We start from the raw sequence: 60948 nt of genomic DNA on the forward strand, positions 1-60948 counted from the left end.
TCACAACGATGACCTTGTAGCTCGGCTATTTCTGGCAAATGTTCCCCCCAGAATAAGGGAGCGCTGGGGTTCAAGTGGTTAACCGGTATTGTGCTTTTGTCATTGTGTTTACTTTGAAATATACTATTGCTTGTGTTTGAACACTGTTAGTCTAGCTAGCGCAACCAGATGATCAGATATCTCCACCTATTTTGTGTGGTGATATGTACAGTAAATTCAATATAATATATATTGAATTTATGTCCACTGCCTTGAAAACAAATCACTGTCCCAACATGAAGGTTCTGCAATACAGTTATTATTTCTGTACACAGTTTTATCCCATACATTGGATTTAGATGTCACACCAGGCGTACTCGTAGGCTGAGATCTCAGATCGTGTGGCTACATGCACAGTATTGCACATCTATCATAGTCGAGTCCAATGGAATTGTGCTCTTGTCATGGTGCACAGCACCATGTAATATATACAATCACTATAAAAAGTGATTTAGCTGCTTTGGCAGTGGCACCATGGGCTTGAGCATGCAGCATGTGGAGCTTTGGTGAAAATAATGAAGGTTACTGGTGTGTGAGCCAGTCAGCCACCCTGCTAGCTAGTTGCTGGCTGTCCAAATTGTCCTCTGAAATTTAAATGCTCTGTGCGCCACCTGACAGTAGCTGTATTGAAAAGCAAATCAAACAGGGACTCATTTAATCCTCCTTGCAATTAGGCCACTTGAATTACACATAGAATTATGCAGTGTGCTTCATGGCAACCCTGTATTTAGTGCTGTGAGTGAGTGCCGGCTGGCCATATGTTGCATAAACCTTGATTTGATTTGAATGGACATGTAAATATCGCCTTCCTTCTCAATCTCCTTGTTTTATGGAACTATGTATGTTTCTAGGCTACCGATTTTCTTTTACAGCATTATAGCTGTGTAGACGAGGATTTTCTGTGTGTCTGCGTATTGTTGCTGTTTTTGGGGTATTAGTTACAGTAAGTACATTTTACAGTCACAACTGTTACTGACATCAATCTGCATTTACCCATTCTAACTATGTGTCTGTCCAGTGTCCACGACTATTCAAAAAATGTCGTGTGCCCACAGTCGGCCAAGGAAGTTAATATTTGATATATTTTGTGAATTCATAATCTCCCACTGTCCCTCCATATTTTGGCATGCCATCAATAAGACATCAGAGAGTCACAACGTGGTCTTGTGTTGCTGAAGGTTGTTAATTGTCTGTATGCAAGAGACGTGTAGAGGAGAGCGATAGTGCCAGGAAACAGTCATGTCCACACGTATTGACCCTGGTGTTAAATGATGCCACTCAACGTTTTAAAATCCAATAAACAAGTCAATAGTGCCGCATGGCCATGCAGACCCTCATCACAATCAATTTCCTGCTCCTTACACGGGTCATGGCCATATTGTGACCCCTGACTTCAAATTATCAGGTGGAGGATGGCAGTTAAATCCACCCCAAAAAACAACAGCACATTTATTACACATTATCTGGCAGGCAGAATATACAATATGACAGCGTACCGTACCATGTTACCAAGAACATGTATGAAACAAAAGTGTCTTGAATTCCATATTCTTCCAAACACCTTGAATCTTTGACCTTACTGTGTCCTCGGCGTGTGTGCATGTGAGAACGACAAGTCCCGTGGCTAAATTTGGCCCAGACCTCTCTCCTTGACTCACTAAATGAGGGGAGTGAAGGATGTTGTGCTCTTCTGCATAAACGCTCGCAGCCAAATAGACTTTATTAAGACCCATAAAAAAACAACATTAAAATTCACAACCGAGGGTGCTTTGCATGACCCCCAAAGAATGATAAATTAGCTTGTGTTGCTCTAGCAAAATGACCATTTTATACCTTCATCTTCCCTCTGTAGCCTAATCTCTCCTTTCCCTTTCCAAGTGGCGGTTGCCCACTCCAGAGTTATTTTGAATCCACAAATATATTTTTGTGTTTTTTCCTCTCCTCCCTCTCCTTCTGTGTTTGATTGTCGTTCCCCAAGGAAAGCGGTAGAATGTGTGGTGAATGGCAAGCGGCCTGTCTTTTCTCACCACATACAATCTGGTATACATATCTAGTACATCAGCTGCAGGTACTGCCCTACAGTACTTGTCTGCTAAGCTTAATCACAGGAGGGTGTCGCTTGCCAAAAAGAACAGATCTACCAACTAACAGCGTGTTATATGAACAACAAAGTAGGTGTAATTTGTCAGAGTGGACACTGTCATATCACCAGCTTGAGGGATTGCACAACAGATTCCATGTGACAGTGGCACTTCCATTTTCCAAGAGACAGACATGTACAGGTGTCTCGGTGGCAATTTGAGGAAATGCTTATCAGTGACACTCTGGGTGTATACATACAGTATATGACGCATGTCTCTGAGCACACAATTACATTGCAGGGAAGTTGAAGGAACAGGAGGACATGAGTTATATATAGATTATCACACATTCACACACATTGCCCGAGCTTATCCAACTGAGGGCGGGATTGTGACTGCCCGAGGATGAATAATTTGAGGTCAATAATAAACGGCAAGTGAAAATTTGTTTGTCACATACCCATAGGCTGTATTTTGTTTATTTCTTCCCCAGGCGGTTGTATCCGAGTTGGTACTGTAGCTGTCGGGTAATCAGAAGGTCGCAGGTTCACGCCCCAATCTGTGTCCGAGTGCCCCTGAGAAAGACACGTATCCCATGGGGGCCGTATTAATGGCTCTTCCACACTATGGGTTCAAATACAGAGGAATATTTTCATATAATGAAAATGTACTATTGACAAATAGCCTACAAAATTATTATTCGTATTACTACAAAGATGACAAGAAACTACTTTAAATATATATTTTTATCCCACAATTTTGTAACCCATTTTTCACCCCTGTGTCAATCATCTAATGTGATCCTGGGCTCTACACACCCTCCACCAACCTAGTCCCCATATATGGGGGACAAGGGGGGGAGAGTGTCCAAGTTGCTCCTTTACACCTGACAGGGGGGAGTTTCCCTGGTTGGACGTAGCGCGTGGAAGGAACACGTTATTCCAACCAGTTCCTTTCCCCATCATCAGGCGCCCCGGCTGGCCAGGGGGAGGCAGTTTAGTGACCAGGATTACTGCATGTTCTTTGTGAGGGTACCTACCCTAGGGGACACGGGGAGAACATGCAAACTCCACACAGAAAGGCCCTTTCGCCAACCCCGCCTTCGGGTATGAGCACTGATGACGCGGAGGAGGAAACACGCCGCCAGCACCCACAGCGTCCCGAGCGGGAATCGAACCCAGGACCTTCTAGCTGTGAGGCAACAGCACTACCAACTGTGCCACCGTGCCCCCACAAGAAACTACTTTAGATTAACATTGCAATGTGGAACAGCTAACAAAGGAAGTTTCCCCTTGGGAACAATAAAGTCAGGTAAAGTACAGAGGCCCACTGGGATTCACCAACAGCGCAGGGGGAGAGTTGGCTCAGTGTGTTGCTGGCATCATGTATCACCTTCGTGGTATGCAGCTATTCTATGAAGGTCACCATTTTGGTCATATTTTTCCTAAATATAGTTTTTATCCCACGATTTTGTAACCCATCCCTCCATTTTTCACCCCTGTGTCAATCATCTAATGTGATCCTGGGCTCTACACACCCTCCACCAACCTGAGGAGAGCAACGGACTTAACTCATGCTTCCTTCATGCTTGAGTGTCCAAGTTGCTCCTTTACACCTGACAGGGGGAGTTTCCCTGGTTGGACGTAGCGCGTGGAAGGAACACGTTATTCCAACCAGTTCCTTTCCCCTCCATCAGGCGCCCCGGCTGGCCAGGGGGAGGATTACTGCATGTTTTTGTGAGGGTACCTACCCTAGGAGACACGGGGAGAACATGCAAACTCCACACAGAAAGGCCCTTTAGCCAACCCCGCAATCGGGTATGGGCACTGATGACGCGGAGGAGGAAGCATGCCGCCAGCACCCACAGCGCCCCGAGCGGGAATCGAACCCAGGACCTTCTAGCTGTGAGGCGACAGCACTACCAACTGTGCCAAGGGTATCGCCCAATTGTCTCGGTCCCGACGTGCCCTTGAGCAAGGCAGAAAATCAACGCTTGGCCAATCACAGAGACCCACGAGCATTGATACCACATGATCCACGATAGCACATGGCTAATTAACATATATTTAAATTAGGACCATCGTATGCAAATTAGCCATGCGGCATATGCCACATGGAAAGAGGTGCACAATGCATAACATAACATAGCTTACTTGTTTCCATTGCATGTCAGATAAGACAACATTGATGTGAGTGAGATGATACAAACATTACTTACAAACGATGCTTGACTTGAATGAATAACATACATACTACCTTAAAATACAAGTGTGATGGTATACCATAAAAGAACACCATGTGATATCAGTGATATTTTATTACAAATGCAAAAAAACAAAGCAACAAAAAAAACAGTGCAGTAATATTTTTTATAGTGCAACAATTTTGCATGTAGGCCTATTGAATATATCGTCTCTGTCCGCCAGGCAGAAATAAACCATATGTCCAAACCAAAACTTACTTTTCAGCATGGAATTGTGGACGAAATGTTATCCAATGACAAAATATTCTTTAGTTTGGGGTCTGAGAGGCTAGATCTAATTGAATGGTGGTCCAGGCTCATAATGTCAATTGAACAGTGGGCCTTGATATGAAAAGGGTTGAAAACCACTGATGAGCTATTTCTGCCTGACAGCAACGATATAACATGCCTATAACATTTAACATAATAATACTTACATTTTTAAACCAGGTAGGTTTACTTAAAATAGTTAGAAATAGTGCTTTTTAGCTTGTAAACAGAATATAAAATACAACTTTTGAGGTAGTTTTTACTTTGTGCTTTTTACTTGTAGCATGTAAATAGTAGCTTGTAAATATAATTATTGTGGCCGGTGTCATCGCACCAAGACGCACAACAGCATCCAGCGCAGCCTGCCTTACTCTCTCTGGTGACAGGGGTCGAACCCATGGCCTTCTCTCCTGTTTGGCTTTTGTGGCTGGCCAAGAGTCTACCAGACACGGAGTACCATCCCTCTCCTTTCTGAATGAAGGATCCATTCTGCATGTTTGAAGAAAACAGCGAAGTCAACAACAACAAACAAACCAACAATTAGAATATGCTTGGTATGAACTCTTTAGCATATTCTCCCTTCTTACATTCTACCTCAATATGCTGCATGAATGGAGCCTGTGTAAAAGTCAAGAATCTCTGCCTGCCATTGCATTGAAAGGTGATCAGATCTAGCTATAAAACAAAGAACTGCATTGCATCAAATGGTGGTCTGTGGCTCAAATGCTGACTACATAATGGGCCTTGATACAAAAGGGTTGAAACCCACTGCATTAAACTTTGACTATTATGACTTTGTCTTCTGCTATACTGAGCTACAAATCTAACAAAAATAACTGAAATTGAAATCTGTGTTGTGTCACTCCTCATGCAAATTCAGTCATTAATAGCCTACAATTCATTAGCCTATAGTAGCCTACAAAGCATTACACATTACACATGTACTAGGGTGCACCATTTTCATTTCATCATAACAAGAGACGTACAAATATACAATCATATCATGCGTGGACATGCATTGTACAGGCAGATGAAGGCTGGCTATGTGAGGCTCCTAGAACGTCACATTGTTAACTCCGTTTATTGCACGGAACTTTTGTGCTGAATTAAAACTCCCGAGTTTATAATGTGGCAAACCCACAGATAAAATAAAGGCTAAAAAGTTTAAAAGTGATCGGGTTTAGCGGGAGCTGCTGTCAGACGCTGCTGTCAGACGCCAGCGCATGCGTTAAGCAGCTCAACCCTGAAACACAGCAACCGAGTTATACCATTATAGTCATTTATTAGCCCCACAAGTCAGAACCCAATGGTAGTGGCTGACCCAGGGGGTTCCGAGAGGGGATACCCAGCTAGCAAGTTATGGCGCGCCGCCTGCGGGAGGCGGTCGCCGCGCGCCGCCGATCGTGTCCTCCGCCGGGCGCGTCGCACGATGTGGCCGCGTCGTTCTTGATCAGCGTGTGCCGTGCGCGCCGACGCGCGTGTAGCCGGCGCCCCGCTTCTCTGCCGCGACTCGAACGTCAGCTACCGAAGGCAGCAGCAGGACAGCGTGGAGCTGTCTTATGACACCCCCCCCCCCCATATATATTGCAACCCCGCACCCCTCGATCCTCCCCCATGCTCACCTCCCTCCCACATATTTATAGAAACATAATAAAGCAGCAAATGTATACTTAATTTTGTTTCTTTATTAGGAAAAAAAAAGGTTACAATGAAATCATTTAGGCACATAGAAAAAATATGTAAACAACCAAGTTTAGAATACAAGTGGTTGATTTTTATGTCATTTTGCTGAGAATGCACTTTAAGACCACTCTGAGAACCACTGGCTTCTAAAATCTATAAAACACCAACTTTCCTGAAACCACCAGAACATGTTGGATAAGATTGTGTCCACATTTCCACAGTTTTCTGAAAAACCTATGTTTCTATATTAGTGGTTCTCAAATTATGTTATGTCAAGGACCCCAGAAATATTATGAAATTGGCCGCAGACACCTACAGTATCTGAAAATATGTTGTTCCAGGGACTACCCAGAAGCAAAGATGAGTTTAAAAACGTTTGCTCTGAAACAATATATATTCAAAGATTTGCACATTTTCAGGATAAAACTAAATAGCAGACCTACAAGCTCGTAGCGCGGTCCCTGGAACAACATATTTTCAGATTGGAGTAAATCGTTTGAACACCAATGATACAGAAACATCTAGGCTTTTCAGAAAACAGTCATACCATTCAAACACTTTAACCATAATTTTAAAAGCTGTTAGATTGTTGGCAGATTTACAAGCTCACAAGCTTGTAGATTTGCTAATACTAAAATGTGGCCCAAACACAGTGAACGTTTTAACTAAAATCTGCGAGGATTTAGAAGACATTTTGTGGAATCAGTTCAAGTTTAATTTCTATAAAACACCAAGTCTATTCTGTGTGGAGTTAGTTATGTAGGCCCAGTAATGTTGCAATAACAGTTACACCGCAATAAACAGAACACACAATCGAGATTCACCTTTTGAGCAAGAAATCGTGCAGCATACATTCAAGAGTCCATTTGGAAACCCCTATAGCGGTGGGTTTGAACCCTTTTCATGCCAAAGTTATTCAGCATTTGAGCCACGGACCACCATTTGATGAGCTGCCTGCCGTGCCTGTCCGTTTCCTTCCTTTATGAAGCCTGACTGGTGGTGGCCGCCAGCAGAAGTTCCAAAATGCACCCTGTCCAACGTCTCCGGCTCTCAGACCCCAGGTCCCTGTCACTGAAGTCCAAGATCCCCTGGTTTTAGCCACTTTAACCATTATTTAAAAAGCTGTAAGCTGTTGAAAACGAGTTTGTAGATTTGCTAATTTTGAAACATCGTGAAAATGTGGCACAAATCTGTAAATATATATTATTTTGCAGCAAATGTTTTAACTAAAATCTGTGAGGATTTAGAAGACATCAGTTCTCAAGTGTAAGTGCTTAAGTCTTTAAAACACCAATTCTCTTCTGAGTGGAGTCAGGAGTTTCTGAGCGTAGCAATGTATGTATGTCCCCATGTCTGTATGTCCGAGCACGGAAAGCTGGGTGCGTTCCTTGAGGTCTGGATGTTGCGTATAGTAGAGGGTCAGGGAAACCCGACTGGTGGTAGCCTTTCCAGCAGAGGTTGCATTTGAAGTCGATAGGTCTTCCTCCAGCGAAAGTTCGTCTGAAATCACAGAATTAATTAAATAAATTATTTTCACCTTAATCATAGGCCTACCTACCATCACTGCTGTGAAATGTGGGATAACATTTGATGGCTGTGAGAACCACTGCCTTAACCCATTTAGACCTGAGGACGCATCTGTGTCGCCTCATAGGTTTTAAACATTATTTTAAAAGCTGTTATCTGTTGAAAAATAGCAGATCTACAAGCTCATAGTGTGGCACAGAGTGCCACAGTACTCATCATAATACACCTCAGTCATTTAAAATGTTATGATGGTAACAATGGTACACAGTTACACATTGTTGGGTGCCAATTTTCTGTCCTTGGTAAAATGAACAATTACCTTAAATTAAAGAACGATGTCTCAGCTCTGTACAGCATGTCACCTTGTCTGTAAAATGAAATCAAATTCAAGTCAAATTTCTTTCAAATGTAACAGCAAACTTGAGGCAAGAGAGCTTGTAGCATGCAACCTTAATTCAGTGGTAGAAATGTTCTTACCGTTTGTACGCCCAACAGATCCAAGTCCTGTGTCTGAAATCACAGTAACAACAAAATGGTAAACATTGTATGTACATAAAAATCAATTTGATGAAAACAGAAGATCTACAAGCACACAATGTGCTGCGAGCTTGTAGACCAGCTATATTCAGCATGCAACCAAGTGTAAAAATCAGGCTTAGAATAAAACAACAAAATGACTAAAATGACAAAAATTAAATCAAAATGTGTTGTAATTAGACAAATCTTTATTTGCAATTGTGGCCTAGCAAAGTTCCTTTAGAGGAGACAACAGAAAGTCTGTTTTAAACATTAGCCTACTATGTGATATTTTTTACATTTGCAAGACAGACATTTGACGAAGATTTAGCCTTGCAGACCCCACATACACACAGACCCCATGCTGTATTGATGTGGTACCATAGGAGAAGTTCTTAAACAAAGAATGACAAAAAATGTGATTTACAGCTAAATGCTGTTTATGTAGTCTACACAAGCAACGTATCAAATCTTATCTAATTCGAATAATTGTGTTTAAGGACTTATCAACACAATAAGAAGTTACCTGTTAAAATAGCATGAGTTATACGTTTGCTAATGCTAACCTTATCCCCTCGTCCAAACAATAGATTGCCCAGGTAGCTAGGCTAGCTAGCTAGAGGGAAACATACACAGATAAAGATCGAAACGATTCGAACACGTGCAATTACACTACACACGGTAGATATCGGATATAAAAATACACTGACCTTTCAACTGAATTTCTCCGGAGAAAAACTGTGTAAGAACTAATATAAGCATTTGTTGGAGAGTCTTGTCTTCTGCGACTGCCTCCACCCCCGTACGTCGATTCAACAAAAACAACAACACTGCAATGCATGCCGGGTAAAGCCTCGGCTCCAGGCTAGGTAGGCTAATAACAACAACAATAATAATAATAATAAATATAACCGCAAGAAGAAGAAGTAGAAGAAGAATCCACTTAATTATATTCAATAGTTAAAAAATTATGTATTTTATACATATAATGCACATCCTTGTCTGAGAGAGAGAGAGAGACGGGCGGGGGAGGCAAGCCTTACGTCAGCGTGAGGAGGGACTGTAAATCGCTGTAAATTCACAAGGCATTAAAAAGTAACTGATCGCGTTCGTTTGACGCGCGGACAGCGGGGGGAAGTCCAAGCCAGCCCGGGCGTGCTACGCTGTGAAGGCGACAGCGGGAGGCGGTAGCTAGCGGGGAAATGTTAGCTGGGTAGTCATTTATACGCTATGGGCTATGCAATGCAATACGGCCGCTATGCAAAAAAAAGACACAACGTGTCACATTATACAAAACAATAAGAATATAGATTTAACTCACGGTCATTCTGACTTGATGATCGAAGCAACAAATGTTATTGTTCCATGTTATTTCGTTGTCGTGAAGCTGCAGGGTGCTGTCGTGTTGTGGTCACGTGTGATTTGTTTTTATTCAGACATGCCGTTCTGAGATTCTTGCAGTCGGGACCTGCAGTCTTAACCAGGACCGCGATTGGCCGCCCAAAATCGACAAAGAATGTGATTGGCTGACTCTCAGTGCAGGCATTTTTGCTGCCAACGAAAATCCAGGACCCCGATTGGCCGCCCAAAGTGCCAGGGTGCCCCCATTTTGGCATTTTCCACTCCGTTTTGGTTCCTTTGCACACAGATTAACTGAAGTTTCACAGTTGGGAATTCTACCAAAAGAATCTGCAGGAAATTTGGGGCGAGTTCCATCCATGTTTGACATTTTAAGTTCCTTAAAGGACAACTTTATTTTTTTTCAACCAAGGTTCATGTTTTAGGTTGTTATTAGAGAAAGTAAAAGATGTTATTATTATTATTTTTTTACAAAATGTTTATTATTTACTATAGTCCTATAGACCCCAATAAATTACATCTGGCCACAAAAGATCACAGGATCTATTGAATGTGAAGGGGGAGGTGACAAACTGACATATTGAGCCTACGACACACATAACAGTATGGCATCCCCCCCAGTACATCACATTCAGTAGATCCTGTGATCTTTTGTGGCCAGATGTAATTTCCTAGGGTCTAGTAGGACTATAGTAAATATTAATAAAGAAATCGCCATAATATTTTGTTAAAAGAAAATATATATATATTTTGCCCCCATGTTCGCTTAAAAAAAACACCCAAAGTCCCAAAGTTGTCCTTTAAGCAGTGAGGTTTATTGTTCACTGTGCTTGTTCAGCATGGACTGAGCCTTTTCACAGTATATGACAGGTACAGCTGAAGGTAATGAATCAGCTTTATTGTCACATCACAGTTTTACAATAATTGTGGGCGTGTTTAATTAAGTAACTGTGTGCTAGCAATAGCATGGACAGCTCGATCATGTCAGTTTATATCTGCAGCTGTGTTTACTGTACCTGTCAAATGGCTGCTGTGAACCGGTCCCATTTGACTGCTGTTGAATGTTGCCTTCTCTATAAAACTCCTGGGGAAGTTATGGCATGAGCTTGCAATGATCTCTGTAGTGTAGGCTAACTCCTATCCACCTGTTTACTGGGGGAAATTGGGAAAAAACCAGGAAGTGAATCTCCACACTTGACATGGCAACATTTGTTGCCATGTCTGCTTATATTCATAAGCGACGTTTGGCTTGTTTTTTTCCTGTAAAGTCGCTTGTAAATATGGGTGCTGGTTGTGTTTTTTGCGCTTGTTTCTAAAGTGTAGTTGCTTATTTGGGCTTGTTTCTAAAGTGTAGTTGCTTATTTGGGCTTGTTTCTAAAGCGTAGTTGCTTATTTGGGCTTGTTTCTATAAAGTGTACAGTAGTTGCTTATTTGAGCTTGCTTCCTGTTCAGTTCCCACATTTATTCACTTCAAGGTCCCCAAGATTAATATGTAATTGTCCACGGACCTTTTGTGCCAAAAATATTTCAATTTATTTTCAATTATGTTTTTGAAAATAACAGATCTAAAACCTCATATGTCGCTGTGAGCTTGTAGATCTGCTATTTTCAAAAAGCAGATCAAGTGTTGAATCATCATGACACGTTGTTATGAGGTTGCAGAATTATGCTATTTTCACTACTTCTTAAAGTTTCGATTTTTTTTTAATGTATGGAATTTCTAATTAATGTTATAATTCATGACATTCATTGGAAAAATGATAGTTTTTTTCATGAAATATACAGTAAGAAGTGTATCTTTTGAAATGATAATACTGTAATACAGCAGTGGTCCCATGCTGTATAATTCCTGGGATGGGGAAGATAAGATAAGGCATTAGCTTGTGCTGATTGGACCGCTGCTGTATTAACGCCTAGGGAAAATATGGCAGCTATTGAATCACTCCAAGTCTTTCACCCTCACATTCATCACCCCCCTCACCCATGACAAATACAGGGCTAGTAGCCTAGTATGGTAACAATATAATGCTTTTTAAATATTGGTATCAATTTCTAGTGATTTACTACCCCCCATCTCTCTGCCCATTTCCTGGCAGCCTACTGTCTGTCCCTCCATTAAAAATATAAAATAAAGGCGAAAGCTACACAAAAAAAACTTTTAAAAATTATGCAATTCATATAATTAAACAACGCATTTTACAATTATATGGTCCGTCAAGTAATATCTCATAATATGAGATATTTATGTCACTACTTTACTTACAGTAGAACACTCAATGTCGTCAATGACTGGTCATTGAGTGTTCTAAGTAAGTTTCTGTGTTGCTTCAGTTTTATGTGATAAAGGTGACCACTGAAACGGTGCTTAGTAAAAACAGAGAGATGTGTTTGGGTGAGCAGTGATGGTGCATTCACACGGGCAGATGAAACGATGCAAAGAGTTGATTTGGAGCAGCTATGGCATGCATCATTGTGTCTTTGCAACATCATGATTCTTGACTTTATAGCCTACATGTACAGTACTGTAAGTATAGCAATGAGCACTACATCACCATGCAAAGCTTGGCCAACATTTCAATGTTAATATAAGATATAGTGTATGCAATAAAGATAAACTTTAAAGTCAGCGTTTTTTAACTTCCATTTCTTTGAACTCATGGGGTTGTAGTCACAGCAGGAGTTCCAGGCAGTGCTGTTCTCTCATAGGAACCGTGTGTAGTCTAGGCTACTGTAAGTCTCTAGACTCTACCAATAATGACCATGTGCTTGCTAGCTTAAATCCCCAGCGAGCCGTCATTGGCATCTCATTAGCACTATGCTAAGCTAATGGCTCAGTAAATTGACTTTTATGTGGGCATTAAAGCTAATTCGCTACGCTGCGACGCTGTTCACCGATGCTGTGTTTAGCAAGTCCAGGCCCCCAGGAGTGTGTTTGTGTGTCATTAAACATGTCCAGATGTCTGCTGTAAAAAGGGAAGATAAGACTACTAAACAAAAATGGAGCACATACCCTGAAACATGAAAAGGGAAGAGAATAGGCCTATACTTCAAAACAAAAATGGATTGAGCCGATACCCTGAAACGTCATCATGCACCACTATAATGGTTGCTTTTCTCTAGGACATTTTCACAACATCAATAATAGCATTTTCAAAGCTCAGTTTGCCAATATAGGGCAGGCTTACCAGCAAATTCTCAACCATCACTTTAGGACCACAATGGAAACAAGTTCCCAGGACCTTTTTGTGTTATCCTTTTTTTTGGCTTTTGCCTTTATTTTATATTTTTTAGAGAGACAGACAGTAGGCTGACAGGAAATGGGGGAGTGACATGCAGTAAAGGCCGTCGGGATCGGGAGTCGAACCTGCGGCACACTGCTAGGCTCGGGCTGCCGGCCAAGGTGCCTGGACCGCTGAGCCACAGCCCAGGCCTTGTGTTATCCTTTTAGCTCAAATGTCTGACTAAACCCTGTGCTGTTTACATTTATGTCTAATAAAGTATTCAATCAATCAAAAACCTACAGTACGTCTGTCATGAGTCTGCATAGCAAAATCACGTACATTTGTAATTCTGAGTGTACAAATCTAACCAAATTACATTCGACTAGTTTTTCTTTGATACCAAAAGCACTATGTTTTCGGGTTGCCTGTCCGTCCATACATGTATGTTGCTGTACATCTGATCTATCCATATGTAATGTACATATGTACATATGGCCCAACCTCGTGATGCAATATCATGTCAGGAACGCCATGAGGGAATTTCATGACATTTGGCACAAGTGTCCACTTGGAGTCAAGATTGCTACGGTCAAGGTCACTGTGAAGGTCACGCACGGCTACACACACACACACACACACACACACACACACACACACAAAGACGCTGCACATCATGTACACAGGTGATGCATACGTGTGCAGTGCATAGATTTGGACACATACACACACAAGCCGAGGGAAGGTAGGCTCACCTTTTATCCTACGTTTTTTTAAGAACACATACTGTACATTACATTAACATGGATATATTGTACTGTAATTCTGACAAAGAAAAAGAAAAGACAAACTAATTCCCAATATTTTCTCTCATTTTCTTCCTTATTTCTTGCTGAACTGATATTTGTTGCACATAAAAATACTGCAAATGCATTTGCTATTTCAAGTATATTACACATCTGCAGTCAGGCGACTGCACATTCTGTTTTACGACCCAAATATGTTGATTAGCAAAACATATGCATTTAGACAGCAACGCTGAAATACATTTCATCGCTCACGAATGGATTTTAATCACAGAATTTAAATTATGCGACAGCTCTTTCAATACCCCCCCCCCAATATAAATATACCTATATACCAAAGAAGGAAAATCAATGTCTAATCACGGTTCATGATGAATACAAATGAGTCCAATGTATGTAAAACCGCCAAAGTCTGATTTGGACATGTCCCAAAAATATACAAGAGTATTAATGACATGTTGTATATGATTTATTTCACAGTGTATCTCAGGATGCACAGACCCCAGCACGCGCTTGCATGTGCGCATGACATGTGTGCACACAAACACACACGGCACGCACACACACATGCATGAACACACACACACGCACACACACACACACACACACACACACACACACACACACACACACACACACACACACACAGATGTCCGATGAGCACACCAGTTTAGTGTGCAGGTGATTTTACTGAAGAAATGTATGGGGATAGCTAGTCTACAATTGCATCACATACAGTACATACGATATGAGCCACGTCAGTCAACAATATACCCATGTCACTTGCACGGTCACCGCCCCCCATCCGTCCATTCACCTCGTTCACTGGAGAAGCCGAGAAGGTGTCACATCCAAATTAGTTTGTATCGATCCCACAGAGTCTCATGCTGTTGCAAAATGTCTGCTCAATAATCTGGAGTTGATGTAGGCTAGAGTGTAGCTAGTTTTACTGTACCTCATGTACACTAGGACGCAAGGGGCATGGCTGGAATCCGACATCTCAATCCCCAAGAATGTTCCTCTTTACGAACGAGCACAGTGAACCAGCAACTCTCTGTCGTAGTTTGGAATAAACCTTGGATGGATCCACAGCAGTGGTGGTAAAGAAGTAGAGGGAAGGGGGCTCTGAGTTTTTAAGAGTCCTTGTCATGAATTTTAAGCAAAGCCATTAGTAAAGAAATGTCCATGAGATGTCCTCCCCAGAAGACAGATGTTGGCACACAAAACAATACAAAGTAGTTCAAAACCAACCACAAATGTTCTTTACAGGTGTCTGCCATGATGCTGTCCTCGCAGAGAGTTCAGAGTGCTATTGGACCAAATTGAAGAGCCGAGGGTGTTTTACTGTGGTGATGGAGAGTTTCCAGGGGTTTGCAGTGAAGGTCAGGGCTTTGTGTTTCAGTGATGAGCGTTGCAGTGGTGAGTGGACGTGATGGTGTAGCGATTGGCCTCAATCCCTGTTGCAGCATAGATGTCGATAAACCTGCATGACAGTGGGCAGAGGAAGAGGATGGGAAAACAGGGGGGAATTTGAGTTTGAAGCCATTTCACCCTATGATGTCTCTTTACCTCATTACCAGGTGACAGGTTGTGCTGGGCTGAGCCTATCAGTCTTTTCTGTTTCTGCTGTCTGTAATGCTAAAGGAAAATGTATAGTTTGTTGAATTTCAAAGTGTCTATAAAATAATGAAAAGGTGTCAATGTGACACAGAAAACAGTTGAGCAATAAAGTATAAATTAACCTAAAGGGCCTTCCATACCAAGAATGACAGCTAGGAAGATAACTATTTAACGGTATCGATGTGATCATCCACACTGAACGATAACGTTCTGTCAACATGTTTAACGTTGTTGAACATGACATCCTGTAAATCTAGATGGAGTTTGAGTGGCTGTTGAGTAATTTCTATCGTTCATCAAATCACTCTGAAAGGGTTGGAATTGTGATGGTGTAACACCCTACATTTTTTTCCCCTTTCTTTTTGTTCTTTTGACATTTTTGGATTTGTTTTTAAGATGTTCACCTATAATGACATGCCCAAAATAGGAACGTCTGTTTGAAAGTGGTTAATGCTCATGGCTATAGTTTAATCATCCTGCTGACAGTCCAATTTAAACCCCACCTCCACAGTCCCATTCTCAACAGAACTGGTCACAAATGGGGCTCAGAAGGGCTGAATCTTTCACATTTGGAATCTGTACAGAAGTGGGCTGTTATTATGAGAGACTTGCCTCAGAAGGGCTGAACCTTTCACAGTTGGAATCTGTACAGAAGTGGGCTGTTATTATGAGAGACTTCAGACCCATGATTTTCACGGCACAGGAGCAGCAGGACATGTCACACTCACACAGCTCTGTGGTGGAAAATGGGAAATTGAACTTTCTCCACTAGCTCTAGGTCTTATAAAATGTTCATGATTGGAAATCATAAATATACATTTAGAAACAGTCTGGCTGGCACATATCACATACAAGTACACACCCCTAACCCCTGTCTTGTTACAGTAGTTTCAGTGAGAAAGTCTGAAGCTGGTGACATTATTATGGTTCTGTGTCAGTGGTGACCTCATGTTTATGTATTGTCTTATCTGTGCTATGTGTTTTGTTGAGGGCGTTTTGAACAGATCTGTGAAGACGAATATCCCTTCGCGGAAAATAAATGTTATTATTATTAAAGGGACACTTCACCCTTTTTGCAAAAAAATATATGTTAATGACGTTTAGAAGCTTTAGATCACTTTCCTGGGGGTCTTTATGTGTGTAATATGTGGTTTTAGATATTTTAGATTGTAGCAGTGAGCCTGTTGTCTCTGATGTCATGGACACTGGGCTCACTTCCTTCCTGGACTACATGTTGTCTCAGTAAGACAGCTCTCCCCCCTATCCACAAGGAGGAGCAGTGCACCAAAGAATTATGGGAATTGTAGTCCAGGAAGGTAGTGAGACCAGTGTCCATGACATCAGAGACAACAGGCTCACTGCTGCAATCTAAAATATCTAAAACCACATATTACACACATAAATACCCCCAGGAAAGTGACCTAAAGCTTCTAAACGTCATTAACATATATTCTTTTGCAAAAAGGGTGAAGTGTCCCTTTAACCCCAGAATCCATATTCTGAGGGAAAATAGCAGATCCACAAGCTTATAGTGCGACACATTGTAAGCTTGTAGATCTGCTACTGTATTTTCAGCAAAGATATGCAATGTCGTGGCTACAGAGCCCTGAGGGATTCTGCAGCAGTTACAAAACAAACACACCGTTTAAAAACCGTGGGCGCATCCATGTGCACATTGTGTGCACGTCAGATTATTATTTAATTAAAAAAAAAAATATATATATATATATATATATATATATATCTTTAAAATAACGTAACTTTACGTCTTGGCACAGATAGTACCTGCTGCTTAAAATGTAACCTGACGTTCACAGATTGGGTAAAAGGATTGATTAATAATCAACCCCTAATTTGGGCATCTCATCACAGGCAATAATTAAAAAAAAGGTGAAAATAGCTGATCAAAAAGCTCACAACAATTTTGTGAGCTTGTAAAACATCTTTTCATAATCTTTGCACGACATCGCAGTGACTAGTGAGGCTAAGTATAAAATAGGGCTCACGTAGTTAATCGGTTCATTTATATACCACTTTTTTCCCTTCAAAACCTTGCTTCTCAATTATTCGATGAATGGAAAATGCAATCAATTGAATAATCACTAAGGAAATAATAATCAATAGTTGCAGCCCTGAAAAGCACTCAGTTACTGTAGGCTCACCTGCTGCACGTAAGCTTGGGGCAAACCTGAATGCAACTAACCGACCTTGACAATGGTTTCCAAGGGAACAAAGCTCAACGGAACACAAGTCCCAAGTCATATCTATTATTACATTTGAGAAAATTCCACACACACACAATGCAAATAAGCACAATGCAAAATGTATCGCAGCCTTGATCGCAGGTGGCCAAGTCATAGGGAAGTGCCGTTCACGCCTGTGCTTTGTGGCCGTGATATGTCACTGACTCTACATTTCCACCCCAGCTTGGTCTACTCAAAACCCACCTCTTCAGGATAGCTTTCCCCAGCTGAGGTCTGGTTAGGATGCCCCCCCCCCCCTTCCCTCGTTTATCCTTTATCTTTTTAACCTTGTACTGTTGTTGTATCTGTTATGTTTTTCTTTGTTTTTAGTGTTCTTATGTCAATCGCTTTGGGTATTTAGAAAAGCGCTATATAAATTTGAGCTATTGTTATTATTATTATTACTGGCCAGTAATAAGCTTTCTGAGAACTGCGGTGAGCACGGAACGCTCGCTCTCCCTGTAGTTTACCTACCTCTCTCTATCCTTGCTCGATTACAGAGCGACCACACAACCTGCCCAGTACGGACAAAACACAGTCAGTGGTCAAACACACATCGCGAGCACTCAGGCCCCATCCACACATATCAAGCACATGTTCTGTGTCTTTTCTGTGTTTGATGGCCGCCTCAATGCTTTTCCAATGGAAGTCACACAGTCAGTGGCCAAAGACACATCACTGTCTGCCTTTGTTCAAAACTTACACTTTGTGTGTGTACTGTATGTGTGTGGGTGTGTCTCACTCGGACACACGATATTCACGGAGAAATAACAACAACACGGACGCGTGGCATTAGACGTGAGCTAGTCAATTACGCTGAGCAATTACCACAGTCAATGATGTTTAGGGAAGGACATTTGAAAACACAGAATCTATAGATCGGCTATTTTTGGTGAAGAGATTTGGTGTAGAGTGAAAAAAGTGCATATCTAAGACTCTCTCCTTCCTTTTTTCTGCAAGAGACTCTTAAAAGTAGCCTCTCCTTTTCAAGTAGCCTCCATGGTCTTTGTTAATGTGCAGCCGTACGCATTTCAAAACATCTACCTTTGAATTCACTTCTCGCTTGTTGCTCTGCATAGCCAGATCAAAGTTGCACCGTATTCTGGTGGGAGAAGAAGGAGCCAATTGTGTCTTATACCCACGTGTTAAGACGGCATTAATTAAAGAAAGGGACACAGTAAAACGTCTCTTAGTTAGAGTTTAAATCCAGTGTGGAGGGAGCGGTTCCTGATGGAAAATAAATGATTAAAGCATCCGACCGTCGACACAACATATTTAGTTGTTAACCACTTAACACTAACGTGTCTAAGCAGTCAATCTGACCGATTTTGAAGTGGATTCTCTTTGCCCATGAAGTTCTGAGAAAGTTCCCCTTCAATGACTTTTCATAAATATTCGATTCAAATCATCTCTGGGTTTTTCATCTTAAATATAAAAGACTTTGTCATACAATGCATAGTGAAACAAGGTACACAACGTACCACGTTGTGAGGTTGTCAATCTGAGAATCCCATCGGCAACTAACTAAAGTTAAAACAGGGCCCCCTGTTTGAGTCAACAGTAGTCTGTCTTGAGAGACAATATGACGTTGTAGATCTGTGATGTTTGCAAATTCTTTATTTTTGACAATATAATAAAATATGTAGGCTAGGATGAAAGTGATTTAGGGGTGCAAAGGTTACTCCGACTAATCAAATTAATTGACTATAAAAAATTATTGAACTTTTATAATAATCTAAATAATAATTCTAACAATGTCTGAATGTCTGTCTGTCTGAATGTCACTGACAGCACGTTATCTCATCATTAACTGCACGAATCACTCCCACTTCTCACACAGGCATGGACCATAATTATATGGAGGTCTTAACGGAGCCCTTTTCCCCATTTGACACATTAATGATTAATAATGAATTTATTAGCGAATTAACCTCGCACCTCCTTCCCTTAGCGACACCTGCATCACAGCCCACCGTTCTCACCGTTACCCCACTGGCATGCTTCCTCTAGCTACCGCTGCAACACAACAAAATGTGCCCTATACAATTTGGCGCCGCGTGTGTGTGTGTCTCCTAATAGACAGCACAGCCGTTGTGGTCTATCTCCGACCGAGCCACACTATTAGCACACATCTCTCCATGGCAAAAAAAAACTGCACGCTCCCAGAATCCAGCTAGGCTACATTTTACCGATTTTACCGATGTATTTCACTGTACAAATATTGTTTTTACATCACTCCAACCCCCTCAGGCCAGGAGGCGGTGTGTGTGTGTGTGTGTGTGTGTGTGTGTGTGTGTGTGTGCGCGCGGCCAGTAAACACGTTAAATTTCTACTTCTACTAAAGAAAGAGGCAGCGATGGAGCCATAAGTCCATATCCATACATTCGGGGACATAAATTGCGCAAAATACTTTTAAACATGAAGCCAGAAGGCTGCTACATCCTCCTAGCTGTTGTGTGCTAAGCTACATTGTCAACACGGCACTGACCAGGGTTGCCACATTGACTGAGAGGGAAACAAGCAACCAGGTCTATGAAAATGTTAACAGGCCAGATAAAGGTGCTGTTACTGCTCTAAGTACGATGACTTAAGGGATATTTTGATTAATAAGATGTCTTCTATATGTGGGGATTTCCTAGATTTAAATGACTATGTAAAAATGGAGATATGTTTTGCCAAAGGGACTTTCGTTGTAGCAGATTTTATTTGTCAAGCTTGGGAAAGAAGACAGAGTACTCTGTATACATCTGAGGTGTAATATAATGAATTGTGTAATGTAAACATGCTATAAAATGCATAAATTATGTATTGTAAAACATGCTGTAATTGCAAATGTGAAATGGTGTCTTATAAACCCATGAGGGTTGGGCACAAGGTGTGCATGACACGAAAATAAATAAACAATCAATCAATCAATAAAGTCAGAAAATCCGAAAATAAATCTAGAATAAGCAACAATATTGCTGACTGTCAAACATCATTTTCATGTCATGGACCACTAATATTCTATATATATATATATATATATATATATATATATATATATATATATATATATATATATATATATATATATATATATATATATTTGCTGTTCATATATTCAGAACGGGTAAGGACTAGTAATAATAACTAAACATTTCTTTAAAATACAGTGGCTATTTTTTGTTCAAAAATAACAGATCAACAAGCTCACTCACAGTGTGGCACCATGTACTGTATTGGTTTGTGCTGGTAGCTTCGCGATTTTCGTTGTTTGTGCGACACAGAAATGTAAAACAGACAAATCGATTTAGTTGATTATGAAACATCTATTACATTTTTCTTTCCCTCAAGTTGTTGATAGATTATGATGAATAAATGTATTTCTTACAAAACATGCTTGTCGATTACTCGATTAATCTAAACAATATTAATAGTTTCAGCCCTTAATGGTTAAGATGACTCACAATGAACATGCCATACATGAACATATATCAATCGACAAGACCGCGTTTCACCCAGATGTGGTTCAAATGGAGAAAGCTACACTGGAAAAATCAAGGTTAATCATTGGCGTCATCGCATGCGCATCTTCAAAGACAAATGTGTACTTCTGTGTTCTGAAAAGAAAAGTGCTTCTCAAGATGAAGGAATGAAAACGTCCTTGTGTGTGTAAATGCACCAAGGTTATACTGTATCTGAGCTTAATTCAGCATAGAAGAAAGAAAAACGTACCGTACTTACTCGCTGCATTCTCCCAGCTCTCTACGATGGCTCCTTTGGCAAAGGCTAGAAAGCAGAAGAGAAGGTCGACATCAGAAAAATGGAAGCGAACACTTTAGAATTTCAGAGTATTTTACCAAAATAAACTAAAAGTATCATGCACCCACCCCCCACCCCTCAGTGAATTGGCCTTGGACGCAGAACAGCATATGTCCTTGTTATACCACAGATGGCCTGGCTCTCAATTATATCCAAGGCAATGTGTTGGAGAAAGAAGGTTATTTCGTCATTTGCTACATATAATGGCATCCATGGTCAGCTTCTTTTTGTAACTTCTGACATAACATCTGGGGTTAAGGGACAAGAGGGATGTTATTTATGTTTTATGAATTGAATACTTAGGATTCAAATGGAAAGAAGACCCCAAGGACTTTTTTTGGTGTTATCCTTTTACCACGTGCTAAGTTTATTCTATTCCACCCACAGTGATTTCAAATTAATAATCTAATGGATCATATTCACCTCTCTATAGCTCTTTGAGCAACAGCTGGCTATTTCCCACTTTCGCACCATGTTAATGCTGGACACGAAATGGCTGTGTTTTCCTCTTGACTGGAGGGAGAAAACAGCTCCCTGGGCTTCTTGATGTTGGTGAATGAGACACTTTTGTGCAGATAATGGTTGGGCTAATCATAATCAGGAAGCTAATGGCCTGTTCAGCCAATCGCAGCGGCTGTCTGGCCAGCGAGCGCATTGGCATTCCCAGCAGCCCCTGCTCTCCCTCTTGTGCTGTGCCAGGCATTCTGCAGCAGCGGGGTGAACTTGGTATTCTGCTGCCCACCCAGCCTGTCTTCCCACGTGTCTGTCTGTCTGTCTGTGGCTGTCTGTCCGTCTGCAGACCTGTGATCCACCAACATGTCATCTAAATGCTAAGTATTTCTATTGCATCTTTAAATCAAAACAAGAACGGGTGCCGAGGGCGGGCGAGGGGTGCGGGGAGGAGCGCTGATAGGGCCAACACAGAATCTTCACAGCAAACCTCTTGGTTCTTTGATTACATTGAGGGGGGGGGGGGGGGGTAGGAGAAAATGTCGAGCGAATGTTTAGACCGTTCTGTGTTTTCTCTGTCGGTGTGAGAGGAATTCCAAGATCGTGCCATCTATTCAAACTTACGGGGGCGAAAAGCTACATGATAGATAGCAATACACAGACTTGGCGCTTTCTTCCCCTGCCATTTTAGAAAAATAAGAAAAGAAAAAAACAAGAGCTTTTCGTTTCCCTTCAATCTAAAGACGGACACTGCTGTACCTTTATTTCTCCCCACAATAGAACCCCCACCGATCCCCTCCCTCGCTCTCTATCTCGCTCCCAGCTATTGATCGGAGGGATTCTTGAAGTCAGGAGCAGAGTGCTGAGGCGGCAGAAGTTGGGACTATTAACTGCTCCTACTAATTAAAAGGGTAACAAGGTTGAGGTGGGCCCCCATGAGATGATGTGGGCAGGATACAGAGAGGCCCGCTCGCCTGCCAGCCATGAGCCGCTAAGCAGTGCTCACACTGCCCATGCTGGTTACAAGGCAAGAAGCCAGCGGCACTGCAGACATATTCATCTACCGCTGGCATGGAAGGGGGAAGGGGGGATTGAGAGATTGAGGAGGGGATAGAAAGACACTAATGAGCATTTTGCTAATTGTACAAGTTGCTAATTGCCCATTCTGCGGGTGAAAGTGAAACTAGTCCTGTATCCCAGCCTGGGGCGATAGGTGCTTTTGTTTGAGCCTGCCTTGTGCATACAGTAATCAGCGTGAATGATTACGTTTCAGAGTTCAAATGAAGGCTGGGATCTGAAAGAGTGCCAACAGGCACCGGCAAAACTATTCTAAACGATTCAATTAAACTCTCCCTTATCATCAAAACAGCATATTTGGAAGATCAAAGCCTCTTCGCAATAGAGTACACTTCAGATTGCCCAAATCAACCCGCAAAAAAAGGTAATTCTGCCAAGTTCAAGCCTCCTAAAACCCTCTACATAGAAAGTCTGCCTAGTGGAACATCCACCTCAGTTAGAGCAGCGTGTTTGTTTACTGCTCAAAGGGTGTCAAAGTGGGCTGCTATAGTAATAGAGGACTGCACTGCCTTCACAAACTAAAGACTGCCAGAGAAACTAGCTATTAGCAGCCACTAGAAATGCTGTTATTATACGGCTGACAAGCACAGGGACAGACAGTATAGGCTAAGGCTACTCAATACCCTGAGTATATGCAGAAAACAACGTTATGCCTTTTCTTTTCAATGTCATCTTCATGTAAGGGTCCTCGCCGAATAACATAATATCAAGAAATAAGAGGATATAAGGGATGAAGGTCAGTTGGACCGAAACGTACTCGACTCGATTACTCGCCCCATGGAGACTTGAATTCATGGATATTCGTTTAGCTTTTTTCGCAATCCTTGTCGCCAATAATTTGATAACCAGCAAGCGGCTCCCTATGGAGACACAAAGAGTGTCCTTTGTGTCTCCTACCGGAAGCGCAGCCTCTGCACAGCCGGTTATCAAATTATTGGCTTAGGAATGTGACAAAAACAAAACAAAACTCCATGAATTCCAAGGCTTCATGCGGTGTGTAATGATAGAAAAGAATATATAGTATCTTGCTGCAGAGACACTGCAAGACTGCATCACTTATTCTGAAGTTCTACAGGGCCAAAGATGACATTATTTGTTGAAACCTCTGGCTCTGCCGGCTCTCCGTCACTGGTTGGGTAGACATCATGAGGAAACTACTCGGGGCAGTTCATTGGTAGGGAGACGAATGTGTACATTCAAGACATTTCTCAGTACTGATTTCATCACTGCAGGGTAGAGGTGCTTGCGATATAATAATACAGTAAGTATTACAGAAAAGAAAAGATCTGAGGGGCACAAAAATGACTTTGCGAGTCAGATGCGTTCCGTGTTTTCATTCCACAGGCTGTGCATCCATAAACATTATTCTAAAGTCTAGAATAATGTTCATGGATGCACAGCCTAGAATCTAGACCATGACTTGCTCTCAAGTGTGTGTGTGTGTGTGTGTGTGTGTGTGTGTGTGTGTGTGTGTGTGTGTGTGTGTGTGTGTGTGTGTGTGTGTGTGTGTGTGTGTGTGTGCGTGCGTGCGTGCGTGCATGCGTGCGTGTGTGTTTGTGTGTGTGTGTGTGTGTGTGGGGGGGTTGCTCAAAGTGATCAGAGTAGAAGGGCAACGCATTCGCTCCGAGAGTGAGTCAGAGACAAGCGACTAGTAACATGCGGCAAGAATAAATAAAGAGCTGGATTAATAGGTGGTGGCAGCAGAAAGAATGAACAACAGAAATGTTGCTTTATTTATCCTTCAGAACAAAGGCATTGCCAAAGGAGACATCAGCTCTTGTCAGTGATGTCATGAACTTAACTAGATTCTTAAATGGAAACCGCAACATGAGAGGCTTGGGAAATGAAAAGATAAAAGAAGGAAACTGGGAGCCAGTGAACGGAATCAATCATGTAACCTAAACGTTTCTCTCTCTACTGTTACTGTATCGCTCATGCCTCCTTCCATCCTATAATCCAGGTTCAATGTTATTTACACACGTATATTGATACCTTGTATCTCCATATTTTAAGTAACTTTGTATTTTTCTTCTTAAATGAATACCCTAATTCATAGTACAAGAGTGTCACGCAAAAGTATCGGAAATAGCCTATACAGTTGCAACACGTGTAAGCTTGTCTACTTTTCCTATTTAAAAGAAATGTGAAAGTGGTAACGACCATTATATAAATAATTAGCCACTATAAAGTACTAAATAATAACTGCATTGGAACCATTGGAACACAGATTTTGTTTTCTTTGACAGATAAGGTTTTCCCACCTGACAGCAATGATATTATCTCTACTGACACATGGTAAGACTGATGAGCACACCACGACATCCGCCAAAGAAGACGGGTACCAAACCAATACTTGCATTACTCATGTACACTCGATAAATGAAAGATGGAGAAACAAATAGGAATGGACACAATTTGCTTATCTACCATAACATCTATCATTTATACTGTACTGAGAGTCATGCTGACCGAAGGAGTTGAAATGCATGGCCATTCGCCCCGGCATGGAAAGCATTGGAAATGGAACAGAAACGCACAGCATCCTTCCCTTGGAATTCGGCCAGCTTACGATCTGATAATTGACCTGACAACTGTCACTTCACCAACAGGGAGCAGAATACACAGCAGCCTTTGGAATTAAACCAAGTGGCACAGTCAGCGCATACAGTGTATACAAACTGGGTTTGTGCTCCTTTAGTACATTTCTACTGTAGTGCAAGTACCAGACCTCTGTCCTGGAATTTTAATTCATTTAAAAAAGGCTGAACATTTCTCTAAGGACCTCCATTCCTAAGAGGTACAGATTAACAATGGGAGACTGTGTTGGAAGTCAGGAAGCTCAGGGGGATACTGGTGACCACGCATTCCACCCAAATCCTTTCTGGGTGTTATTATCTCGGGGTAATAAATGACCTACTTTTTATTTTCATTGTGAATTTGTGGCACCGGTTGCTTAATTAATAGCAACTGAAATTGAAAGCGGGAATTCAATTTGGTAGACCACACACACACACACACACACACACACACACACACACACACACACACACACACACACACACACACACACACACACACACACACACACACACACACACACACACACACACACACACACACACACACACACACACACACACACACACTGCACATTATGCTTAAATTTATATTTAACCTGGTTGCCCTAATGAAATTATAAATTTCTGTCAAATGTGACAGCCCTTACAGTATGAAACGTATTCAGAACAGGCAGCCAGAAATGACACAATAGAGTAATTGGAATTAATTTGAAAATGTAAACATGTAAAGATGTAAACCTTTGGAGGACACAGGAGGAGACACAGAGGCCAACCGGGTGCTCACAGCCAGGAGATAAAAACGTCTTGGAAGTGCTTCTAGGATCAACGGCACACTAGAGTTCATGTGGTTAAATCACATAATTAAAGTCAAGAAATATCTATACCTCTACCAATTATATTATATTAAACTCGCTTTTTAAATGTGGCCAAGCTGTTTAGAGCACCATTTGTATGTACAGTATGTCTCCATGTTTCTAAAAGGCTTTTGCTACAGTAGGTGTAAACCTGGCTTACAGTCACTAGTTTTTTTTGTATTAATGCCCTTTAACTTTGTTGTGTGTCATAGTGTGGATTCACTCACGCGTTTGGAATGCGTGAGTGAATCCACGTTATGAGTCTGGCCAATGCCAAGGCCAATATTACAGTGTGGCATAAAAGGGTAGCAACAATACTAAATAGACTATCGATTCTAGAACCTCACAACGCAGCACAATGTGAGCTTATAATAGAGACAGGGATATATAAATAGATATATAAAAATCACACTTGTGTGAAGTGAGGGCCGCTCATAATATCATCATACATCACATTCCGTGCTCAGCCAATCAAATCATCACAAAAGTCCTTCTGGCTAATCACTTTTGGCGTCTTCACTTTTTTGCCCTCACTTTTATCTTCAATATGTACTCTGCTCAGCCAGTCAAATCATCGCTATGGGGTGATCTGCCAATCACAAGCCACTGTTTGTGTTCACACAAACCCGGAAAGCTGGGCATAGGAGGGGCTAGCGCCCCTCAAAAATGCGCTTTACAATGCGCTTACAATTACTCAATGCGCTTTACAATGGTCCATTCATTCATCCATTGGGAGGTGAAGAGGCGAACAGTCAATGCCAGTGTCCTCACTTCCCACATTCACACACCAATGGTGGCAACCATTGCCTTCATTCACAATACAAAACAACAACTGAAGAGTGTAACAACAGCTTGTGACTCCACTGAACAGCGACAATATGAATACACAGCAGCAAGGTTGTATAGAGTGGCTTCACCACTGAGATAAAAGCTTGTGATGTGTATGTCTTCATTCACAATCTGCACAGATAATAAAAAATATTGGACAGGGAGGCCACGCCGTTATTAGACTTTCTATCTGTTCTTGCTGTTTTTATTAAACAATTTCAGAACACATTGTCGGGACTCGGCACCATGGCAGAGGTCTGCTCTCTACTGACTGCTTTCTAGTTTACATTTGTATTAATATTCCACATTATTTTTATAAATTGTCTCTCACTATTAGTCAGAGTGTGTTCTTTCCCATGAGGGGACAGTGTGTCTGGCAGCTTTTATCACACATTTCTTAACTGCCCTGAGGAAACTTTACTCAAGCATCCAGCGTCTGTGGGAAGCTCAGAGCAGTGGTGGGGTGGAAGCACACAGGTCCCAGCGGCTTTACTGCCTCTGTTTCTCCAACATTTGCTTCTTGTTCAACAAAATGGCTGAATTGCACCTGCTGACCAGCCCCAACATGAACAGCTAACATACATACCCCAGTCTTCTGTATTTTTCTGTGAAACCTGACTTGCAGCCTCCATAGTGGACACTGCAGTGTGTGACAGTACCTCTGATCCGAATGCATTTTACAGCTCTGATAGTTGTGGTGGTTATGTGCAATTATATGTAAATTCAGACGAATAATGTCACTAGTTCATAGTGGAAATATACTCAGAATTACATGTACTGTACATAAACTCCCTCACAGGTCTTTCCCAGGTCCACATTGCTGTCATGTACACATACAGTACAGTACTATATTAATGGTAGGCCTACTGTATGTTCGAGTCACATACAAATGAACAGAGAGAAAAACATTTCTGAACTTAAACTAGAGCAGGTGTCACAGATAAACCCATATGGAAGCATGTATGTTCCATTAACCACTTAAACCCTGTATATAAAAATAGCACATCTACCGGCTCATTGCAAAGTGTTGTGACCTTGTAGATCTGCTATTTTAATGTCTAACGCTTTCCTACTTTTGCAGAATGTTCTCCTATTTTTGCCTAATGTCCAGAACAAGGACACTAAGGTTCAAGTGTTGTACTCCTCTCTCTGTTCTCTGATCAAGGCTAGCCCACCGTAGCCCTTGCTAGATTTTACTCAAAGGCCAACGTAACTTATTCTCATATCTACTCTCATCATATTTCGTACCAATGCTGAGCAGAGGATGCCCTTTCACGTACCATGGTTACGATGGCATAATGATCACAACTGATTCCCGCCACCCTATCGGTATGCAACTCGGACAGCGCTGAGTCGACCATCGATCACACCTGGCGTGCCGATTCTGCACATTTACAGGCAGTCACCACCAGGCCATCGCCAACCCCAGGCTGTCAAGTACATCAAACCACCAACATTTCCAAATCCATTTAGATCTCAAGGAGATAAACGGCTCCATTGGTGACTGTGACTCTTTCATGTTCCCAGTGAGGAGTCTCTCTGGTCTGGCAGATTTCCTACAGGAGGATATGAAGGAATTCTGGTCTAATGAAACATTACTTGAGTGTTATCAGCTTGTCATAGAAGTTATAATATTACAAAAGAGGTCATTGAACAGGTTCAGCTGTCTGACAAATATTATTTCATCCATTTGTGATTGAAGTTCTATGAACAACAGCAAACAAAATGTACGTGTTTTTAAATTGGTTTAAAAAACAACAGCAATAAAACAAATACAAATGCACCACTGCAGCTATTCAGTTCCACTCAACAGGCAACAGCATGGCAATTTTGTAATGCGTGTAATTTGCCCCCCCAGCTACTGTCAAGTGTTGTCTCACGGACATAAGTTGCACATGAAATCTTCAGTGACAGACAGTGTGATCAAATCAGTGATTCAATTACAGAACCTGCAGTTCATGAAACAAAGCTCCCTCTGTATCTTTGCTGTGATATCCATGTGGCACGGCGGTGCATTTCCTTACGACCACTGTCAAGGTTTTGGCCGGGCGTTCCACACATACAAACACTATTGCCATTGGCCAGGGTGGGAAGACGGGCGGAGAGGGCATTCCCTTTTGCTGCACTAGTGACTCCTAGTCTGCCTGTTCAGTGGGGAGCTGAACATTCCTCTGCATGTGCTATGTCCTCCCTGTGTGAAACTTCTCCATATCAGGGAAACGAAGCGGACTGGTAAAAATAAGAGTGGAAATAATTAATTAACCACTGTGTGGGAGATGTCTCTCACGCACAGTGCCTTCCGTTCCCTCCTGAAAGAAAAAGTAAGGGTCAGCAGCGAGACTACACTGCAAGGGGAATGGTAATTTGCATAATGACTAAATTGGTTGAGGGAAAGGGAAAATGAAAAGAAAGAAGAAACTGCCTATAGTCTCTTCCATAAGTCAAGAAGCGTTTTTAGCTGGGTTTGTTTTAATTTGCACTCACGGCACTCATGTGGCAAAGGCCAATGCAACAGCGCTCACTCACTGTGCTGTGAGCTGGTATACTGATCTACTACACTCCACATTCATCTTGACCGTGTTGTTGACCATTCACCTCAGTGACTGCCCTCCTCTTCACTCCCATAAACAATTAGGTCTCTTGTGCCACCGCGGCAATCCATTTCTATAAACATACTGTAGGTGCTCCGAGCGTGTCTGGACTTTTGATGTCCAGACACCCTCGGAGCACACCGCTAGTTCGAAGGCGGTCCCAAGACGAGACAGCCCACAATCAGGTTTGTAGCACCACCCGAACCCCCCCCCCCCACCCTCCATCCCATCGGGCTTTCCACCCAGGAGAATATCATATTTGAACCTTTCAGCGGCTCACTAGTGAAGACAAATTGCCAGCTTGTTTGGGGAGCCTCTGGAGAGTGATTCATATTAATGGCTGCCTGGCAATGTGAGCGGGCTGCATATGCAAACTCCATTAGCGGGTTAGCCTGGAGTGTGTGACCTGGCAGTGCCACCGCTAGCTACACACCCCAGAGGGGGGGGGAGCGCAGAATTTAGAACGAGCTGCAGGTGCAGGGGGAAAGTGTGTGTGAAGCGTGTGTGTGTGTGTGTGTTTGGGGACACAAAGATGAGGACCTACATGCAGGCACATACACAAATGCATACTGTGCACACACAGATGGGCACACGCACACGCGCGCGCGCACGCACGCACGCACACGCACACACACACACACACACACACACACACACACACACACACACACACACACACACACACACACACACACACACACACACACACACAATATACAAAGTGCTTGGCTGATTGCCTAACTGCAGCTTGACGCTTGCTCAATCCTGGCTCTCTTATACCTCTCTCTGTCTCTCTCTCTCTCTGTCTCTCTCTCTCTCTGTCTCTGTCTCTCACTCTGTCTCTCTCTCTCTCTCTCTCTCTCTCGCTCTCTCTCTCTCTCTCTGTCCTCTGCCCTGTGATTCTCTCCATCCCGCCAGAGTCTGATCAATCCTCTTTATAGATTTCTCATTTTCATCCATCTTGTGGAATGTGCTTCCCTCTCATTACAGGTCCTTACAGTACAACAAATGTCTCTTCTGCTTAGCTGCCAAGTCTCGCCCCTTCCAAACAAACGAAACGCAACGCAACACAACACAACACAACACAACACAACCAAAGTACACACACACACACACACACACACACACACACACACACACACACACACACACAGCCCAAACAAACATCGCTCACAATTAACTTCTCCAAAAGTCCTTCACTGAAAGCTAATGGAGGGTATGCAGCGTAATCGGCATTTTTTTTTAATAAATAAATGTATTGATCTTTTAGAAAATCTATTTACCAAGCTGTAAACACAAACGGTGCAGTGGCAACGCAAGCATGAAATCTGGCACAGCGGCGGGGGTGTGGAGGGCGAGGGAAGAGGAAGAGAGAAAGTGAGAGAGAGAGAGAGAGAGTGTCTGAAACTCATCAGACACACTACAGTATATTCACTGGCTGACCTCTGACACCGTGGACCTGTCAATGAGCTCTCTGTCCCCACTGTCACCGCAGGCTAACCGCTGACATCAACACACTCTGTCTGCGCTGTCTGCCCGCCTCTGTAGGTTATACCATCTCTGCTGCTTATTCCTGTACTCACCACCCAACTCTCACTCCCTGTAGGTCAGGGGTTCTCAACCCCTTATTTTAGGTTTTTGTTTTCATAAGAAAAAGACCTTCTGCACACCTACAGTACAATGGACAGGTGAGTCGGATAACTGGAACTGAGAAGTAGAGAAAAAAGAATCCCGAACACTGTCTTCACTTGAGTTTATATTTATTGAGCAACGTTTCGGTCATCAGACCTTCATCAGGCATAAAGAAGAACTGACAAACAGTCAGTATTAGTACAACTCTGGGATCAGCGGGGGCCAATCAAATGCCCCGCGCCAATTCGTTACCATGGAGAGGACTGCCCACAGGTGAGTACAGGTGGTATATTTTTTCCATGATTGCGAGACATAGTCAAAGCCTTTCCAGGGGGTCCCCAGCCCAAAACGTTGAGAACCCCTGCTGTAGGACAGGTTGTACCGTCTCTGCTGCTTATTCCTACGCTCACCACCCAACTCTCACTCCCTGTAGGACAGGTTGTACCGTCTCTGCTGCTTATTCCTATACGCTCACCACCCAACTCTCACTCCCTGTAGGACAGGTTGTACCGTCTCTGCTGCTTATTCCTACGCTCACCACCCAACTCTCACTCCCTGTAGGACAGGTTGTACCGTCTCTGCTGCTTATTCCTACGCTCACCACCCAACTCTCACTCCCTGTAGGACAGGTTGTACCGTCTCTGCTGCTTATTCCTACGCTCACCACCCAACTCTCACTCCCTGTAGGACAGGTTGTACCGTCTCTGCTGCTTATTCCTACGCTCACCACCCAACTCTCACTCCCTGTAGGACAGGTTGTACCGTCTCTGCTGCTTATTCCTATACGCTCACCACCCAACTCTCACTCCCTGTAGGACAGGTTGTACCGTCTCTGCTGCTTATTCCTGCGCTCACCACCCAACTCTCACTCCCTGTAGGACAGGTTGTACCGTCTCTGCTGCTTATTCCTACGCTCACCACCCAACTCTCACTCCCTGTAGGACAGGTTGTACCGTCTCTGCTGCTTATTCCTATACGCTCACCACCCAACTCTCACTCCCTGTAGGACAGGTTGTACCGTCTCTGCTGCTTATTCCTGCGCTCACCACCCAACTCTCACTCCCTGTAGGACAGGTTGTACCGTCTCTGCTGCTTATTCCTACGCTCACCACCCAACTCTCACTCCCTGTAGGACAGGTTGTACCGTCTCTGCTGCTTATTCCTACACTCACCACCCAACTCTCACTCCCTGTAGGACAGGTTGTACCGTCTCTGCTGCTTATTCCTACACTCACCACCCAACTCTCACTCCCTGTAGGACAGGTTGTACCGTCTCTGCTGCTTATTCCTGCGCTCACCACCCAACTCTCACTCCCTCCCTCCCAGTGGTGGAAGGAAACATTACTCACGTTCTTAATTTAACTCAAGCTGTGCCAGAACGAGATAATCTCGAGAATAGTTATTTAATCCTCCTGTGCCAAAACGAGACTACGAGATTTGATTAATAAGCATTATAAAAAATATTTTTGGCGCCACAATCTCCCCTAGAGGGCTGGGATGGATTGTGTTAAGTAAATAAAGTATCAATACTGCAATGTAGAAATACACTGTTACAAGCAAAAGTCCGGAATTTAAATGTAGGACTGAGGCCGATTCTAAATCGCTAACGTTTTCTGAAGAATTCAAATTTTGAATTTTGAATTAAAAAATTAAAAAAATGTTATGTTGCTATATACTGTACATAGCAACAAGAACCCCATGGGTTCCCGTCCTAAAGGGTAAAAACACCAAAAGGGGTTCCCGCCTAGAATAGAACAGGTATCAAAATGTAAAAGTAAAAGAACTCCTTATGCAGAATGTCCCATTTCAAAGGTATAAGAATCTTTCGAAAATAGCAGATCTACAAGCTCGAGCTTGTACATCGGCTATCTTCCAAATGTATAATAGGGCTGAAGTGGTATAGTAATAATAAGTAACTAAAGTTTTCAAATAAATGTAATGGAGTAAAAGTACAATATTTGGAGATATAGTGGAGTAGAAGTAAAAGTATTGGAAAATTGGAAATACACCAGTAAAGTAAACCTCAAAGTTGTAGTACAGTACTTATGTAAATGTACTTCGTAACTTTACACCACTGCTCCCTCCCCTCCCTCCCTCAACCTCAGGTGAACCTCCCTGGATCGTCTGCAGGTGCAACACAACCGCCACTCCGCCAGGCAGGAACATAGAGGGGGGAAAAGGAAGGGAAAAAAAGTGTCCTCAATGCCCTCGCCGCTTTGAAGTTGCTGAACACGTCGTGCGGTGGGCCCTGGCTGCGCGTTGACGGGAGCGAGTCACGCTCTGATCCACTGAGCGTGGAGCACGTGGTCCACCAGATGTGAGGAGAGCGCTACCTATTTTGCTTTGGAGCCCCCATCTTACGTCTGACACAAGATGAGATCTATGCGGAGTACGCGCACACTCATGCAAACACACCCACACACATGCAAACACACCCACACACAGACACAGTCTTCTTGTGTCTTTCAAACACGTTAAGCACTGAATTACTGATTACTTACACAAAGGCAATGATTTATTCTATTACAAATGTATTTTTTTTAATAGAGGCATTATAAAGGAAAATATGCAAAAAAAATAAAATATGAAAAAGCTACTACTGTAGATGGGTTATCATATATCAATTTACTTATATTGATCCTATAAACAATTTAATATAGGTATGGTTTTGCCCACTCAATTTAAAATTAACGTACCAATTTTGAAGAACCAAAAATAACTGAACCGGTTCCCGTTGGGAACCAACCGGTGGAAAAAGGGTCATAGTGAAAATAGCTGATATACAAGCTTACAACATGAGCTTATACAGTTGCTTTCATTATTTTTGAAACATACTTTTAGAAAATCTTGAAAGATGACAGTTTTTTTTTACTATTTTGACATATTTTATATGTTGACAGTATAATGACCCCAAAATGCAAGATATGATTTTGTGCAACATATCTTGGACTACCTCCCTGTGCCCCTTCAAGGGGGCAGGACCCCATATTGGGAAACACTGGATTACCGTGACGGTCTTGATGCGTCCGCTGCCTCTGGTGCAGGTCCAGCCCGATCGGTTGAAAAGGAGGCCGCACGCCTCGCCCTCCAAGCAGGGAGCCATCTCACACCACTGACGACTCCTCACGATGCGCGCTGTGGGTAGACAGAGACCGAGGCAAATTAGCGCAATATAACCTCTGACTTAAACCCTAGCGTCCCTATTGTGGGGGCATAGGCGAATGGCAATTTTTTGGGGAGAAAACTTTTGTATAAACATTTTACTTTAATTATGCAAAGAACAAGAAAATAAGTGAAAACTGAAAATGTCATTGAATTTTATTTTATTTAACCACCACTTAAGACCTATTCAAGCATAATAAACTTTTGAAAAGTTTCACTTGTAATGACACCCCCAATCTAGGGACACCAGGGTGAAAGTTAGTTAAAAATCAGCACGCATCGGCTGCATAATTGCAGAGACTGATGTCTTCAGAAAGGTCGAATAATGGCAGTTGGCAGATATATTGACCAGTCGGGCTCTAGCCAGGTCATCGAAAACAAATTGGACTTTCTTTGATTTCTATCTGAAGTTTATTTGTCTGCAGTAGGTGGCATGGGGTGACAGACTCTCGTTTCCTCTCACTCTCTCTGTCCCTCTCTGTAATTTGTTTGTGTGCGACACTGGATTAGCATTCGGCCCGTAGTCCACACTGATAAGCACTGATTGTTCTTTGCACAGTGCGGCACACACAGAAACACTCCAAAGGTTATCTGCTCCCTGTGGACCTGGCCGCAGCCGCCCGCCATGCTCCTGTCCCGTCTGCCCGGCCAGCCGTCCCTCGGGCGTGCAGCGAGGGAAAGAAATTGAAAGAGAGGGACTGAGGCTTGTTCGAAGGTCCACACTGAGAGACAGGGGTGGGGGAGACTGAGAGAGAGGAGGGGGAAGGGAGGTAACCTGGTGACATTTACCCGGAAGGTAACCCTGGAACAAACCTTGTTAACACTCTGTCATTTGAAATAGGTCCTTGGAGTCGGACCCTGGTGCTGCTATGCCATAAAGACATGTCATCCAGTGAGATTTATTGAGCCTTACAAACAGCGGCCACATGTATGTACGAGTGCGCACGCACGCATGCACGCACACGCGCGCACACACACACACACACACACACACACACACACACACACACACACACACACACACACACACACACACACACACACACACACACACACACACACAATTACAGCTCTGTAGATATGAGGTCATTTCCCCTCAGCAAATAATGAATACTGTTGACAGTTGACACACATGAAGGAGGCATTCTATCCTGGTATGTGGAAATGAGGCTATGGACTCCATGTAGACTCACCCCTCCTTTACATGATGAAGAAGACAGCATAAACAAGATATGCACCACCAACACCCCCCCCCCCCCACAACACATACAGCTAGATTTCAACACATCATTATTTGTGGTCGGCGCTGCGCTGCCCGTTGATTCCCTGACAAGCGGTGGTGGGGCGAGCGCGACCCCGCTACCCCACTACTGACACAGAAGACCGCCGCGGGGTGAATTTCATTGTCACAGCCATCCGTCAGGCGCAACAAAGCGTAGATTTATCAGTCACTTGCAGATGTAGTTTTGAGTGCATTATGGGAGACTGGCAAAACTCAATTTCCAGGGGCACAGAATAAAAGCTGAGTAGGCAAAGTAGATGGAGTGCTGACTAACGGCAGAGTGCATCAGCCCACCCACCAAGGCTAGTGGTACTTGGCTGAAATAAAATGCATTTTTCATCCACTGCATCTGCTGCCCATGGATCTAGATACTGTTGTATGGAACCCACACTTGTTAGTATTATTTTTTTATTCAAAGCCATCTAACTCGATCAGTGTTGACTGGTGGATTGCTGGATTCCATGCGTCCACGCACAATACGCTCAATGTATGTATGCTGCGGCTGATGTCAAACAAATTTGCTTTTGTGCATATTGTATGCGCACACACACGCACACGCACACACAGTCACAAACACACACACGCCTATCTACAGATTTTCCATTTCGCATCTCATTTAGTCTTGCGGAAAGAAATGACCGTCATCATGTTATCATGTATCTTATAATAGCTCTATATGAGGTTGCTGAAATTCTCGGCTGATGCAAACAGCTGAGTTGCTGGATGGAATGTAAATCTATACAGTATATCGTTTTACCCGCCATCAGTTAGGCTTCTTTTGCACAATTTCGCTGAGTTTGGTGCAACTGAAGACCTGTCCCCCCAGGAGGTATATGGATCTGCTATTTTCAAACACTATATTAATGACATGACACCTGGATGAATGTAATTAAGTGGTGTGGAGAGGTGAGACAAGTTGTAATATATATATATATATATAGGTAAATGGTGCATTTATATAGCGCCTTTATCCAAAGCACTTTACAATGTGCATGACATTCACCCATTCACACACACTCCGATGGCGGTTGGAAACCATAAAGGCACCAACCTGCTCATCGGGAGCAGTGACAGGTTCAGTGTCTTTCTCAAGGACACTTTGACAGTAACACAGGGGGAGACCGGGATCGAAGCGGGATCCTTCCGATTCCCAAGCGGCTGCTCTACCTCCTGAGCCGCTGCCGTTCATGGGGGTATACTGTACGACGTTCAGGCCAACTCTGACTCCTGCACGGCATGGGTGGCCTAGTATACAGACAGACAGACAGACAGATGCCAGCTGTGTCGGATTTCCACCCAGAGGCTGTGGACAGCAGCCCGGGGATGTCAGCTGCCCAGGTCCCAGCAGTGTTATAGAGACTCGCCTGTCACTGCCTTTGGCCCTTCCACCAGATCACACCACATGTGTCTCAGCGAAAAGCATGCCGCCAAGCCCGGGCTGACCATGGCTAGAGACGACTGGGCGAGCATACGCTTGCATTGGTGGAGGAAGTACTCGGTTTGGTAACACTTCAATTAAAGGTCGAGACTATATTGCATTACAATCGCAATTATAATGCATTAGAATGCACTTATAAGGCTGCAACACTTTACAAATGGCCATAATTATGCACATAACATCATACTGACAAGGTTTAAGCATTACAAGTGCTGGTCCTGATGCATTATAAGCTCAGCACAACAGCACATTTATAACTACCATAACATAGTCAGTTATAAAGTGTGAGCTCAAGTACTTCACAATTGTACTAAAGTACAGTGCCTGAGTAAATGCACTTATAGCAGTTACTTTACACCACTGTGCGCCTGTGACCACAGCAGGATGAGAACGTAGGAGAGAAGACAAAGAGAGAGAGGGGGGGGTGATAAGGGTAAGATAGAGGGATGTGCAAGAGTTGGAGTGGGAGTAAAAACCGAGGCAGAAAGAGAGAGAGAGAGAGAGAGAGAGAGAGAGAGAGAGAGAGAGAGAGAGAGAGAGAGAGAGAGAGAGAGAGAGAGCGCACGCTGGAAAAAGATGAAGCTTGCAGCTGTAGATACATCTTGCTGCATGCAGACTCTCTTCATATTAGCTGTCGAGCTTTATATGGCTGTGGTGGCATGGCAACAGAGGGCCGAGGAGAGAGCGACAAAGAGAGAGAGAGAGATAGGGACAGAGAGAGAGAGAGAGAGAGAGAGAGAGAGAGAGAGAGAGAGAAAGAAAGTGAGAGAGACTGGGGGAGAGAGAAAGATGCAGAGAGAGAGAGACGGAGAGAGAGAGAGAGAGAGACGGAGAGAGACAGACAGAAAGACAGACAGAAGGGAGAGAGAAATCAGGAGAGAAGAGGAGATTACAATGAGAGGCGGGAGATGAGCAACAAAAAGCCCATAATCCCCCTGTGTATGCAGACTTAATCAGCACAATGGCAACACACCTCCCCACAAAACGAGGGGCTAAAAGCCAGCAACACCTAGGCTAACGGGAGTGCAAGAACACGGTATTGGTGCTTTTATACAGTAACACCTAGGCTAACGGGAGCGCTGGCAAGAACAAGGTATTGTTGGCTTTATACAGTAAACACTGAATTTATTTGTCTTGCAATGTAAATGGTGCAAGCGATACCAGTTAGTCTGCTTGAAAAGAATGTACAGATGAAGCGGATTCTCTCCAATCGCACAGTGGAAAGACGCAGCTGACTGAAAAGAGTCAAAGTTAACGAGGCAATGCCCTGGCGGCTGGCGTAGCCGTCTGGGCACCTTGGCTGGTAATCCAGTCTGGCAATGTGCCGCGGGTTCGACTCCCGATTCCGACGGCCTTTACTGCGTGTCATCCCCCATCTCTATCCCCATTTCCTGTCAGCCTACTGTATACCTATCCCACCATAAAATGAAAGCCACAAAAAACTCTTCAAGGCCTCTACATAGACCATTTTGTTCCTTGCGTGGGGGAGTCAAACGGACACAAAAAACGCAAGGTTATTTTAGACATGCAGAGTATAGTTTTGAACCATGCCATCATAAACTGTGATGGAGAACTCCCGAGGAAGAAGATCAAGCCTTTAGAGTATATTATTTATAACTATGCTCTATGTTGACAGCAGCTATGGCTAGTTAGCCATCTAGCTTTGGCTAGCCATCTTTATGGAGAAATACTCTGTTACAAGTAATCGTTCTCACAAGTAAAACTCCTCACTGTCTGTACATGATCTGTGTAATATGTTGTGACTTTTTATTCTCTTCCAGGACGTCCCAACGGTCCCATGCAGACCATGATTTGGTTTGGTTGCGTTGGCTTGGGATCAGATGTCAACCCGACGGAGCGAGACAGATCACGTAACCGATGCAACGCAAGGGAGGAATTTCTCTCGCCAACTGTTCCTTATATATTCTTGCGTCGATTACGTTCGACTCTGTCAAGCACTTAAGGCAGCTGCACACTGACGATAAGTTATCCATCTCCTTATGCGGCCGACGTCGGTGCGGTGCTATTGAGGGGTCGGGACCTGGTCAGGACTTCTGATATTACGCCCATTAACAACCGGACTTGTTTGTTCGGGGCTCGACAGGCTAAGCCTGTTGTTAGCCCTGAGCTGGTGAAAAGTGTTTTGTTTTGGTGCGGAGACGGAGACTCTGGTGTTGCCAGATTCTTTGAGTGAACCAGGTATATGAAAATAAGCCCAAAAGAAGCGACCGGTTTCACCACTTGAGCCCTATTACATCAGCTATTTTCAAAATGACTCTTGAAAGCAAGACCATATAAGCAACTACACTTCAGAGATAAGCCCAAGCAAAAGCAAACCGCAACTATGAATATTTTATATTTATATTTTATAATAAGTAGACCTGGCAACACGCTGCAGCCCAGCGCATGCGCAAAAACAATGTTTCATCGGCCGACTGGTTTGGGCTGAACTTGAAATGCATAGTTTGTTGCACTCTGTTGGAGTTGGAAAGAGTCTCTTTGGTGGAGAGACACCTTTAGAGGGTGGAACTCTTTGTTCACAGCAGACTCAATAATCCTTTGTGGACACGTTACTGCTGATGCAGTGATTGAAGTGTTATGTCCGAGAGGTAAATGCAATTATGTGTGCATGTAGTTTGCAAGTACAAAAAAGATGGTGGGGCATCTGATGTGCAATCTGATGTGCCGTCTGCTTCAAATAACTTTACTGACATTTGCAACCAGTAGGCGTACTATACCCTCAGGGCGTACATGGAGACCAGGAGGTCAGGGTCAGGAGACCACCTCCAACCACTGACTGCAGATGTGGTAGTTTTATCGTATTAACATACTCTAGTATAGAAACATACAGGTTAAAACGTCATTTTATGAATTAAAATAAATTCTGGATTGTAGTTTTAAATGAGCTCTTATATATCCTGCAGATTATCACAGGCTGTTTGAGAGCCGTTAAATTCTCTTTCCTGAATATGCGCCGAATATCCAGAGGATACTCAGCCTTTGCTGTGGTAATACTGCAGTAAGAGCAAAATTACTAAGATGAATAAGTGAAGGATACAAGCGGGACCGTCAAGCAAGAAAAAAACTACAATTAAGGGGGAAAGGGGAATTATAATCAAAATGGAGCTTTAAAAAAATTGATTATTCTTTTGAAGGCATATCTGCTTTTTTAAATGGAGACTGGAACGAGGCGTTTGGGAACCATTTCAGGTCAATTAAATTTGTGCCAGCGTGGCATGCGTAATAATTAGGGTGAGCCTCCAGGATGCCCTGATGGTAAATACCTGCTGAGCTGTAAAGCTCTGAGACAGCATCTTTACAGGGGGATCATTGAAGGTGCTTAGGTGCAGTGTGGGTGAAATTCTGTAGCGACGGGCAAGTTTTCAGTTGTCAGCGACCTGGCGGCCGAGCTTGCCAGCATGCAGGCCCTGTCTTTAATGCACTGGCTATTAATGGAGCGTACTGGGGGAAGGCAGGTTAGGCAGCCAGTAATAATCAATCTCTTGCCAGTGTAATCATAGTTCTCTCTTAGTTAATTGTGTCTGTTGAGTGTTACAGTCCGCTGTCTGCAGAGTCAGAGAGCAAGAGAGAGAGAGGGGGAGAGAGAGATAAATAGGGAGATGGAGGGAGGGCGGGAGAGGTGTTAATTTAACTGGGATTGTAAAAATGGACCTGCAAGGGCCTTGAGATACACAATGTCATTGAGCGTTTGGATTTGGCCAATCCTCCCATGTTGTGTTGTTCCTCTCCTGCTGCAGAGCCGCAGCATTCCGCATACACTGGAGTCAGCATATGGCAATTACTGCACAGTAGAGTTTGCATGGCTGGTAATGTCTTCCCGATTTAAAACCGCAAGTTAAATCCTCGTGTTGCACTGGGACAAAAGCTATTGTCCACAGCGCATGCAAAACCGAGCAGGCGCCAATCACGGGCTTCAACCTCAGACGAAGTAAAAAAACGCATGACAAATGAGTTTATGCCCGGCTCCAGAGCAGCGATGCAGTGGTAAGCATAAAGTTCTTTCGACTGTTCAAAACACTTTCGACTGTTCAAAACTGATTTGAAAAATGTTCAAAAATAGCATTGTAGCAGATGTACAAGCTCACAACGCTTCACAATGTGACATGTTATGAGGTTGTAGATTGTCTATTTTTATTTTAGGGCTGGGGGGGGGGGCTTTATTTGAAAGTGTACAGTAAGCTGACAAGAAATGGGGGGGAGAGAGATGGGGAGTGACACGTAGCAAAGGTCGCCGGAATCGGAAGTCGAACCCGCGACACGCTGTCAGGCGTGCATTAGCAGCCTACTGTAGGTGCCCGGACCACTACACTAGCCGCCGGCCATAGATTGTCTATTGTTTAAGTGGTTAACAGATAGCGATCTTTATTACACACTCACCGTCGACACATGCCGGACGGGCCCGTGTAGTGCCTGCAATCTGGCCTCTCCGGCAGGCGCAGCGGGCCGTCTGCCGGGCGATGGTACGTCTGGGCATGCTGCTGTCTCGGTTCAGCATCACTATCTCACAGGTGCCCACCGCCAACTGGCCTGGCAAAGGGGAACAAAGCACATCACATTACCATAAAAAGGCAAATTACAAATGCTGTTGTTCATAGTCCAAAGTGCACACACAATCCCGCTGTGTTTGTTCCCACGTCTGCTCCGACCAATCAAAACGATACATTGGTGGAGGTGACATGTAGCGGTTTCGCAGCACGGCAGCCTTCAAACCAAGTCAGCTGACACATCTCATGGAAAGTAGACACACTTTCTTTTCAATGTGCTCCATGGTGACTGGGCACAGAATAAACTTCTGCGTTCTCGAGACTCCAGGGCAACGGCATTCTGGTTTATTTGTTTATTTATTTATTTCCTTACTTATTCTCCTTTCTGCAAAATGAAAATAGCGCTAGTCAGAATGGATACGGCCGGTACCTCTAAATTAGTGACCCATTTAAGTAACCCACATGGGTGTCTCAACATCAAATGTTCTGTTCAGCAAATTGTGTTTTTATCATCATTAAAAACATCAGAGAAGGTGAATTTTCTTCATCATCTCATGCCGGGGGAGCGAAGAGTCTGTAAAAAAGAAAAAACACTTTCAAACCTCAAAATGTGCCTCAAATTCTTTAGTTAAATAATCCCATTTAAATTATATCCGTGTGAAAAATTTAGAGAATCCAAAAACAATTTAAGATGAATGAGAGAGAGAACTTTTTTTCTCTAACAATCCGGGAGAACATTCGCCATGGAAATAATCACTTTAATAATAATAATAATAATCACTCATTTCAGAAATGTGATTGTAATTACTCTTAAAGCAAGGTTGAACTACTTAACTCTGAAGGTTAAAAGTTTAGTTCTTCTGGCCCCTGCTTTCTTGGCTCAACAGCTTTCCACTCCATTCCAGAAACTGCAGATCTAAGCATTTACAGTAGGTGGTCTAACGATCAGTATTATCTAGTCAATAGTCTCCTCTCACACACAGCTGAGTCAGAGGAACAGGAAACATCCCAGCCCTATGGAAAAACAATGCAATGTACTGTAGCATCAACAATTGCAACCCAAGTTTTATTCTAAGTTATTATTGCCTGAACTGAACATAATGACACCTACAGTATCAACATTGAATAGTAAGTGGTTTTGTTGAGGTACGTGTGCTGTAGGCATAATTGTAGCCTTTTATTTACACTGACCCTGTGCACTACGCACTACACACAGAACTATACTCTGTTATACTGTCTAACACTACTGTTTTCTAAAACATTAGCTCTATTCAGGGCACACTTTCATCTACCTTAGGCTTGAGGCTTGAGGGTAAAGGCCTACTTTCCACGCACACTAGAAAGAAAAACACTTCCACTGGTATGTTTGCTTTTCTATATACCAATTAGTGACAAAGGTTACAGACATTTCTGACCAACAGGCATTAAGGGACCAGCTCAGGAGATAGCGCAGCCATCATATGGAACTGGGAGGTTCCCTGTTTGATAGTGGTTGACATTGAAAACCACTTTGAAGAAATGCACCAATACGTCTTCGAAAGAACTGACTTGAATTTGAACTCTGTGGTTAATGCATTTAATTCATATGAAAGCAGCATTTAATTAAGAAATATGAATACGGTCTACTGTACATGTTTTCCACAAATGTAATTATCTCATAAAGCAGAAACTGTGTATAATTATATATAAATAACACTTCAAAAATCTACTCTAGTAAATGAGTCATGAATGAAAGCCTTAGACAGACATTGAAGCGAGGCGGAATTGCATTTGAAGTGCAAGGTCAAACGTTCCCAGTAACTGAGAGGACACATATGTGTACATTTTCAGAGTCACATTAACAGTAACACTGTATTTTACTGTGCATCTACTACAGTAGTGAGGCACCACTCCACTGATCTCGGAATTTAAACAGCGGCACCTTAAAATAAATCACACCCGTGTGAACTGAGTGGTGCAACTCCCCTCTCCCCCTGCCTCTCTCTCTCTCTCTCTCTCTCTCTCTCTCTCTCTCACACTCTGTATTTAGCAGGCAACAGTGCAACACTATCTCTCTCTCTCTCTCTGTTTCTGGCACAACAGCGCCACTTTTGCCCCTACTGGTACTCTAAACATAATCACATACAGTAGTTTAGGACATAGTCACGTTAGGACGGACATTGCTGTTCCTTGGAGTGGTTGCACCACTCAAAGAAACACACACACAATCGGCTGACTTTGAAGGTGATGCACCCACCTATACCCCCTCCATCCCTCCAATGGAGGATCATATCAGTGCCCTCTCCTATATTTTCAACAGATGACGTTAACAGATGAATGGGCCTCCTGACTGACTGTACATAATCGTATGATTGCTATTATTTGAGCTTATCGCAAATATTTTGCATAATCATCCTTGTGAAAACAGCTGGAGGAAATAAACATATATGGCATATTACCATCATTATTTCCACATGGTTGTCCATGGCCTGACAATCTAGCCCTATATAGCTCTGATCAGAGCAATGGTCACAGAGTTATGGCCATAAGCTGCAGTTAAACACTGCTCCAACACTGCTGCCAAGTTTGGTGTGGATCAGAGCAATGGTGCGCCTGTGGTCCCTGGGGTGACATGGCAGACCCCTCGACAGTTTGCTGCCACAATACCTGTCGTCAATGTGGAAATTGGATTTAAGTTCAACATACAGTAGGATTTGACACATTGGCCCCTCCTATGTCCAGCTTTGAGGGTTTGTGTAAACTGGTCAGTTTGACTGGAAACGTCGTCAATAAATTCATTATGGGAGCAGATGAGTGTGTGGGTTCATTCTTCTTTTTCTGATGTCACTTTCTAACCCAGCACCTCTACCTAGTGATGTGCATATTTTATTAGTTTTTGTGTAAACACAAACATTGCCTAAACACAAACAGATGATGTATGATGATGATGAGAGCGCTCCTCACTACAAAGCCTTAAAAGGAAAACGGAGAATAGAGTTGAAGTGAGGAGCAGCCAGTGGCCAACGGCACAGAGACTTATGGATTTGGGGGGGGGGGGTTGGAGGCCATGGTCAGCAGCGCTCCATCGCTCTTATAAAGGGGAGTTCATTCATGTGACAGGGGGAGGGGGGAGGGTTTCTGTCACCGAAGTAAGACATAGGCCTCGTCTCTCTAATTCAGATGATGAAATGCGGACGTGGCGGCGACAGTGGGCGGACCAAGTGACGGATGACACAAGGGGCTGTTGTCTGTGGCCACCGGTTTCCATCACAGATGACAACCAACCCCCCCCCCCCCCCCCCCCCCCCACCCCTAGAGCACAGAGACTGCCTCCCAGTGCTGACTGGCAGGGCGAATGACCTCATCACTGGATCACACCAGCATCCACGTGAAAACTGAAAAGCCCCATCACATGCAACCAAGACACTGGCACAGAGAAGAGATTCGAGCAGCACACGGCTCCGGGCAGAGTTATTTCACCCATGTCTGTTAAACACACGCCACAGCTTTGAAGTAATATACTGTATACAGAAGATCAGAAAACCACAGGACCATATGGTTATAACACTGCAGGGAACAGGTTACCATTACATTACAGCATGTCAACTCACTTCCACAATTTGGCCTTTCCTATTATGTCTGCCGTTGAACTGACTGGTTGCCAAGGTGAAAATATTCAACTTCTAGAAAATAATACTCCATGCAAGCACCCAATGCATGTACAGGGTGGGGGGGGAAAGTATACATTTGACAATTGGCCAACCTTTCTGTTAGAATTGGGCTACCGGTATCTACCTCCTGGTCCATGAACAACAGACAAATCAGGCCAACTAGAGATCATTTTTGAACAATGGACATTGGTGGACTTAATGAAACATATATTTAACAGTAGACAGAATGGCTGTTTGACCAGGGGGAGATATAGTGAGCCTAATATGAGCTTCAGGCAGTAGTACTTGTAAATAAAGTATAGGCAGGTGATCCACCCGACACTAGGGCCTAAGGGTGCATTCAGAAATAAACTGGTCAGATTTCAAAGAATTCTGGTATTGATGTCTGCATCCAGAGAGTGCCTCAGAGTGTATTTCTGAACACACCCTCCATTTCTCCATGGTAGAGTATAGGGATACCTCCTCCAGCCACAGTGCAAATGTACTAGTTGTATTCTATGTCAGAATTCTCAATAAAGAACATCTTTCTTGTACCTGTGGTGTGCGGGCTCAAATACATATCTACTGGAGTTTCTTTAGTCCAGCACCCAGCCTGTCGATTTGCGTATTCTATGTCCGCTCTAGTTGTATTCTATAACATACAGATTGGTAAAAATAAATAAATCTAAACATTTTATTCATTCAAATAAGTTCCGAATTAAACAAGTTTTTCCATCCTTGTCATTCCCACTGCTTCTCCAATCCAGGAGGCCATCTCATCTACTGGCCTGATCTGATTTCAAACGGCGTACGCTAGTCATGATATATCTACAGCACTGCGCATCTCATTACCTTAGCGTCAGCCTCATGTGATGCCTGAGGCACAGTAGGTAGTACTGTATACATATAACACTAGTAGGACACCGCGGCAGGTGAAGGAACCAGATGTTCCCGTGACCCCCACCATATACCACCGTGATCTTATGTTCCTCAGCAAGTAGGGCACAAGAGCACTGGAGCGACACACACACACACACACACACACACTACACAGTATAATAAGTTTAAAGAGGGTATATATATATATATATATATATATATATATATATATATTATGGCTCAGTTCCAGATGTTATGCATCTGCTGTGTGACAACACAGTTTGTGTGTCGCCATCTTATATCCAGAAAGGCAATTTGGCTGTAAAACTATAAACCATCTGCCGGTACACAACATCAGTCTCCCTCCACATCTTACAGATTAATCATATCACAGCAATATTCATAATGACTGGACCAATTATTAAATTGAGTGGTGTTCACCATTAATTGTGCACCTAACAGGTCTGCCACTGCAGTACTATACATATACTTTTGTGGGATGTACATTGTCACTGCGTGTGACAGGTGGCTTCCTATAGACGTGTCACCAGTCACAGCATGTACTAGTGATCTAGCTGGTGTAGCCAGCTTGCAGTGATATTTGGAGTTTACGTTTAGATCCTGATTTTGGAGAGTCCTAGCCCACCGATTACAAAACAATACAATAGATTTATGAAGACACAAAAAATCACACCTGTGTGAAGTGAGGGGCACTCTAGTCATCATCGTACATCATCATACAGAATGGTGGTCCCTTATTGGGCAAGGGTTCCCAAACTTCTACTTCTACTACATATGCCGATTTGCATATGACGTAAATTCTCCATCCATTGTCAATGGCATTTAATTTAATGCCATTGCTGTTTATTTTTGTGTTCAGACAGAATACATTATAGCTATAGCTGTTTATAGGAGGGGCTCAAAAATAAACTAAAAATTTGAAAGATTTTTTAATATATATATGTATATATATATATATATATATATGTGTGTGTCATCGGTTACATAAGTCAGTGCCATACCGATGTCGTCAAAACATGTTCTATTCTCCCGGACGGTTAGCTTAACCTTCTGGGCATCTAGGCTGCTGAGCCAGTCTGACGGCGTGCCGCGGGTTCGACTCCCGATCCCGACGGCCTTTGCCGCGTGTCTTCGCCTTATCTCTCTCCCCATGTCCTGTCAGTCTACTTTCATCCTATCAATAAAGGCAACAATATCTTTAAAACATGTTCTATCTCTATAAATAGAGGCGTGAGGCATGAATGTACCGCTGTGCTATGATGAGGCCAAACAGTATATCTTTCTGTGATTGTAATGCGTAGGGTGATTGTGAGGCAGCGGTGAGTACTGAATTAAGGCCTTTAGGAAGCACAAAAGAGTGTGCGTGTGTGGGGGGGGGGGGGGTTGCAACTGAATGGCTGGAAAATGAACATTTTGAGTTTACATAGTGCACAGTGCATGCATACACTTTACTTAATGATTATATCTGTTTCAGTATTTATTTATGATTTATTTTCTCTTTTATTAAGGTTATTGTATCGGTCCATTTGCATTGGTGGTGGGGAGGGGGTCACGAGACACGGGAAAAGCATTTTCGGGGGTCCCCAGCCAAAAACGTTGAGAACCCCTGCTCTATGGCATAGACTGTTATTCCTCCATAAGTGATTTTGGCACCTGGAAATATTGGTGCCTTCAAAATTGCAAGCACAGCTCCCTCTCTGAGGAAAATATTAATCTGTAGGGCTGCAACAACGAATGGATTATGAAAATGATTGTTAGTCGCAGCCCTAGTTGTACAGTATGGTAACCCAGAATTCCGAGATGTAGGGAATTCAACTCAAATTATTTTACACCTCTCTCCTCTCCCCGTGATGGAACACTTTCAACTTCAAGCCCAATGCCTTCTACGGAGAAAATAACAATGCAGAAACACACTGAGCACTGCACTCAACTCTACCACGAGGGAAGGCAAAACAGACAGCTGAACGGAAATTCATATTCAGGGAGAGCTATGAAATATGAGGTTTGTGTGCTGCCAAATTGATTTAGCTGTAAAAGAGAGAATTTGTTTTCATTCCCCCCCCCCCCCCCCTCCACATTCTCACAGGTTTGCAGCTTCAGCGCATACTGAAGCAGGGCTGTATGATTTGCTTACAATTCGCTGCCAAGGTCATAATCAAAGCTGTCTTCCTTGTGCATGCCTAATGGAAGTCTGGATCGGAAAGTATTGCTTTTCATTTCAAAACGTCAGTAATTCTAGTTAGTTTGATGCCTGGACGGTTGAGCAGTGTAGTGTAACAGGACAGTGTAGCACATCTCTCTGAGTCCCCAAAAGAATACTAAATCAATCTCCTTTTGTATTTATTTTGTATGTGCCTGTTCTACAACAGGCAACTGTGTCCAATATTGAGAGACAAGACACAAGAACTTATGCTTCCCTCTATCCTGTGATGATATGAGCTCCATATTATAGACAATCAATTGATTAAGTTCCATACCGGTGTCAATAACCGGTACATGTCATTCTCATCGTTGTTTTTATTCACAGCTTTTGTCACAACATACATAAACACCATTTTCCCATTGGTGATTTTATGCCCATGAAAGTCGTTAAAATGTTGCCAAACAGAGTAACTTAGTCTAAATGGTTAAGAGTTATGGACGTTTCAATTCCAATTATTTGTAAATCAAACTTTTCTCCAGGAACAATTCTGGGCTAGATTTTTCAAATCCATCTGTATGCTGTACGAAATGCAAAAAAAACTGCTTTGATGAAACGTTAACCCGCACAATGATACATAGTATGTTGGATTTCCTATCTCAATTAAGTTCAAGTCTCTACAAGTTGACGTTCATGCTGTATTGAAGATGCAATTCAACATCAAACCATTGTATGCTTTAGATTTAGAAATGGAGTCATTATTAACCATCGTGTCAATGGGCCAAACATACCATGCATAAGAGTACATTTTCTGGTTTGTCAGTTATGCACATACCAGAGCCATCTAATAGAAGAGTTACGATATTGAGGGGGCGGAAACCGAGCGCTTGAGCGCTGTTCATGCAGCCTGAACTGAGACAAGCTGGAGTTGGAAATACTTCGTTTTCAACGAGGGCGGCGCAAATAAGAGCTATTTTACGCAGTTTGTGTAACTCTGTCTATATCTGGCACATTTGTAGCCAACAAAGAAACATTGCACAAGTCCACAAAGTGGTACTGCTTGCACGAGTCGACTACCATTTTGACCTGAGATCAGATTTAAAAAAAAAGTCTTCTACATCCTGACAGTATTCTGAAAAAGCTATGTTTCTATGTCAGTCGTTCATCGACTTTTCAAAAATAGCAGACCTACTGTACAAGCTCGTAGCGCGGTGGCGCGCTATGAGCTTGTAGATCTGCTATTTTTCAATAGCTAAAGCATAACATAATGCTAACACCAAAAGGGGTTCCCGCCCAGAATGGGTTAGTTAAGGCAATCACAATTACAGGATTCCTCGCCTCCTTGGCTCCTTTACAGTAAGTGACTTATTGGGCCACATTTATCAAATGTGAGATGAACAAATTTGATCATGAATCGCTGGGCATTGCATTTACACAAACTATGTGGGCTCTTATCAGTTTATTCATAGAGTCTGAAGAGATTTCACAAGTTATCCAAACTGTTCATAACTTCATATTGTATTCGTAAATGCCTGTAAAATGTGTTTGTAGATGATTTGATTGTATAAAAGTGTGGACCTCTAAAATGTCTGAAGCAAACAGAATATGAGAGTCTATTGATATTGATAAATGAGGCCTGTTGTACCAAAATGACCATGATCTTTTTATGACGACCAGTCTGATGATTTACCGTAATATTAATCTTTGAAGGAGCTTGGTAGCCTGGCCCCAGCCCTGAATCGCTAGCCACACCCATTAAAAAATATATAATGAAGTGAAACTAAATGAAATTCCAGACTGAGTGTCAGGCTAGGAGCTTGGTGTAATTCACCTTGATCCTATTCTCCCATTAAACAATTGCCCTATGGCATTAACTCATTCAGGACTGGAACCCCTTTTGGTGTTTTACCCCTTCCAGTTGGGAACCCTTTGGGGGGTTCTTGTTGCTATGTACAGTATTAGCAGTATAACATTTTTCTGAACACTTAGTTCAGTATTTGGAAGGCATTTTTAGAATTGTCCTAAATGGGAGTAGAGAGGCCTGCTACTGTCTTCTTGTTACTTTACCAATGTGTCTTATAAAGACATCATGAAATGGCTTTACTGCTTGCTCAGTATGACCACGGATATGCTTTAAAAGTGTGAAAAACATAGTTTTCATTTCATTGTCACATTAAAGCAGGGCTTCCCAAGGTTTTCCTTGCCAAGGATCCCCAAATAGCCATAGCCTTTGGCTTTGAAAACCTGTACCTTAAACTTCTAAATGAGAGAAAAATGCCTCTGTCTCGAACCTCTGCTGCGACCCCCCCCCCCTGTCGAGCACTAAGGTTTGTGGTTGACAAAGCAGAGAAGGGTTGCCGCTGCTCTGTGACTGCACCACTGAACCGGAGTGGGCCCCAGTGAGGAAATCCAGACATTTCCAAATTTATCGTTGAATAAACTGGCAGCGCGGAGAGGGGTCTGACAGGCCATTCATCGTGCCGGGCGCCGGCCCAATGGCATGCGTGGACAGGCAACAGCGCTTTGATTTCCTGTCTCTACCGCCATGACGGATGGCGGAGCAACGGAGGGGGGAAGGTGGTGTGAGGCAGCCACTCGCCACAGCACCGCACCGGCTGCCATACGATCGGCCCACTCATCCACCCGCACGTTGCCTCATTGCTTTGGCCTTCAGGACGGGGCCAGTGGGCGTGGTGTGTAGGTGATGTCTGTAAGTCATTTTAAGGTGTACTCTGACTCATAGGCCGCCCAAGAGAAAAGAGATTACTTTCACAACTCCAGGCTTTCAATGAATAAAATGTTATTCAACCTATCTGTATGGTAGAGTATATAACTAGTACATCGGCAATGGTTGGAGGTGGTGGACCCGTCCCACTCTTCCATCGAGACATTTTGATACTGTGTCGTGTAGGACACCGACTCATTGACAATGTCAAAGTTAATTTAGCAGACATTGTATTGTGGGCTGGACTCTGGACATCGTTGAAATAACCTCAAATAAAACATACGGAAGTATCTAACTCTGACTGATGGCACAGCATAGAAATATGCATCTCTACTACAACAGCAGCAAACGATCACACGGATACTGTCAAAAGGTGGATCTTTTGTAGTAGGATTTGCAGATTAGTATTGAGGCTTAAGCATTACACATCGCTACACAATTCAGTTCAAAGCTGAAATATGGAGGAGAGAAGCCCACGCCCACCCCCCGGCTAGTCGGCTACTTACAGTACATGGAGACTGTCAAAGTTCAAATGAGATACAGCTGTGTATCACTTCTGATTTATACTTCATCATAATGACGTGTCATGCGCCAAATAAAGTTCACTTCACAGAACTTGTATAGATCTGTTTTCTTTTTCTCTCCGCGTGCGACACCATCATACAACAGACTATACATTAAGCATAATTGGGGCATGCGATCCCAGGAGACTGTCTTACTCTGGGAATATCAGCTAGCGGAACAGAGTTCATACTAGATTGACAAATTGATTTTTTAGCACATAATAATAAGGCAATGACATGGTTTGGTGATGAAAACAGGCCAATAATAGATGGCTTTTGCGAGAAGTGCCGTACTTCCTAAGATGACACAGTTGCTCGAGAGAGATTGATTGAGGGTGGCGATAAAAAGGAGATGAGAAGAGATGGGTGAAAACATGGCGCGTATAATGCCCAATTTATGGGACACTATGACGGAGCATAAATTAAACATCTCAGGGCACAGGGAAGAACATTTAATTGAACAGGCAATTCATTTTACATCATTATCAAATTCTGTATCCGGCATTGGGCCAAAAATACATTCATGTGGGCACAATGCCTGCTCTACGGTGGTATAGGTCACATGTTTTTAATGTTGGGTCTGGGGCCCACCATGGGGTGGTCCAAATGGACCCTTAGGGGTCTGTAACTCTGAGTGTACAGAATGGTACCAAATGGACCCTTACTTACTGGTCCTTTTGGTTCCAGATATTCACTCCGAGAGTTAAATTAACAAAAAGGTTTAGATTGGGCTCCGATTAAAAATAAATGCTTCTGTTTGTACACTCTCAGAGTTACAGACCCATAAGTGTCCCCATTTGGAATCCTGGCGGGCCCGAAATAAGCATTGAGAAATGGTGGAATAGGCCTAATTATAGGCTACTTCTGGTTGATGGTTGATTAGAAGATTTAATCCGCTAACACGTGTGTATAATGAAAACGAGGAGTCTTCCTAACACGTTCCATTGCTTTATGTTCTGCTAATGAATCTTCCACAAAACTGGGCTCTTAATATATAGTGTTTTGTTAGGACAGTGGCCAATGAAGGGGAGTGAATCATGTTTTTGCTTTATGTGTAATTGCTGTAGGAGATGAATTATTCAACAGGAAAGGTTATCACTTATCAGTTATCACAGTAGTGGCATAGCATGAAATGGATGAACATAGCCGAAGCCTGAAAGGAATTATTTGAATACCGGCATACATAAAATTAAAGTATTGCCAGTGGCCTAGCAATATATGGTCAGAGTGATGTTTTCTTTTTTCTCTCTCTCACTGAAAGAAGGATTAGGATGTACTGTATGGTTTAACCAAAACCTCCATTCATTCACTAATAATCAAACCGTGAAAGAGAACAAGTGTAGCCTATCAGTATCAGCTATACGAATAGCACATAATGTAAATGTGAAAGAGGTTTGTTTGTGGCTAACATAATTACTGAATAATTATGGGGTATTTGCAGCAGTAACAGAATGAAAAGAGTATTATGCACATGTTGGGCAGGTGCACAGCAGAATACAATTAGCACAATCTCCTGACCTAAAGTATACAGAATAGATAGTTCTCTCTCTCTCTTTCTCTCTCTCTCTCTCTCTCTCACACACACACACACACACACACACACACACACACATGGTATAGTAGGCTAGTGCACTGCACAATGGCAGGTCCAAAGTAACATAACAGTTGCCTTTCCCATGAATGTCATGAATGATGATGTAAATATTGTACAGTGTTCTTCTTACCCTCTCTCAGGAGGTGGGAGTAGAACATCCACAGGAGCAGCAGGCAGCAAAGTGACGCACCTCCACCTGCGGAGAACGTCTTCACTCCCGACTGCATCCTCCTCCCTGGCCCCCGGTGCCTTCCCTTATTATATAGCCTGGTGTTATTCCAACTTTAAAGCTCCTGGTTTTACATGTGAAGATGCTCGACACGAGGGAGGAAAAAATAGTTACTCCGGTGGTGTTTCGATTGTCTGTCATTGGCGTCCATTTTGAGGTATAATAATAGGCAGAAGAAGAAGAAAGCCCAGGCCAAATGTGATGGACAGATATCCCGTTGATCAAATCCCCCTTTTTTTCCTCTCGCAAATCGACTGTCACAACGCAAGAGAGGAGTAGAGTGGGTGCCGAGCTGCGTCCAAGACAAGTTCAACAAACCGTACACAACGTAGGCGACAGTCAAGCAGAAGGATTTGGCAAGTTTATGCTGTCAGTGTCAATCCCGTGGTGTGGCTTGAATTATCGCAAATTAACGAGCGGGTTTGAAGTATAGGCAGCGAAATAGAACACTGCGTCGTTCGTTCCCCCCAGTTCAGTTTAGACGTGGGTAGATTTGATCCTCGCGGTAGAATAAATGGTGGTGGAAGAAGTTCAACAGAGACCTCGGCTGGCATCAAGCGGCGTCACCTTCCTCTGCGCGCGGCGACCACGACGCAGCGCACCGTGCGTCTCTCATCAACTTCTGCACTGAGAGTCACTGACTGTCTGACTGCCACCCCAGACACAGACATGCAAGTTCATAACATGGCTAGTCTCTACCATCGTCAAACAAGCACAGCCTTGAACGGCGTACACATAAAACAACCAAACCCAAATGCATCATATACGTATAATAAAGGCCACAATTTGGGCCATATTACGCAAAAATGTCACATCAGAATAGTGCGGTGATGATTCTCCTGGTGCGCAACTGAGATTTGCTGCCTGTAATTAACGAATGAATGGTTTGTCGGTGGTCGAGATAACTTGGAACTTAACCGATCCATGGGCGCAGGGTATTCCTTTGCCAGTTTGCCTAAAGGATATTTAATATCGATTAGCCTATTATCGGGATCATCTCGAATGTTCGCTGGGTGTTGGTCCTCACTTGTGCCAGAGCAGGGGAACCGCTCTTCTTCGCAAAGTCAGTGCGTCTTCATTAATCAGTATTTTAAACGACCTCTTAATAATTCCCATCGTGGAAAAACCAGCGGGTCTGGTCTACGAAGCAGGTTTTTGTCGAGTCACAAAATCGTATAGCAGCGGATCAGTGAAGTGAATGCAGGGCAGGCTCTCTTCCAGTAAAGAGCATTAATCCGTGGTGTGCTGGTGTCCAAGAGGAATTGGTGCGCATGCAGTGCTTTGTACAATGTGCCCCTCTTTGGCATCCCATCACCGCACACTGTAATCACGAGTGTTCATTTAACTCTGAGAGTATACAAAATAATGGAACAAACTGGGTCCATTTGTAACTCTGAGAGACGACTGTAGTAGGCTAATATAAGTTACAAATTGATTAATGTTGTTAAAGTAAGTGGTAATGTGGTTACTGTCACTGCATTGTAGCGCCACTTTGTCCATAGAAGAGAACAATAATCTGCCTGATTCAGATTCTTTTTTGAAATAGGACTGAACTCTGTTTTTGTTTTTTCTAAAATAGGCTATAAATCCCAATAAAGTGCAGATGATGGATATCATCTTATTTAAACCGACCCAACCATAGGCCTATAATTATAATCGAAAGATAGGCCCCAAAAACAATAATAATGTTTTGATTGATTGATTGATTGAATAGCCTACTTTATTAGACATAATGTATAACTAGAACTGCACTCTGCCGAGTGCATACTTGCTTGTTGCACACTAGTAGGCCATAAATGGCCTACTAGTGCGCAAGCAGAGCGCGCAAGTACTTTCGACCGCTGGAAAGTATCACTTTCTGTAATAATACTTTCAAATTTGTTGAAATATACATGATCTAAAATACTTCCGAAATCTGTAGTTGGATTTGTATTTAATTGTTTAAAGCCTAATCTTGACATGAAGGTCTTTATATTTATATCTTTTTCAGTATAATGGTCTTCATTGAAATCTCCTATTATCATAATTGTGGAAGTCGGAGATGATAGATACTTTACCATTTTCTTGAGAAATGTGTTTAATTCCGTAAGGTTTGTTTTAGGTGATCTGTACATAAGAATGATATATAGATCTTTATTTTTTACATGTATACATACGTGTTCTACTTTTTCTAATATCTCGATTTCTTTTTGAATTATTTCAATGGCAATATCTTCTTTTATAGCAAACATAACTCCCCCACCTATATCATATTCTCTGTCATTCCTGATTGTTTTGTAATTGGTGTTCATTGTTTTTAATTTAAAAGTAATGTTATTATTTTTCTTTAAGTGTGTTTCAGTAAAAGCTATTAGATCCAACATTTCGAGTTGGGAATCTGAGTTTATATCTTGTAAATGTGTTAGATAACCTCTGATGTTCAACAATCCAATTTTTAATGAATGTTTTAATGGTAATTGAGTTATCTTCCGTATATTTGGATTTTCTAGAGGTGATTGTCGTAATCGTATCATTTCTCTTTCTACATTCTTATCTACTTTGATCTTTTTAGGACTAAAATCAAGTATATATAGATCTCTTATCCTTTTCACTCGACTGAATGCTACATAGGCTTGTCCCGGGTTAAAACGTGAGCCCTTCATAGATACGACAATCTCTTGTATAGTTAAACCTTGAACCTTATGAATAGTTAATCCCCAAGCTAATGTCAACGGGAATTGAAACCTATTTGTTGATCCTGTTCTTCTGCCTCCATGGAAAATTATAGCTTCATGTCTGTATATTGGAACTGCTTCTGGGTAATTTTTAGATTTACTATTAGACTTCGCATTAAGACCAACATCTTTGTCTTGGAATTTAACAAGTATTACTGTAACATAGGTGTCGTTTTTCTCAAAGTCAATATACTCAACAAGTCCTCTGATACCGTTGACTAATCCATCAGATACCATTACATTAGTAGTCAACATCACTTGTGCACCAATTGCTATACTGAGTGTTGTTACAGAGTATGTAGTTGTAATTTGATTAGCAGTATACTGTGGTTACTTGGTTCCAAAAAGTGAAGACAAGTTTTCTTCAACGGTAAATCTGTGCCTGGTTTGCTGGGACTAGTTACAACATTACGTCATCCTTGAGAGAGTACATGGTGTGTATATGACGTAATGTTGTAACTTGTAACTTGTAACTAGTCCCAGCAAACCAGGCACAGACTGTATGTAGTTGTTCTAGTTACAACTACATACAGAGTATGTAGTTGTAATTTGATTAGCAGTATACTGTGGTTACTTGGTTCCAAAAAGTGAAGACAAGTTTTCTTCAACGGTAAATCTGTGCCTGGTTTGCTGGGACTAGTTACAACATTACATCATCCTTGAGAGAGTACATGGTGTGTATATGACGTAATGTTGTAACTTGTAACTTGTAACTAGTCCCAGCAAACCAGGCACAGACTGTATGTAGTTGTTCTAGTTACAACTACATACAGAGTATGTAGTTGTAATTTGATTAGCAGTATACTGTGGTTACTTGGTTCCAAAAAGTGAAGACAAGTTTTCTTCAACGGTAAATCTGTGCCTGGTTTGCTGGGACTAGTTACAACATTACGTCATCCTTGAGAGAGTACATGGTGTGTATATGACGTAATGTTGTAACTTGTAACTAGTCCCAGCAAACCAGGCACAGACTGTATGTAGTTGTTCTAGTTACAACTACATACAGAGTATGTAGTTGTAATTTGATTAGCAGTATACTGTGGTTACTTGGTTCCAAAAAGTGAAGACAAGTTTTCTTCAACGGTAAATCTGTGCCTGGTTTGCTGGGACTAGTTACAACATTACGTCATCCTTGAGAGAGTACATGGTGTGTATATGACGTAATGTTGTAACTTGTAACTTGTAACTAGTCCCAGCAAACCAGGCACAGACTGTATGTAGTTGTTCTAGTTACAACTACATACAGAGTATGTAGTTGTAATTTGATTAGCAGTATACTGTGGTTACAACATTACGTCATCCTTGAGAGAGTACATGGTGTGTATATGACGTAATGTTACAAGTTACAAGTTACAAGTTACAACATTACGTCATATACACACCATGTACTCTCTCAAGGATGACGTAATGTTGTAACTAGTCCCAGCAAACCAGGCACAGATTCACCGTTGAAGAAAACTTGTCTTCACTTCGAAGAGACCAAGCGAAACGATTACTTGCGCGCTCTGCTTGCGCAAGTAAATATAATGTCCCTTTGTCCCTCATTATGCATTATCTTGTTGGTGTTAATTGCCTTGTATTTAGGACAGCCTGCGGCTCTGGGTTTATTTGTAATAAATTAGAATAATATGCCCATTTAAAGCAAATCTGTATTTATTTTAGCCATGTCATTTTATCCAATCTATAGGCCTATGGCAGAGCTGTGGTCATTAGGGTTCAAGATGATTTAGGGGAAAGGAACTGGTCGGAATAATGTTTCTTTCCACGCGCTACGTCCGGCCAGGGAAACTCTCCCCTGTCAGGTGAAAAGAAGCAGCTTGGACTCCTCATGCATAGAAGGAAGCATGGGGTCAGTCCCCCCCAGGTTGGCATAGGAAGTGTAGCGCCTAGGATTATAATTGACACACTGGGTGAAAGAAATGCGTGAAAATCGTGGGATAAAAATAAAAATAAATTAGGAGTCAAGCCCAATCAGCCTAACCTGTCATCTCCAGGAATGAGAAGGTTCGAGATGTATAGGGCCTGGGTAGAATCATCTTAAAACCTACATGGGAAAGCCCATTTGTGATGATTTGATTGGCTGAGCACGGAATGTGATGATGTATTTGTGTGATTTTGATTTATTACTTTTATTTACTTTATATATATTTTTTCTTTTTGGGCATGACCCCGTCTTATAGCTATACTTGCAGGTATATTAAATAGATTTATAATTGGCCTATACTGCTATACTTGCGCGCAGGTGTCACGCACCAAAGATCAGTGGAGCTTGTAGATCACACACACACACACACACACACACACACACACACACACACACACACACACACACACACACGATGCCTATTCATTTAATTAACTCATTTAACAAATGACCCCCCCCCCCATACAAGATTTGTGTTATTCAACATTTCCCCCCCCCCCCCAAATAGTACATCTATAAGCTCACAACGCATCACATCACTCGTGGTGTCCTCATCTTTCATGATGAACTGGTTGCCATGCATAAAACAGAAGGAGGTGTCTGGGTTCTGTAGCTTTCTCAAACAGGTAGGCTACTCTTCTTTAATCAGTGAAACAGGTAGTTGTACATAAAAGCAAAAAAACAACAACAACTGCTTGTTGTGATGCAGATTGCAGACTGTACCAGGGACGTGCACACATCAGACATTAAAGGTGCTTCAGTCCCTGCTCTTTTACCCATCTGTAAAACAACTTCCCTTTCCACACCACGGATGCAGCATTTACTATGGTGAAAGAAAGAAATGCAAATGCCACTCCTTTCCATGCCATGGATTTGTCTCTGAAGTCTCCTGAACTTGAACACAGCATTTTGCGTTGAACAAATTTGTTTAGAAATCCATGTCGTACACACCGCATCTCCACTAGCTATACAGCATAAGAGAGTGCTGGGTTGCGCCCGAAAATAGCTGATCTACAAGCTCTCAACCCGTCGCAGCACGGCGCGTTGTGAGCTTGTACTGCTATTTTTGTCCAAGTACCCTCTTACGGGATTTTAGCCCCTGCCTCTCTGACACTCTCTGCACGTCCCTGGACTGTAGTATATGGAGAATAATACTGCACTCTGTCTTCAGGTGAAAAATGAATTTATTTATCTATAGTTGAGCAAAGCAACAGCTAGAGAATGGCCCGGAGGCCATGCGTGCATGTGTGCCCAAACTCAAGCCTGATTTACGGTATTGTCCTATGACAGTGTCATGCACTGAACGTAGCAGATCTACAAGATCACCGCAAATCACAACCATGACCTGTTTTGAGCTGCTATCTTCGTCCCAGAACCTTTAAACACCCGAGATTTGAATCGGGTCTCCTGCGGCTGTGTGGGAAACCGATAGGTCAAGACAAGAGGGAATACCCCCTTGGCCAATAGCAAAAAATATTAAGGAGGAGCTCAAGTGTTTAAAATTTAGCTGGGGAGTGGGATGCACGTTGAGAGAACCATGCATGATTTGCAGAGTTGTGTAACTTGTGTTTGCCAGCCCGAAAATGAGTTGTGAGTTTACTAGCGTCAGCTGACTAGCGGCAGTTCCCCGGGACTGCCAAACTGTGTGACAGATATAAGAAGCCAACAAGTGACTCTACAGGCTACTTACACACACCAAAACTCGCTTACAATAAGCGAACCTGGCTACACACACACGCACACAAGCATGCACGCACAGGCTACTTACAGACAACAAAACTCGCTTACAATATGCGGACATGGCAACACTGCTTCCCATCTTTCTATTGGCTCCGCCGCCACCATGTGACCAGGAGTTTTAGAACACCACACGCCATTTCCTATGCGACTCCCGGAAATTACACACTACACACCCAAGGCCCCAGTGATGCTCTCCAACGTTGAAGCACTCGGCCCTAGTAGTAAGAGGTGGGACTGCAGGCGGACCCGTGGAGTTTTTCACGATTGTTAACACACTAACGGCATTCTCAAAACTGCACACACAAAACTGAAAACCTCACACACAAAATGCTAAACCCTGACTCTTTTCCATGACTCTTTGCCATCAAATCTCTTAAATGTTCCCAAAATGGAACTTGTGTTTTCATTTGGTACACACAGTCATATTTTCAAATGACACATACCATTCATTGAGTACACACAACTAAGCATTGGCTACACACTACCAAGCATTTACAGCACAATGAAGTGAAAAATTGAAAACACAATCATAGATATGGAACACACATGAATGACAATGACTCTGGAGAATGAGCCATTTCTTCTTTTGTGAAATGACTCCGTGTAGGCCTACTTTTTCATAGTCAAACAGAAAACAGCACACAAATATGAAGCCAAATCTTTTTTAAATATATTTTTTTACTGTAAACCAGCCTGCTCAAAGCCGGCTCTGTGGGTTTCGTTCAATATACCTTCTACCTCCAAGCTGAAAAGAACTTTCCTAAGATTCAGGAAAGGAGAATAAGGTGGAAGGAATAGAACTGAAAAATGTTCTAATGATGCCAGCAACTGTGTGGCTGAGATTGGGTCAAACCATGATTGAGCACATGGTCAACCACAGTTGCCCAGATCTCATTAGATATCACCGTTCTCCTTCTTCTTCCTCCTCCTCTTCCCCCTCTTCCTCCTTGTCCTCCGCTCCCTCCTCCTCAATCTCTCTGTCCA

At 42.7% G+C, this 60948-nt stretch overlaps 1 protein-coding gene across 1 annotated transcript; it reads right to left on the bottom strand.

Moving 5' to 3' along the window:
• Nucleotides 1–14322: 14322 nt before the first annotated feature.
• On the bottom strand, nt 14323–54011 carry tafa5l (TAFA chemokine like family member 5, like). The gene is made up of 5 exons (XM_080762736.1): nt 53488–54011; nt 41700–41849; nt 34427–34554; nt 21322–21375; nt 14323–15224 (listed from the first exon to the last, which is right to left on the bottom strand). Exons 1-4 carry the CDS (start codon nt 53582–53584, stop codon nt 21352–21354), a joined length of 399 nt encoding a protein of 132 aa, XP_080618862.1. The 5' UTR covers nt 53585–54011; the 3' UTR covers nt 14323–15224; nt 21322–21351.
• Between the last annotated feature and the right edge of the window lie 6937 nt (nt 54012–60948).

The sequence above is a fragment of the Protomyctophum bolini genome (assembly GCF_963924005.1).
Source record: "Protomyctophum bolini genome assembly, chromosome: 5".
In the NCBI taxonomy this organism is placed as follows: Eukaryota; Metazoa; Chordata; class Actinopteri; order Myctophiformes; family Myctophidae; genus Protomyctophum; species Protomyctophum bolini.

Coding starts and splice junctions, on each gene's coding strand:
- tafa5l (XM_080762736.1), bottom strand. CDS start 53,584: ATGCAGTCGGGAGTGAAGACGTTCTCCGCAGGTGGAGGTGCGTCACTT. Junction 41,850..53,487: donor CTCCCACCTCCTGAGAGAGG/GTAAGAAGAACA, acceptor CCCCTTTGCCAG/GCCAGTTGGCGGTGGGCACC. Junction 34,555..41,699: donor CCGTCCGGCATGTGTCGACG/GTGAGTGTGTAA, acceptor GTCTACCCACAG/CGCGCATCGTGAGGAGTCGT.